A 62,141-nucleotide genomic window follows, 5' to 3' on the forward strand; every position below is an offset into this window, starting at 1 on the left:
CAGGAAAAGGAAGAATGTCGGAGGGGTGGTACTGCTCAGATAGGATGGTGAGGGAAGTTCTCTTTGTGGTGGGAATAGTTCAGCTTAGATCTGAAGTGAGAAAAGGAACAGGCAGAGCAAAAACATGAAAGAGGCGAGGAAAAAGTCTTCCAGGCAGAAGTAATAGCTGGGGAGAAAAGAAATGAGCGGGGGCGGGGGGGAGTGGTATAAGATGAGTTGGAATCATCAGTGAGGGTACCATTCCAGGCCTCACAAGCCTTGGTAAGAAGTCTGCATTTTGTTCTGTGTAACATATGTGTTCTGAAGGGGCTGAAGTAAGGGAATTTCATGATGGGATTTGTCTTTAAAATACTCACTTGGCTGTGGGCAGAGGACACTGCTGGGTCATTGGGAGCTGGGAGATCCAGAGGGAAGGTACTTCAGTGATCCAACCAAGAGATGACTCATGCTTGGCATGTCAGGTTAATAGACGAAACAGAAGCTACTCTAGGTATTTTAAACTGACAAGCGTTAATACAGGAATTAGGAGCTTAAGAAATTACTGGAAAAACAAAACAATGTCTTGGCTGGGGATCCAGGAATGGCTGACCCACCAAAGGAAGTAATACCTCTGTCTAAATCCAGAAGGTAGTGAAATGGGAGGCCCTGCCAGGACTGCCAAGTTCAAGAACATGCAGTCATGGTGGTGTACGTGGGGTCAGAAAATACTGCAACCACTGCTGCAACAAGGGCCTTCCAACATCCAGAAAACTGAGGTACGGACATGGAAGGTGCTACATGTCTCCATGCTGCTTATCAGAAGACAAAACACTGGGAAGGTTGCCTATGCCTTACCTCAGCCTTCCAAATTGGACATGAGACTAAATGATCCTAATTTCCACGCAGGGTTACCAGGGAGTCTAAGATACACAACATTTACCTTTCCAGTTTCAGCAATCTCAGAAGCCACATAGGAAAGTGGATTTGGAGGCAGAGCCCACCTACCATCCATAACTCTGAGAACTAGTTGGGAGGGGAGAAGGAAGACATAATAGGAGTGAGAAATATTTTGCACAGAAACCTGGCATGACCTGTCTGTCCATGGATTAGATGAGGAGCATGAAGGCTGGAGAGCCTGGGTTTCTGGATGTGGTGGGGAAAGAATGAGAAAACTGGGTTTGAGAGCCCCACAGAGGGTTCGTTTAGTTCTGAACAGACAGAATGTCACAAGCTGGAATTTTTCTAGGAAAAAAAAAAGCCCCAAAGCACAACTCATCTGCTGGCTCTATTAATAGCACACAAGGCCAGAGCTGATAAATAGAATGAGTGTGAAATACATACACTAACTCGATATTAAAAAGGGAGGAGGTAAGCAAAGCAAAGAGGAAGACAGAATAAAATGGGGGATATACAGGAAAAGAAAAAAATGAGAAAATGCAAAGGAAAGCAGAAACAGGAAGAAATTGGGGGTTGATGCAAAAAGGAGGAAGAAGGGAGAACTAGGTACACAGAAAGAGGCAGGGAGACAGAGAAAGAGTGGGTGATGCAGTGGCAGTCAGAGCAGGATGCAAGTAGATGAGATTTTGTTCTCTCTCCTGTAAAGAACAACTCTATTTAGTCCACACTAAATATAAAAGACATGCCCTGGTTCTGGCGGCAGTCTCCAACCCCTCTGCCCTGAGGAGCTGACTTAACCAGTGGGAATGGGCTTGATGAGCTTTCTCAGGCCATTTCCGCTTCTTTGTGACCCAGATGTGGGCCGTGACATCTCCTCCTAGCTTCCGGGCCTTGAATGGCAAATGTTATCACTGGCTTGGAGTTGAATAATATAACTGCCTTTTATTCTTTATTCTCTCCTGCCTCACCCAAGATAACCATTGTTAGCTAGGAAGTGTCTATCCTTCTATTCCTTTCTTCATGCTCACATAACATATAAGCATGTACATATACACATGTATTTTTTGGAGGGAGAGCTTTTTAAAACAACAAAAAAGAATAACACTGTACAAAATCTCAATGCACTTCCTTCCTCCCCAGATAGTTGGTCTTCCATACTACGGACACAACCTCCCTTACTGATGGTCATTCCCTTTACTCTACCTTTTGGCTAGCACAAAAAGTGTTCCAATCAACCAATGGGATTGCTAGCTTCAAGAAATGTGGAAGTTTAATTCTGATAGATACTGACGTAGCACCAATCATGATTCCTCCGCCCCACCTCGGGGAAATGGCAATCTGGCAGTTAAGGCATGACACATTTACAAGTGCAACACGGAGTGGGCAGAACACCAACTCCATGCTGCTCAGGAGAGGGTCTGCTCATAAAAGAGAGGGCTGGTGTCAGGCAGGAAAGCTGAGTACATAGCATTCGAGGAGAACATGAAAGGATCAAGTGGCCAGAGGCAGAGCTTAGGGAAGAAGACCATCCAGATGGACAGAAAGCCAAGGAGGGACAAGGCACATTTTGGGACATGGTGATAACGTAAGATGGTGTGACGGTAAGAAAGATATCTTGCAGGGGAGGGGTAGTGGTTAAAAGAAGGCTTCTGAGTAGAGGAAGATTAGGGCCAGAGAGCTAACTTAAGTTACCTGGATGATCAGCGCTTACTACAGCCTATGATCAATTAGGATGAGAGCAAAAAAACCCTTCCAGTTCAACAAACTTCTCAGGTTTGTTGAATTAACTCAGTCCCAGGGTATCTCCAGGGTTGGATTAACTCAGTCCCAGGTCTCTTTTGACTCAAATTCACCAAACTAGTGACTTTCACATACCACGTTCTCCCTGCCCCTTCCTCACCCCCTTAAAGAAAAGAGAGGTTTCATGAAGAGTGCTGGAACACAGTTGGCTTGCTCACCACTCAAGTCCCAGGAGCTAGCAGGGTAGCTACTACATGATTGCACTGGGTATTCAATAAACTGAATTAGATGCTTCCGACTTCTGCAGAAGTCCTGGGGGTAACAGACTGATTATTCCAGTAAAACATTATAAGCAGAATGTTATAAGTAGAGCCGTTAGAACATAGTGACTCTTAGGAAACAGTTTCAGAGATGGAAAGAGCTTAAATTTATTAGAGGAAAATGTATATGTGGTAAGTTTAAGAAATTAAAAAACTTAGTCTTTGGCTATGAGGGAAAAAAGGAAACAACCACAAAACACAGTTATCATTTCATTATCATTAGTTTCTTAAATGGGGAAACCAGTTTCCAACTATAATTTTCCTTCTGATGGGGAAATGTTAGCTGAAGTATCCAGATGATCTGATTAAAATGGGAAATAATGAAAAATAAGTAAGCACAAATTCAAAATATGATTGGGTTTCCACAAGCTTTTATGTTTTATTTTTTTCTGATTATAAAATACATGTTTGATTACTACACACAAAAAGTAAAAAAAAAAAAAAAAAATTACCCCAGAAGCATTCTACATTAATGTTTTGACATATTTACTTTAATTTCTTCCTATACCTTTTCCAGAAAAATTTGAAATTGTATTATATGTACAAATACCCTACATTTTTGCTTACTATTTTATCATAGCCTTTTTTCATGTTATTAAAACCATTTACAAAGTTTATGGCTTTATAATCTTTCACGGATTCTATAAATACAGTCCATCATCTTACTCAGAGCAAACATTTGAGACATGCAGAAATAACTCCCCCTTAATGCTTCACCCTCTCCATCTCACTCCTCTCTTCTCATTCCCAGTTTTTTACATTCTGATGTCCATCAGTATCAGTCAGGAATGGGTCCACTGTGAGTTACTAACACCCCACTATAGTGTCTTACCCAGAAGTCCAGTGGCAGCAGTGACTTCTCTGGCTAACCAGTGCTGGCAGTGACTCTGTAATTCTTAGCCTTTTCCTCACATTCATAAATGGCTGCCGCATCTCTGACCATCACACCAGTTGTTGAGGCAGGAAGGAAGAAGAGGGTTTTTCTTCTTCTGAGGTTTTGTCTTTTTGTTAAGGAAGAGAAGTCTAGTGGCACACATTTTCATTTACATTTCATTGGCCAGAAATGGGTCACATGTACACGCAAAACAATCATTGGCTAAATAAAGGGAATAGATTGCTTTGGTTGTTTAGTCAATCAGGATTTATTCCCTGAGCTGAGAGAGAAGTCCAAGGGAACAATGAATATCTACCTGCTACCTGAAAAAAAAAAAAATCAGGGCTCTCTAAGGAGGGAACATTGGGTACTGGGAGAAGAGTGGCAGTTAGGGTAGACCATGAAGTATCCACCATCGGGACACTATACACTTCTCTTAGCAAATGCAACACATATACATGTGTGACATACAGTAATGTCTTCAACCATCTTCTTTTGTTTAACACTTAGGCTGTTTCTAGACGGTATCTATGATGTATAATCCAAATATAAGTTCAAAGTTGCAAAAGCACCCCATAAACTCTGCATTATTTATTGCACATCTGAATGTTCCTAAACTGTAAAATGTTAATTCCATTTTAACATTACTTACCCTCAGGGCTGTGCTAGTTAAATATGCTAACTTGTATACACTGCTTCAAACACTGCGTGGTACAAGTAAGGGCCATATGAGAATTAGCAGCTGTTATTATTAAACTGGCAGGGATAATAAATATTCTGGATGACAGTCAAGACCCCTTCCTTGCCCCAACACCGGCACCCAAAATCTCAACAAGTTCTTATGGCAAAAATATCTAATAAGATAGTAATTTTATATTTACTTAAGTTTAGAAATATGTAAGTTACAAAATTTGGACCCTAAAAAGAGCAGTTTAAACACAGGAAGGGGAAGTGTGATTTAAAAGCTATACATGTGTGAAAGGGAGCAGTGCCTAGTTTGCCTCTTTGTACTTAATCCTGACGGCATGAACTTACTGCTAGACATGGCAAACTACATTTTAGGTTGGAACCAGAACTGGCATGGTTCTGTTCTCTCATTTAGTAAGCTTTGCATTTGAAGGTTCAATAGAAAAAAAGGGATGAGTGGAGTCCAGGGGAAACTATTAAATGGCCGGAAGATAAGTCTGTGAACAAACCTATAAAATGCCCCTCTCTGCCTATAACGCCAACAGCATTGTTACCTGCTAACTATTGGATTAATATGGCAATCAATAAGACATTCATTTAGACAGGAAATGGTCATTTTGTATAGACACTTTGTTGTGGTGGTTGTCATTACAGGATTTTACTTGCAATACTGTTTGCTTTGAAAAGGCTAGATTAAAGATTCTGTTTGCTTCAACTAAGTAGGTCAAAATAAGATTATCTTTTCAAAGTACAGTCTACTTAAAGGATTTTCTCAGCTCGAATTCCTTTTTGAATATGCTTTTAAGAAATATACATCACATTCTTGTAGTTTGGATCAAGTAATATTCTTTATTTTCTTCAAATTAAAACCAATTCCAAAGAGGGGGAACTAATTCCAATGATGATTTTTCATTGTTTGAAATGAATTTTTTAGATGTTAAATTTCCAAACTTTTTGTTCATTTGCTTACAAATAGGGAAATTCATATCATATAAAAAATCTTAGGGTGGGCCACGGTGGCTCAGCAGGCAGAGTTCTCGCCTGCCATGCCAGAGACCCAGGTTAGATTCTGTCTGCGCATGCAAAAAAAAAAAAAAAAAAAAAATCTTAGACAAGTAAGTTAACATTCAGCATTCCCAGGAATCTGATTCTTTTAAGGCTGACAATAGTGTTGAGTCCAGTGAAAAGGAAGAATCTTCTTCCCTGCTTCTCCTCCCAAAGGCAATCATTAATATTTAGTGTGGTTCAGGCCCTCAGTGCTCAAAAGCTCCCAACCTGGTAACTATGCTCAAGTCTGTGTTGGTGTGAATTTGTGGACCTCAGAAAACCCATGTCCTTTAATCCTCATTCAATATTGCTGGGTAGGAGTTTTCTGATTATCCATGGAGATGTGACATACCCAACTGTGGTGGTGACTTTTGATTAGATGATTTCCATGGAGATGTGTCTCCACCTATTCAAGGTGGGGTTGCTTACAGGAGCCCTTTAAGAGGGAAGCATTTTGGAAAAAGCCACAGAGTCTGTGCAGCCAGAGACCTTTGGAGATGAAGAAGGAAAATGCCCCTGGGGGTGTTTCATTAAACAAGAAGCCAGGAGAGAAAGCAAGCAGACCTCAACATGTTTACCATGTGCCTTTCCAATTGAGAAAGAAACCCTGAATGTCATCGGCTTTCTTGAACCAAGGTACCTTTCCCTACATGCCTTAGGTTGGACATTTCTACAGCCTTGCTTTAGTTGGGACATATTCACGGCCTTAGAAGAGTCAAGCTTGAAGGAGGTGGGAAAGGAAATTTTAGGCAGAGGACAATGAAGGGTCTGAAAGCAAAGGTATGAACTATCACAGTGTCTATACCTAGAGGTCACAGGAGGGATGGGAAAGAAAGTAGGAAGGTTTGGGAATACCATGCTGAGAAACTTGGTCTATTCCAAGTCCCTGAACATCCCTGAAGAGTCTGAACAGGGAGTGATATGATCACATTTGCCAGTTAGAAAAATTCAGTAGCACCTTGGGGAAAGAAGGCCTGGAGGAAAGTAGCCCAGCTGACTAGCAAAGGTTCAGATGAGAGAGAGCCAAGACCTGTGTGAGGAAAGCAGTAGCAAGAATGCAAAAGAGTTGGTTTTGAGGAGTTTTTAGGGGGTAAAATCCTCAAGTTTGGCAAGTGCATATGATAGATAAGGGAGTGAGGGGCATCAGTGATGGCCCTGCACTACAGTCCTGAGCAGGGAGGGGTGGGGGCATTGTGGGACTTCAGTATGGGTGTCTGGATCAGCTGGCCCTGGACTTAGAGCTCTGGGGAAAATCCAGACTAGAGACAGAGGTTTACTCAGAAGACTAGATTAGATGACCCAGGAAAGCACGCAGAACAAGGAGAATAGAGAGGGAAAAACCAGATGCTAGAAGCTGGAGAAGAAAAAGCAAAGAGTGATTAGGTTAAGAAAACAAAGGCAGGGGGACGCCCAGAGATGAAGCAACAGATGATGTCAAATGCAAGAGAGAAGTAAACAAGGTCAGAGAAGTCTTCACTTGTTTGGGTACAAGAGCTTGCTGAGAGAACATCTGGAAGAATGACGGGACACATAAAATTTGGTGTTAAAGAGATAAAGGAAAGACACTGAAGACAGACCTGGGTCTTAGGAAGCTCAGTTGAGAATGAAAGAAGAGAAGGCAGTAGCTAAGAAAAGACACAGGGTCAAGAGAGCCTATTTCTGTTTTTTAAAGCACAAGAAAGACTTACTCTGAAGGAAAAGAGCCAGTAGCCAAGGAGAAATAGAAGGCCCAACAAGATAAGTGGTATGGCAGGGATCCAGAAGAACGAGGAGAGGGGAACACAAGCGCAGGAAAGACCTGGGCAGAAACAGCATTGCATGTCTTGAGAATGGAAGGGGATTCCTGTTGGCTAATTTGTAGAGGAAAAGGGGCACAACTAGACAGCTGATATTTGAGGAAATGAATTCCAAACACTAAATTTCTTAGTAGGAGGCAATATAATCTGGCTACTAGAGGGAGATGGGGGAGATGGAACAGGTATATTTGTTAAAGACTATGAGGAAAGTAATTTGGATAATTTGCTGAGCAAAATGGCTGAAGTGGTTGGCTCAGGACAACTAAAAACATTGTCAGGTGATAAGAACACTCAGCCTTTGGTGCAGACCATGAATAAGTCATGATAAGTATCTACATATATGCATGATTTCCTCCAGTAGATCCCAGGATTTCAGAACTATAAAGACAGATGTGGGTTGATAGAAGAAATGTTTTATGAGACATAAGCAGCATGGAAGCTGAGAATGCTGGTGATCAACCATAAATTCTAGTCTGGGAAAAGGAAAAAGAAGGATTTAAAAAACTGAAGGTCTGAGACCAAAATGGCCTCAGATCATTGGAGAGCAGTTATGAGAGACAGAGAGGATAGGAGGTTTCAGTTGAGGTGGGACATTGGGAGTCTCAGATTCTGGATGTAGTACTGATCTTAGGGATGACAAAGATCAGTATCTAGCAAGTGAAAAGCGGCAGAAACAAAAGCAACTGGAGTGTAGAGGTCAGACTCTAAAAGAGGCTGAGGTGGCTGAAGTCAACCATGGTGCTGATACAACTAGAGTTAGAGGAGGACTGCAGAGCAAGCACCAGGTCTCCAATGAGCACAGGAGAGGGTGAGATCAACAAATGAGATGGTCAGGGGTAGCAGTGCCTTTGGTATGATTTGGTCAGAAATATCTCTAGAAAAGATTCAAGCAATCCATAATTGCATTCTTTTTTTTCCTGACTGCATTTTTAACACATTGACAATGACATTTAAACAAAGTAGCACAGTGACACACTCAATTCCTTCCCCAAGTAGTAAACAGAATGGCACAGTTTAGAATATAATGAAGTCCTTCTTTCCCACCCCCATCCCTGAATCCCCAAGGTTAAATTGTACATGATATAAGGGAGGAAAAAACTATGCCCTCAAGAGTACGAAGTAAGTTCAGTTCCAACTCTGTAAAGGAACGTGGTCCCCTGGAATGTGATGCAGACTCCTCTTTCCTTGTCTCACCAGCTCTGGGCTGCTCGATTTCCAGGAGCAGCAGCTGTCGCACCCCACTGTGATAAAGCACTCTGGGATTTACCCTCACTGGCTGTAAGACCTCTGTACCACAAGAGAAAAAAATACCAGTAAGACACCAGCAGCTGGGCCACAGTTACAGAAACACTTTCAAGAGGAGCTCTACCACCAAGAAACTGAGTTCTGATTGGCAGAGAAAACACTAATGCAGATAGTTTATCCTACCTTTAACAGTAATCCACTTAAACTAGCTCAGAGAAATTAAAACCTTATCACTGCTACTTCAAATCTCTTGTTTAAAACAAACAACAGCTAGCAAATGAGTTCTTATCACCCTAAAAAACTGAGTGAGCACCAGGTCCTGCCTAATGTATTAGACCCCACAGCTAGCAGTGTACAAATGCAAACTTAAAGTGCAGAAGCTGAGCCATGAGTGAGCAGGAGTCAGTTCACTGAGTACTGAGAAGGTTAAGACGGAAATATAAATCTGATCTGGAAAACATGAACACTTTGTCCTCTTTCTTAATAGCTCATACCCGTGGCAGATGTTTTACTTACCATTATTGCTGGTTCCTAAAGCCCCTGAAGACTGGTATTATCATTCCTGTCTCAAGGCTGAAGAAATGAAGAGTTTAGAGGTAAAAAGCCTTTTCTGACTATTACTCAGATGTAAATCAGGACCAGGACCTGAACCCAAGTTTTTGTGGCTTCAGAGTCTATTCATACCCCTGGATCAACTTTTTATCTCCGTAAGTATACATACAGCTGGTCTACCTTCTAAATTCTGGAACTCCAAAATTATTTCCCCCATAATCCCCAAGTTACTGTGGAAACTTTGAACAGGGACCAGCTCAAAAAAAATAAAAAATTTTAAAGTAGGACCTGAGTTTGTAACCATGTGTTGACAAAACCTCAGCCATCCTCAATAGCAATTTTAGGGGATTAGTTTGTTAACTTGATGATTCTGAGGCTAAAATAGGTCTTCTTTGCTGAGTTCTGAGGGCTTGTCCCAAATACTTAGAAATGATGATTTATTTTATATATTCCTTTTCCCCATAGAAAGTAACATTAAAAAAGAAAAAGTCTGGGTTGCAGCCAAGTCCTTTATTGCATATTCACTATCACCCTTCAAGTCACAGCTGAAATGTCCGTTCCTTAAAAAGGCCTCTACCTGACTCGACTAGGATAGGTCTTCCTGTACCTAAACTTCCCACTTCTTCCCAGGACTTATCACAAATGACACTTAAGTATTTTTGAATTATTGTTCACAGCCTATTCTCTCTCTAGACTGCAGACTTCACAAAGACAGGTACTATGTCCATTTTGTTCATAACTGTATCCTCAGTTACTCAAACAGTAGGCACTCAATCAAATGGTGAAGGAACAGCTGGACTCATCCAATGCCCTTGGGAACATAACTCCTCTTTAATGAACATAAAGTCTGTATCAGAAAGGCTGCACATCTTGCTCTATAGATGTAGAGGATGAATTAACCCCCAGGTCTACATAAACTCTTTCCATTCCACCATGCAACCTGCCTCACACACTCGAGTGAATAAATCAACTTCCTGCATTTCTGTACTGCAGTAAGGTTGGAGTGAAAAGAGGTGTGGCTGTGAAAATTACCATGGCTTGATTTAGAATTTTCTATGCATCCTGTTCAAGTGTTCATTATACATTTGTTCAGATGGGAAGGTGGCAGGAGCAATTGCAGCACAAATAAGGTGATCTAGTTTCTTCTTTGGAGGGCACTGTACTAGCAAAGCAGAGGAAAAGTGGAGACTGATTATTACTAAAGAGTTCAACCTTCCTCACATTTATGGGTCATAACCAGATTCATTTACTGTGATAAACCATTTGGCCTCAAAGAAGAATTTAACTAAGACCTTATAAAACTGAAGGACATAGAAGAAAAGGTGTTAACTCAGATTTACAGATAAAGACCTTACCAATTAACATATATGGTTAGGATATTTCACCCTAATTTAAACTTCAAATCTAATAAATACATTGATTTTTGGGGGGTACAAGTATCCCTGTACTTTTCTACAACCAAAAAAAAAAAAATTATAGTTTAGATCAAAAAAACCAGCACCTAGCTTTTCATTTAATTTGGGGTAATTAATTTAGACATGCAAATGTTCATCTTGTTTTTTCTAACTATTCCATCAGAAACTTGTCAGGGATGTGAACTGGAACAGGGTCCTTCCACGGAGACCTGCAGTTTAACAAAATACAGGAAACTCAAGTTCTAGCTGCAACCTCATCACTAAATTGCAATGTGATCTTGAAGGTCCTTTCCCTTCCTCAGTCGATTTCCTATTCTGCAAAGCCAAGAGACTGGACTAGATATTCTGTTCTAACATGCTCAATACTGTAATTGATGTAGAGCACCAAATTACTACTTGAAGTAACTTCAAAAGAACTAGACATTAGAATGGATGGGGAAAAGAAATTTCTTGAGGCAATGAAATTAGTTTGTGGTAAGAGAAATTATTTAGCATGAGTTTATTGCTTGAATCAATCCCAATCTGTTAGAAATAAAAATAGGGTAGAATTCAATTTAACAGTCAACCTCCCTATAATTGATGAGATTCTGTTAACAGAGCAGGGAAAGTGAAGTACCAGCCAACTCTTAATTCACTTTCTTCTTCCAACCACTCCCACTTTCCACTCTCCTTACACGTGTCCCTTCCTAAATTATCTGCTCCTAAAACCAAGTGTAAGCACTTACGGAGGTTTCAGAGAAGCAACTACCGGGATATGAGAAAGATGAGATGTCAAAGGAGCTGCTGGCTAACAGTCCACATCTTTGTCCTACAACTGTCCTGAACAAGTGGCCAAAGGACACATTCTTTACGGAATATTCGTTACATCTCCTCTGTCATTGGTGTGTTCTGACTCAGAGATTCTAGACAGCTTTGTACAACTGTCATGATTCTTCCAATATTATACTTTCTTCTATCGTTGCTGATACTCATTTCCCTGGTATATGGAAGCTTTTCAGAAAGTTGTCACGGTGCTTGAAACTTCATTTTGTTATGTGAATCAAAAGGCAATCATTCCATGTGTTGTGTTGCAGACAACCAGCCATAACCCTTGCCCCATTAGTTGGAAGGATAAAAGCACACAAACACCGGTGTCAGAGAAATACCAGTTTAATCAACACTACTCATTTTCTTGTTGCCAAAGCAAAAGAAATACACAAGGACTCTAGGAGTTTAGCATACTCACTGGCCCAATTCATCCGCTCCATCTCTGGAGTCCCATGGTTCTGAAACTACATTTTAACCTTTTTCATTTTCACCTTCAACAGCTAGTTCTAGTAGGCTAGTCAATACAGTACAATGTCTTTGCATGTCTGGTCATAAATACTCCTTTAAACTAAAGAATGGAAGGAAGAATATCTTCTACCACACAAATATTAAGGCTTACTTGCTCTGGGGCAAGTTTCAAAAGCTATTCGTAGTGTAGGTGCTAGGAGAGTACTTTGGAGCGTCCTAGTGCTTTCTCAACTACCTCTCTTCTGGAGTGATAGTTTTCTCCACTTGATTGTGAACATCTACTGATCTATAACTCAGCAGCTAGGCTGCCTAATTGTGTACTTCCCCTATTTCTCTTGCTATCTTGGTATCTATGGGGAAATTTTAGCTACTTACAAAGACATTTTCCCATCAATTACTAGAGAGTAGAGAAAGTGAAATAACGAAGCATTAAGGTACTGAAAGCTCTCCCACAACTGGTTTTCATTTGTGAAATATTTATGCAGAATTTATAAGCTACAAAGTCAGGATGACTTAATTCAACAGATTTGACTTTGCCAAACTGTGTGGGTGCAGCCCACCAAGGGAAATTACTGATTTTAAAACTCAGATTTAAAGAGAAAACGTTAATTCCTCCCCCACATCTATTTTTCATTCCTTATACTAATATTCTCAAAAAAAAAAGGAAGACCATTATCATTTAGAAAAAAGTACGAACTACATTAGGTAAGAGTCATTTTTTAATTAGAACGTACAAACTTTTCTCTAATACGTTCCCAAGAGGAAACCGGCTGTTTTTCACCAGTTGGATCTAATACTGATATGTTACAGTTCAAAATACACACTGGCGTCAACTGGTCCTTCACTATTACAAAAAAAAAAAAAGTTGATTAGATTGACGTCGAACAAATTCATATGAACATTAAATAGGCCAACAGAGTACAATAAAGACACACCGCCTCCAAGTTTTCAGTTTTTTCAAGATTTACTTTAAAACCAGTAAATCTTTATTTGCAATGCTTTAAAGCAACGGTCTGGTCGCCCAAAAGGATGGATAAGGGCAAAAACCACTTTGCTGCGATGTAGCCATTCGGGAAGGTTTAACTTGCCGCTGATTCGTGCCTGGAAAAAAAATGTGGAATTTTCAACGACGAAACAAAGACTGATGGGAGCATCTATGAAAGAAAAATAGGTGAAGACGGTGGGCACGGAAAGCAATGATTGGCTGGACAGCGAAGAAAGAGCAGCTCAGAAGGAAATTTTAGGGAGCTATAAATAGCGGAACCACACAGCGAGAGCTGCAGGGACCCTGCAGCTCTAACATCTACCGGGAAACAGGCACCCAACGGCTCCTTCTCAGGTTTCCGCGGGTCACAAAAGGATAACGGACATCCTCCCAACGGTGGACCTGGCGTTCCGCGCGACGCTTCCGCCAAGCCCATGGCCGCCCCAGCCCGCGCGCTGCCCACCCGCGCTGGGCCCCGCGGACCTTGCTGGGCGCGGGGACGCGGTACCCGGGGCGAGACGCGGGAGCCGCGGCGAGCGCGGCCGTCGGCGGACATTTTCCACTCCTGCCCTCCCGCCTTTGTTCGCTCGGCCCGCCACTCACCCCGCAGCCAGGCGGCAAGAGCCGGCACTGCCCGAAGCGAAAAAAGAAATACAGGCGGTTCTCGTCAAAACAGACTTTATTGGGGCGACGAGCGGCCGCACGCGCGCCGGCCGCTCCGCCGTACGGCCCCGGGGCCGCCCCAAGCCTCGCTCCGCATTCAGTCGGGTCCTTCCGCCCTTCTCAGCCCGCCCTCTCACAGCTACCTGGCCGCGCGAACCGCTCACCGGCTTCCCGGAACTGCGACTGCAACGGTGACGCCCGCTCCCGAGTGTGGCCCTGGCTTGAAGCGGCGAGTTTTGTTGCAGTTGCACCGCGGCGGGCGGGAGCCGCGCAACCAAGGCAGCAGGTGGCGGTGGCGGTGGCGGTGGCGGCGGCGGTACGCTGACGTCACGCGCCGCTGGCCAGCCAGCGCGCGCGCGGACCATCCCACTCCCTGTACGCTAGCCCCAATCCCCGAGAAGCTCGGGTGAGTGGGTGGGATCGCATTGCCGAAGGAGAAAGATAGATTGGCAGAAAGGGAGGAGCGAGAGGGCAATCGAGCCAGTGGAAAGGAGGCGGGGCGGGTCGAGGCCAGCGCGGAAGTCTCGCGAGGCAGACCCCGAGCGGAGTGTGGCGGCGGCGGCGGCGAGATCTGGGCTCGGGCTGAGGAGTTGGTATTTGTGTGGAAGGAGGCGGAGGCGCTGGAGGAAGGGGGAAGCTGAGCGCCGGTCCGGAGGGCGGGAGGAGGCGCGGCCAGGGCGGGCGGCCGAGGCGAGGCGGGGACCGGAACGAGCAGCGGCCAAGCGAGCGCGGGGCTCACGGAGGCGAGGGAGGCGGGGGAGCCCCGCCGCCGCGGCGCCCGCCCCTTCCCCCCAGTCGCCCGCCCCCTCTCCCCCCGCCCGCTCGCAGCCTTCCTCCCTCTGCCTTCCTTCCCCACGGCCGGCCGCCTCCTTGCCCGCCCGCCCGCAGCTGAGGAGCGGAGGCCGCGGCGGCCGCGGCTGCGGAGCCCTCAGCCATGGCCTCGGGCGACACCCTTTACATCGCCACGGACGGCTCGGAGATGCCGGCCGAGATCGTGGAGCTACACGAGATCGAGGTGGAGACCATCCCGGTGGAGACCATCGAGACCACGGTGGTGGGCGAGGAGGAGGAGGACGACGACGACGACGAGGACGGCGGCGGCGGCGACCACGGCGGCGGGGGCGGCCACGGGCACGCCGGCCACCACCACCACCATCATCACCACCACCACCACCCGCCCATGATCGCGCTGCAGCCGCTCGTCACCGACGACCCGACCCAGGTGCACCACCACCAAGAGGTGATCCTGGTGCAGACGCGCGAGGAGGTGGTGGGCGGCGACGACTCAGATGGGCTGCGCGCCGAGGACGGCTTCGAGGACCAAATCCTCATCCCGGTGCCCGCACCGGCCGGCGGCGACGACGACTACATTGAGCAGACGCTAGTCACCGTGGCGGCGGCCGGGAAGAGCAGCGGTGGCGGCTCGTCGTCGTCGGGCGGCGGCCGCGTCAAGAAGGGCGGCGGCAAGAAGAGCGGCAAGAAGAGTTACCTGAGCGGCGGGGCCGGGGCGGCGGGCGGTGGCGGCGCCGACCCGGGCAACAAGAAGTGGGAGCAGAAGCAGGTGCAGATCAAGACCCTTGAGGGCGAGTTCTCCGTCACCATGTGGTCCTCAGGTGAGCGCCGGCCGCGAGCCCCCGGCCCCGGGATGTTTTTGTTTTGAAGGGAAGCCATGTTTTATGTGTGTGATGGGCGCCGCCATCTTCTTCGCCAGGGCAAGTATGGCGGCCCCAAAAGATGGCGGGCCGGGCGGCGACGGGGGCGCGGCGGCGGCAGCGGCGGGCCGGGGCGGCGGGTCGAAAGATGGCGGCCGGGCCGGCGGGGGGGGGGGGGGAGGCGGCGGCCGGGCGCGCCTAGGCCGCAATGGCGTAGTTTCTCCGAGAGGGGGAAGCGGCGGGCGGGGCGAGCGGGGGAGGGGCGGGCGCGGACCGCGCGCAGAGCAACGGACTCGGCGATCCCCGCACCGCGTGGTAGACAGCCGCACCCGACCCCAGGGGCGGACGCCGACAGAGCGTTGAGGGGACACGGGGCTGGGGTGGGGCAGCGCCAGCGGCCGGGCCTCGCCGGGCCCTGTGGTGTACAGGCCGACACCCGGCGCCGCACTGCCTTTCTCTCTCTGTCCTCTGGGGGGCGACGCTAACTCCCACTCCACCCCAGTGGCCTCCCTCCCCCCAACACTCCACGCCCTGCCGACCCCCATCTCCCTTGATTCTCAACTGCTCCCGGGAAGGCACCTTCCAGAAGGAGGGAGGGGAGCGCCACGCGCGTGGGCGCCTCCAGGCCCTTTGCTCCCAGCCTCGGAGCGCGCGCGGCTGGACCCTGCCCGGGCGGTCACGCTACCCCCGGAGCCTGCGTTTTCTGCGGGGCGGGACTTGGTGTTGCACGTCGGGTTCGCGTGTGCGGGCTCGGCGCGTCAGTTGGAGCCTGCCACCGACGTTGCCAGCGAATTCCTCGCCTTGTCTCCCTTCCGCCTTCCCACTTCTTTCCCCTCCCCCTCCCTCTCCCCAGTACCTAGTGGAAAAGAGCTTTGGATTTTAACGGATAATTCTTAGTCTTTTAAGATTTCATAGAGTTGGGTTTTTTTTTAAGTATTGGTTCTTTGTAAATTGGTTGTTCACTCGCACAGTTATGGAGATTTAATTAGAGTACTCTTAAACTTTGAATGCTTTTTTTTTACTTGGCAGAAAGTTATCTCCTTATTTTCCCGGTTAAAAGAAACATTCAGGAAAACGTCTTTCACTGTTCTAATATTGCTTTGAAGAGAGGCCAGAAAAATATCTAGGGCAAAAAGGACTTATTTGCACATGTGGAATCTTTTCGTTTTTACTTTAGTACTTTTACTGGGCTGGTCATGGTGGCTCAGTGGCAGAGTTCTCGCCTGCCGTGCCGGAGACCCGGGTTCGTTTCCCGGTGCCTGCCGGTGTATTAAAGAAGAAGAAAAGTTGTTACGTATTCATGGTGCTGTCTTTTTTTTTTTTTTCCTTTCACATGGGCAGGCACCGGGAATCGAACCTGGGTCTCCCTCATGGTCTTTTGCTGTTTTCTTTTTGTTGTTGTTAACATTAGTATCCCTTAAACGTGCCGTCCACTAAATTGTTGGTATATTAACTAGAGATTGAGAATAATTCTATTTTAGGTAGTTAATCCAGCACCTAGAATGATTAAATGTAACTCTAAATATACGTCGTAGAGCCCCCTCTCCATAATTATTTTAAAGCTGTTACATAAAAACTCAGAATTGGGTAGAGCCTCAAAATATGGTGACCTTTGAATTAATACAAGATTAAGATTCAGAGAAATGAGTGAAATGTAGAAGATAGAAAGGCTAGGCTGAAAAGCTAGTCCCGTTGTGTCTAGTGAAAGCTCCCAAATTACCATACCTGAAACTGGAACTCAGAGCCCACTGAGTGAAGGGATTGGAGTAACTACCAAAATCTGTTAGCAAGTGTTGCCTGGCGCTGTTGTTCTGAGTAGTAATTTTGAGTTTGGCAGAATGTATGTTTACCTGAAACATACCTTACCTTAGTACTTAATGTTATCGTAAGAGACCTTCCGTATATTTTGGTAGCTCACAATGCTAATGCACTGTTTATGTGGGAAATAAAGCAGTGGTTTTCCATTAATAGGAATGGATTGAAGGGAACGGGTTTTGGTTATTGTTGAATTTGCTGAATTCAGGATACCATTTGAAATTAGATGTCTAGGTAAAGATAGATTCTCTAAATAAAACTAAATTTACTTACCTCCTGATGTGGTCATTCTGATTTTACAATAACTTAGAAAATTTGCATGTTTTACATGTTCTGCATTCAGTCTTAATTCACACCAAATTGCTAACCTACCTTTTTCTAAACTCAGAAAACTTGGTGATGTATGGCTTTGCTTGGTGAATGGGAATGAATCGAGTCAGCCAATCAGAAGAAAGTCTGCGAGGCTTTGCTAATAAGAGTTAATTTGCAATTAAGTCAACATTTGAAATCCCTGTGTAAGTGGCTGCTTACACGGTGGCACAGTTTGGGGGTATTTTAATGTCCATTTCTTTGGAGAGTTGGCTGTCTAACACGTTACAGAGAACTATGTGTAAAAGGTATTATAAGTATATGAAGGTTAAAAAAAACATTATGTGGCCTATTTTCAGATGTGTTTTGTAGTTAACCAGCTCCTTTCTTTGTTTTTGTAGTTTGGACTTGTTACCAAAGAGAAACTCGATAGCTTGTGGTGAACTATGCATATCCCAAGTTCAAATTCTGAATATAGTTTCATCTTTAGACCTGAAAAATAACACCAGATTGTGAATGCAGATTTTAAACCTGAAGGGTTCTTAGAGATCTAATTGTACCTGCCTCCCACCCTTTTTAACTAAAACATAATACACAAGCCGTAAAATTTACCTTTTTTTAAATATACAGTTCAGTATCTTTTTTTTTTTTAAGCTTATTGTTTCAACTCTCCCTTACCCACTCACTTTTTGTTGGTTTGGTTTTTTGTTGTGAAATATAGCATATATACAAAAAAACCAATAAATTTCCAAGTACATTTTAATAAGTAGTGATAGGACAGATTTTAAAGTTTGGTTTAGGTTACGGTTCCACGATTTTTTCTTTTTTTCTCCTAGCTGCTCTAAGACACTGGAGACCAATAGAAAGACCAATATAATGATTCAGCAGTCATACTCATTTGTTAAATCCTTTCTTTGTTATATTCCTTCTCATTAAATAATATACATACATAAAAGCAGTGAGTACATTGCAACAATTAGTTGTAGAACAGATTTCAGAGTTTGGTATGGATTACAGTTCCACAGTTTTAGTTTTTTTTTTTCTGGCTGCTCTCAGGTACTAGAGGCTAAAAGAAATATCAGTATAATGATTCAGCACTCATACTCATTTGTTAAACCCTACCTTCTGTGTATAACTCCACCATCACCTTTGATCTTTCTCCCACTTTTGGGGATATTTGTGCTATGCCCATTATAACTTTTTCATATTGGAAGGGGCTGTTGATAATATGGGATAGGGGGATGGAACCAGTTGATATTCTGGAAGGGCTGGCCCCTCTGCATTCAGGACTTACCTGGTCCAGACCCATCTGGAGTCAGTAGTCTTTTAATATATGCATTAGGTTGAGCATCCGTCACCATTGAGTGATTCCAGAAGTTCTCCTCATCCTAACAGGGAACCCTGTACCTGTTACCAGTTGCTCCCTCACCCACCCCCCACCTCCCGCAACAACTAGTCTACTCTCTCTCTGTGATTTGCCTATTCTGGGAATTTCATATTATGGAATTATACAATGTGTGGCCTTTTGTGTCTGGCTTCTAAGCATGTTTTCAAGGTTCATCCATGTCGTAAATGTATTGGTACTTTATTCAGTTTTATGCCTGAATAATAGTCCATTGTATAGCTGTATCACAGAAACTGCTTGTTTTTGCAAGTGAGAAAATTATGGTCTGGGTAGGCTGAGCATGTTTCAATATTTGATTACAGTTCAGTTGCGTTTGGAATATTTTCAATCAGCTGTTTTAAAGTCAGTGAATATTTCAGTGCTACCAGATTTAGACCACACTCATGTCTTTTTTTCCTTAGATAGTCACCACCATTATAAGAGTGATTTCCCATTTTATAAAGTTTATTATGAAATTAAGTAGGGAAGCTAATGAATAAGACCTGAGCATTTAAAACATTTAGTTTTGAGAGAAACCTGGAAAGTTTTAAAATCTCAAGATTTCATGTAGTTAGAAATTGTGACCTTTACTAAGGCTGCTGTTATTTTAGACTGAATATAGAACCACTTTGTTCTAGATTGAGCAAAACATTTAAGACCAGAAGACCTTTGGATATTAAAATCAGTAAATTGAAAGGTGGAGGAGTATTAAATTCTTCTTAATTTTATAGATTCAGTAAGTTCAGATTTGCTAAAAATTATTAGTTTTGGTCATTTGCCATTCCTATATGGGTTTTTCATCTCTTCATTTTATACTGTGCTATTTATCATTACATTAGCAGTAGAGATACCAAAAACAGATTCCCGTGGAGCCAAATCAAAGCAGCCCTCCAAAGCAGTCAAGTCATCCTTCTGACCTCCAGAGGGCAGCCTTTATCGTAGATCCTTTTTCCTCATCTGGGACTCTTGAAGCCTTAACTTCCTGATAAAGCCTCTTGTGCTGCCTGACTCCCCACTCTAGATTTTTAACCTTTTGTTTTCCCTCGCACTGTCAACAGCCACCTCTTCCCATGGGAAAAGGAAAAAAAAATCCACATCGGGAAAAGGTCAGGTCTCCGGAACTAACCGCAATGAGCATTTTCGGCTTTAGGAAGAGAAGGTGGTAGGGGGTGGGGCGGACAAATGCCAGCCTCCTAGCAATTAGGTGGATATTTTAAAAATCATTTTTGCTTGTTGGATTTTTTGTTTTGTTTTATGTTTGAAGTCTACTTAGTAAGACTTTTTGGTCTGTTTTAAGGCTGGAAAAGTTAAAGGCCCATAATAGACTATTGGCAGCAGAACACTGATTAGATTGAACGTTTCGGAAAATTTGCATTCTTTTGGTTAATTCCTGAGCTGCTCTTTCCAGGTGACCATATTATTCTCTCTATGCTCTTACCAATTCTATTATATGCACTAGGTTGAGCATCTATCTTACCATTTTATGTGGGGAAGAGTAAGTGAAAATGAAAATTTCTGTAATTTTTAAAACACTTAAAATTAAAACTAAATATTTACCAGTAAGTTGTATTTTATAGTATTGCTGGATAAACATCCAAACCTCGCATTTTAAAATTTTGGTATCTGAAACAGTACTTGGATTTTGAAAATCACGTGTGAATTTCATTACTGTTAGCAGAATATTAGGAAGAAGTAGGTAGATAGTGGAAGTTAGTTGACTTTCATTTCTGTAGGTTTATATGTTCGTGTGTATGGTGGACCAGAAGTGGAGGGTGACCATTTTGTAACCCTAAGAATCCTATGTTAGTAGGTCCTTTTCTGTTACATATAACAAGCCCAGTGAGGTCCGGAAATCATACTATATAACAGCATCACATTTCTTCTAGAGAGGCCATAGACGAAAGTATATGGCCTTGGTTTGTCTTTTAACTTCTGACCTTCGGATCTTTTTAATTAATTAATTAATTTTTAAAATGCTTTTATTGTAAAATATAATGTATATACAAGGTGTATACAAAGCAAATTAAAAAAAAGCAACTTTCAAAGCACACTTCAATGGGTAGTTACAGAACAGATACCAGAGTTCGTCATGAGCTACCATTCCGTCATCTTAGATTTTCCCTTCTAGCTGCTCCAAAACACTGGGAGCTAGAAGGAATATAAATATAGTGATTCAGCACTCATTCTCGTTTGTTAAATTCTATTTTTTCTGTTATATCTTTTCCTTCTGCTTTGATCCTTCTCCCAATCTATAGGGATCTTTGGGCCCATTCATACTTTTTCATATTGAGAAGGGGTGTTGACACTAAAGGACAGGGCAATGTGATTAATTGATAATCTTGGAGAGGCTTGTCCCTCTGGGTTTCAGGATTTATCTGACCTAGGAACTCTCCTGAAATTATAGGTTTCAGGAAAGCAAACAGTGTGTGAAACTTTTATAGAGTCTCAGTTCGAGCCCTGGGTGTTCTTAAGAGGTAACAGGAGTGATGTTGGTTGGGGTTTAGCAAACCATGGCAATTAGCACTATCTAACTGAAGCTCGCATTAGCCTCCAGAATAACCTCTTGACTACATTTGCTTTCTCTTGGCCACTGATGCCTTATTTTATTACACTACACTTCTTTTCCCCTTTTTGGTCCAGAAGGCTTTGTTGATCCCACAGTGCCAGAGCCAGACTCATCCCTGGGAGCCACGCCCCACCAGAGAGACTTTCACCCCTGAATATCATGTCCTGCGTGAGGGGGTAGGGCAGTAATTTTCCTTTAGATTTGAGCTTAGAGAGAAATTTCTTTATTCTTTATGTTTCAAGATTCTTCTTTTTTTTTTTTTTTTTTAATTTTTTAAAAACAAAACATACAGACACAAACGTTCTTACCATATGATCATTCCATTCTTGGTATATAATCAGAAACTTACAATATTATCACATAGTTGTATATTCATCACTATAATCATTTCCTAGAACATTTGCATCAATTCAGAAAAAGAAATGAAAAGAAAAAATAAAAAATCTCATACATACCATACCCCTCACCCTCCCCATTGACTGCTAGTATTTCCATCTACCCAATATATTTTAGCCTTTGTTTCCCCTATTTTTTTCTATACCCCTTACCACTCCCTTTTATTGATCACTAGCATTTCAGTCTACTAAGTTTATTTTAACATTTGTTCCCCCTATTATTTATTTTTAATCCATATGTTTTACTCATCTGTCTGTACCGTAGATAAAAGGAGCGTCAGACACAAGGTTTCCACAATTACATAGTCACATTGCGAAAGCAAGAAACATGGCTACTGGAACACAGTTCTACATTTTCAGGCACTTCCCTCCAGCCTCTCCGATTTACCTTATAAAAAGGTAATATCTATATAATGTGTAAGAATAACCTCCAAGAGAACCTCTCAACTCTGTTTGAAATCTCTCAGCCATTGATACTTTATTTTGCCTCATTTCTCCCCCCTTTTTGACCTTCAGATCTTTGTAAAATGAATTGTCAGAGTAGGGAGATCCCTAAAATGACTTTCAACTCCTTTTAGCAAAGAAATTTTCCTTTACAAGTTCCTACGTCACAATAGGAAGCATATACTCAATTAGTTTTTTATTTATTTAGTTGTTAACATTTCTAATTTGTGGTAATAAATTTGGTTCCTACATTAAATTCCTAAATTCTTAACATGGGCTAAAACAGGGCCTCTTAATTTTACCTCTGTAGATCTAGTCACACATAATCTGAGATTTTCTGGATTTACTAATCAGATATTGCATGTCTGCCTAAAAATCCCTCAGAAACCCTGTTTCAGTAAAATCCAAGCTCCTTATCGTAACCTGCAAGGCCATGAAACTTCCTCTGCTTTCTTTTCTGACATCTCTGCTGTTATTACGCCCCAGTTTTACTGGCCTTCTTTCAGTGCCTTGAATTTGTTCCTTTGCATTTGCTGTTATATCTGCTTCCAGTACACTGGATGATGGGAGGTATTTGCATTCTTAGTGTCTTGTTATTCAAGTCTTAGCTCTAAGAGGCCTTCCTGTTGGTGGATCCAAATTTGCACTCCCTCATCCCCTCACTATCCCATCACCTGTTTTTATGTTCTTTGTAGTAATATCGGAAATTGTGTGACTTTTAAAAAATTTGTTATTGTCTATTGCTTCTTGAGGAATGTAAGCTCTGTCCTGTATCCCTGCAGCCTAGAATAGCATGAGGCATAGAAGATGCTTGATAAATAATTGAGTGAATGGATGCATGGAAATTGTCCCACAAGGGAGAATCATGTCTTTTATAGACCAAAATACCATGTTTTGGGTCTATTCCTACATAGATGGAAAAGAAATATTAATTGTTGGGAGAAAGTAGAGAAGGGTTAGAAGGTTGGAAAAAGTTTTTAGAGTCAGGTGTTGGTTGAAATTCTAAATCTGCCATTTACTGTGTTTCTTTAGAACTATTACTTGACATTTCTAAGGCTCGCTTTCTTTAGCCATAAACACAGGGTTAATACCTCAAAGGTTTTGTTTGGATTGAGAAATATGACATTTGCACTCAGTTAATGACATGTCCCTTTTTAAAGACTTAGAAAAAAGTGAGAAATAGCCTATGTCTGATATTTACCTGTTGCTTAACAGTGAAGTCTAAATATTTAGCTTGTGCCAGTTTCACTGAAGTTTTGGGTGGTGCCTGTGGTGAATAAACAAATAAAAAGGTTAATTAGTGTAAACAGAAAATCAGGATCAAGAGAAAAAGGAAGCAGCGTCAACCCACTTGTGGTGTCTGTACTTTGCAATCAAGGTAAAAATTTAGGCAATTATACCACCTTTATCTGATACATTAAGATGACAAAAACTTCTAAGGAAATCATGCTTTTCTTAGTTCTGAATTCTGAAATAAGCTGCTTGACATACAGAGGGGACCACTGAGTAACAGTAATGCCCAGTGACTTGGTATTCAACCAAGTATAGTCATATTTCTCAGTGGGGTCTTAGAGCTGCCAGAGTCTTAAAATGTAACCTAATTAAAAAAAAATTTAATCCAATAAAGATGGTTAACTTGCTGTGGTCTTGACATGTTTATGGTAGCTTTTTAAAAAAGTTGAACATAATCATTAAGCCTCATGGGAGAATACCTTATGTTATCTAATTGCTAAAATCCCAATTTTAGAAGTGTAAACTGTGAAGGAAAAGAAAGTCCAGTAGCATAAATGAAATACAATAATAATTTGAATGTGGCTGTTATGTATGAGTTGACATTTAGTTTAGAAATCATACTGAAGGGCAGCGTCTTTGATTTATGTGGTTAACATACTGATAGGCTGAATAATGGTCTCCAAAGATATCCAGGTTTTAATTTCTTGAAACTTGTGCATATTGCTTCATATGGTAAAAGGAATTTTGAAGATGTGATTAAGGATTTTCAGATGAGGAAATTATCCTAGATTAATGTCCTCACAAATGTCCTTATTGGTAGAGGCAGGGGGAGAAATTGACTAAAGAAAAGGAAGTGTAGGAGAGGTGAGGACCTGAGTATTTAACCAAGAAGTTGGAGTGATTCAAAGAAGGGGTCTTGAGCCCAGGAATGCAGGGGACTTCCAGAACGTGGAAAACGAAGGTGCAAGGGGCCAGATTCTTCCCTGGAACTTCCAGAAGGAATTGGTCTTGCTGACACATTGATTTTAGCCCAGTAAAGCTGATTTTGGCCCTCTGTCTGCTGATTCAGAATTGTAAGAGAATAAATTTTGTAGGTTTTTTTTTTTAATTTCAAAAAAATGTTTTAAGATTTTGTGATTTGTTATATATGCCTGTAACAGGAAACTAATACATGGACTAGCATCCCTTGTGCTTTAGTCTGCAGCTACTTGGCCAAGTCCCTGTTATATGAAAGGCATCATAGCTATTACCAAACAACATAAGACCTGGTACTGTCCTTTAACCTAGGAGGGGAAGAGAAAAGTGCACTGCACTTGAGGAGTCAATGGATGGCATTTAGTGTGTGTTTGAGCCTAAGATAGGTGGTGTTCTCATTATTTAATAAATGGTGAAGCAGGGTTCAGAGTGGAGGCTGTAGTGACAGGAACAAAAGGCCTCTTGAAGAAAAGCGATCTTCATCTGGACTTTGGAGATGGTCTGGATTTAGATGGGTTATGAGAGAAGGGTGAGAAGGTAGATTAGTTTATTAGTTAGCCTTTTTTCAGACATGGAATAGTACATTCTGAGAAAACCAATTTTGTTGAAATGTGGAGGGCAGGTGAGATGCCATTGATTGACCCCTTCTGGACCTGTAGAGTACTTCCCATCCTTTCTACTTAGTTACTTGAGTTGTATCTTTTTGACTTTAGGTTATTTGGGGGAGTCTTTGCTTTGCCTCTCAAACTAGATCGGGAGTGATTTTCACTTTAGTATCATAGAAGGAAAATGAATGAATGGCTAGGAGGCAGGGATGGTGCAGGGACTTATACTTTTTTACCTTTTTATTAGTATTATATGCAAAAGCAAAGAATGTTTTGAAAATGAAGATGGGGCAGTGTGACAGTGGCTCAGTGGCAGAATTCTTGCCTGCCATGCTGGAGACCCGGGTTTGATTCCCAGTGCCTGCCTATGGGGTAAAAAAAGAAGATGAATTGGGGTGCACAGTGGTTCTGTGGTGGAACGTTGCCTTCTATGTGGGAGACCTGGGTTTGCTTCCTGGACCATGCACCAAAAAAAAAAGATGATGAATTGGTTGTCCTGCTGAAGTATTTCATAGTGTGTGCCCCCTTTATGGGTGGTGTTGGCTAGACTTTGTTTCTCCACACCTTCCATCTTGGGCCATTAACTTTGATCTGGCTGTTTTAGGTCATTTGTATTTAACCAGTGTGTTGCTGAGTGTTGGAATCACTTAGTGGTAATTTTGGTTAGAAGTTTCCAACGTGACACTTTCTTCCAGCTACCCTACCCCTTTGAATCAGTACCTAGTTCTGTTCTCCACTCTTCTTCCAAATGGAAATTCTGAGATTTGGATTTAATTTACCTAGCCCAGTTGAATTCTAGTCATCATAATCATAAACAAGTTACACTGGTTACAGAAACTGATTTCAGTGAAATTCCTAACATGGGTTAACCCTGTCCCCTTGAAATAATGAAAGGATAATTAAAATAAACAGTCGTGCCATCAAGGAAAACTCCATTAGGGATTATATATATCCAACCATCTTTAAAGCAGATTTAGAAGCTTTGCTTTGTTGAACATACTTTACCTAAAGTGTATTTAATATTCCATCATTGCCAGTCAGTGGAAATCATAAGTGTCCATAGCATATTTAACACCCAGAGTAGATCATTTAAGGCTTTTCCACTATACCAGCAAACCTATTCTCAGTAGTAAGAAATTAAAGCAATATCAATAATGGCCAGTGCAGAGAGTAAACATCTTTATTGAACTTTGTATATATATTATGCCAGTAAAAGTTTTTTTTTTTAATAAAATATAACAGTACAAAAAGAAAGGAATGGATTGATGCCTTTCATTAATATATTTTTGTACAAAGGGGTTCAAAATACGTAAGTATATATTGGTCTGTAATAAATAAAACTAGTTTCTGTTTTAGAGCATCATAAGTTTCTATTATATTTGGTAAGAACTTCTGAAGCATTTCTTTCTCTACGAAAAGCAGATAAAATGGCTGAAAGATAGCAAGCATTGACATTATTTGATCTATTGTTTTAATATTTTAAGAGAGTCCAATTCTTGGCAGTCATGCATATTTCTTTTGATATTTTCTGATGGTAGAAGCTGCTATTTTTTGTTGTTTCTCTAGCAGTCTTCAAAATTTGACTTCTATTTTCTTACATCTTTTTGTTGCCTAGTTAATGACTCTCTTCACAGTTTCTGTGTGCTGATCTTTAAGAGTTCTCCAAATTCTGTGTAGAATACAATACTAGAATTCTGTGTGGGCCTTGTGCTCCCATAGTATCTATACTTGGGGCAGACTGCTCTCACTACCCGCTCTTGGATGGGTAAAACTTTCATCAGACAGATCTGATTTTCCCCTGCATATGGACAAATCTCTTCAGTCTCCTTTGCAGTCTTTCTGGTCCTCTAAGTATTGGGATTACTGACATTTGGTTCTAGACCCTCTTTTCTCAAGTCTTTTGTGAGTATATACTTTTTTGATAGATGTTCTTATCTATTTCTGTCACTTTAAATGCATCTGAATGCCAGTGAATCCCATATATTTCTTTCCAACCTAGGTTTCTTTCTAAGCTTGCATATTTATCTGCCTCCTTGAGGTCTCTCCATTAGATGTCTCACAGATGTCTCAAACCAAAATGTAGCTCTAGATCTACAAATGACTCTTCTCTAATTGCTTTCCATCTCACTAAATGACACCACCACCCACCAAGAAACTTAGGTGTCACATTTGACATCCCTATCCCTTTCCCATCTAATTTCATTACCCAGCCATATTTATTCCTCCTTCAAAATAAATTTTAAATTTGTCCTCTTTTAAAGATTTGTAGGAAAATGTTATCTTGATTGGTAGTGAACCCATTATTCAGTAATCTCACTGACATCTCACATGACAGGAATTGTTCATGTTTCAACTTGAAAATTTTCTGTTATAGTTCACTTCTGTCTTCTCTAAACAAAATGCCATCATATAGATTCAGGGGCAGCAAACTTTTTATGTAAAGAATTAGATAGATAGTAAACATTGTTGAGTTTTGTGGGTTATACTCGGCACTGCTATGCCAGGTGCCAGAGTAACATGTAAACAGAAAAAATAAAATCTCTTTTCAGCCTGTACTTTATGCTTCTTAAATATTTTCTGTTCTAATTCAGTAATCATCTTGGTGACTGCCCTTTAGGTTCTGTGTCTTCTTGAAAGTTGATTGATACTAAGAACTGAGCCTTTAAAAATATTCTCTGGCTGATATCCCCCCATGTTTAGCACAGTGACAGGCAGATCAATAAATGTTGAACTAATACAAGAACAGTTTAGCCCATGATTCCTTTTTGTCATAAGCCCCAGACACCTGAGACATAGCCTCATCAGTAGCTGGCTTAGAGCAGTAGTGATTCTCAACCTTGCTATCATCCTTGCACCAGGAATACAAAATTTCACTGAAGAAAAATTTCCTTGGGTACCAGTATATTTTGGAACCACTTGGGAATTTTGATGTAGAGTAGCTGTACCTAGATTGGAGAGATTGGAGGGTAAAGGAGTACCACCAGGGCATAGGCAGCCCTGAAAAGGAAGTGAGATTATCGAGTCCCAGCTTTGTAATATACCATTAATAACTACATTTTCTTTCCTTTTTTATTAGTGATGTCTGGATGTTTTTCCTTGGGATCCTTGCCATATCAGTGGATTGAGGCTTTTCATCTGCAAATGATTAACTTTGGACATAGTATAATAGTCTTTTTTTAGGTCCAAATAAGAGCAACAGAGCAGAAGTTAAGGATACAGGTCAGGCTTCATGAGTTCACATCTGCCATATACTAGCTAGTTAATCCTGAGCAAGTTACTTAACCTCTCTGCCTCAGCTGTTTTGTTTGTAAAATGAAGTTGATCATTTGTCCACTTCATAGGGTGGTTATGGGGATTCAGTGAGATGTGCAATGATTACAAAAGTGCACATGTGTTGTAAACATGCAGTAAAGTGCTGCTGTTACAGTCTATGATTCCTTGTAATGACCTATAATGTTTTCTTAAATGAAGAGTGGTGAAAGAAGAGAGGCATTTTAAGTTTAAGACTGTTGTATTCTGTGCTTGTCATTGCTGAAGGTGTTTGAACTGGATAATGACCACTTGTATTGAAATGAAACCTACGTTTCTTTCTTTACCTTGGCTCTAACTCTGGCTTTTTTCTTTTATGTCAGAAAGTGGTGTGCTAAACAGCTGTATGTAGTTTTTTTTTGGTCTAATTTTTGTTTTTAAAACATAAAGGTTGCACAAACCTATTTTCACTTTTGAAAGTTATTTACTGCTCCTTTTGAAACAGACAATTTGATCAAGAAGAAGACAATTTCAGTTAGTATTGGAAATTCCAGAGCAATTGTTTTCTGCTTTTTCTCCCCCCAAAGTAGCAGGAAACTGTTTTTTGGCCTGTGGAAACACTCTATTTTAAGAGGCAAGGTCAACAAAATTCAAAATTGAATGATTTAGAGCCTGTCAGTATTATTATTAAGAAATAATCTAGGAATTCAGGAAAAGGTAAATATCTGAGGCTGAAGTGATAGAATCAAGAGCGCTTAGAGCATTTGAGCCAGTTTCTGGAATTAGAGAGAGGTGAGGAGAGTGAGTAAAGTTTGAAGTAGTTTATATTGCCATAGAAAGATTTGCACTGTGGATGAAATGATGACAACTGTATTTTCTGTACCAGTTCATCCTTTGCAGAACCAATAGGGTGGAGAACAGAATTGTAATGGCCATTTAATAAACTAGGTCTGAAATGATAATGCTAAGAATTAAGTTGGTGGCAGTGGAACTAAGGGAGTAGGCCTTTTTAACAATGATTGGATAAGATTTGATGCCTGGGATGTAGGAGATTAATTAAATGAGGTCACTGTTGCTTTTTTCTTTTAACTGTTGGATTTGAGATGATAGTAAGAAGATAGGTGAGTAGAAATGTCCTACATTCTTTAAAAGGATATTTATCGAGAGCCGACTATGTATAGACTTTGAACAGGCCTCTGGGAATACATGGGAGCTCAAAACTGACAAATATCCCTGCCCTTGTAGGGCTTACAGTCTAGTGAGAGGTTCCAGCAGACACCATACAGCTAAGATTGCGATCTAGTCATTGGAAATTGCAAGAGGAGAGGACTTGAGGTTGGGGTAGCTGGGGCTGGTACCTTGGAGGAGCTGGAGGGGCAAAAGCCAATAGAGAAATGGAAAGAGAACCAGAAACTTGTACCGATGAGGATGCTAATGGTGAACTAATAATATAAAAGACTTCTGGATTTGGTATGGATGTTTTTGGTGACTGTCAATCAAAAAATTAGATTTCAGGAGATAAGGGAGGAGGAATGGATGATAAAGAAATTGAGGAAGCAGCTATAAATCACTTGTTTAAGCAGGTGCTGATGAAAGCAGTTTTTATGGTTTTTAAAATATATTTGCCCACATGTACATTTTTACTCAGCTAAGATGATCAATCTCATGACATGTTTCAGATGAAAAAAAAGATATTGACCACGAGACAGTGGTTGAAGAACAGATAATTGGAGAGAACTCGCCTCCTGATTATTCAGAGTACATGACAGGAAAGAAACTTCCTCCTGGAGGGATACCTGGCATTGACCTCTCAGATCCCAAACAACTGGCAGAGTTTGCTAGGTAAGTTATGATAGCTTTTCTTTTATAAATTTTAGAAAGTACTGGAGTTTTGGCTAACTGTGTTTGTGGTTGAGTCATATTGATGGTTTGTATTCTTTCTCTAGGGAAACTTCTGGAAACAAAAACAGTTTTATTTTTAGTAGTAACTGTGCTGTTAATGTGAGTGGCAGCATTTAGACCTTTGCAGACAATAAGCTGAGCAAATATGCTCTAATTCCATAACTAGTCTTGCTGGTAAGTAAATAAATTGCAAATCGTTTCAAAAACACTTTTATCATGCATAAGATAAAGGATTCCCATATACTACCCTAATACATTGGCAAATAATTTGTTTTGAAATGGATATCGTAATGCTACCTTCTGGCTTCTCATTTTAAATTTGGGGGTGTGATATTAAACTTAGTTGTTGGAGATCTAGGTCTATACTAGACCCTCCCACTGACCATAGGGAAGTATTGCATCAGTTCATTTTTCAGCCTGTCATCACTTAAGCTCCTAGTGTTTTGTTAATTTAAACTGACATGACAGGAAGAGTACAGATATTTATAGCTAGAACTCCTGTAACTGTTCAAGGTGACCAATCAGAAGATCTGAGTCCCCTTTTTCTTTTTAAACTTTTTATTTGGAAATCTTTAAAAGCTTATAGTAGAGATACAAAATAATATACCTCAATAAGAAAACTCTGACATACCCCCTACCCTTCTAGGTACCCAGATCTACCAGTTTTGACATTTTACCACATTTTCCACATCATTCTATCTATCCATTTGTCTTTCTGTCACTCCATCCTTTGAACATTTGAAGGTAGGTTGTACACATCGTGCTCCTTGAACACTTGACACTGCCACGCCCAGTTCCTAAGAACAAGGATCTTCACGTGTGTAACTGCCTTCAGTGCAGTTATCAAGTTCAAGAAATTTAACATTGATATCAGGGTTACAGTCTGCATTCCAGTTTTTGTCCTGTCTCCCCAAGAAAATCCCTAGCCCATCATGCATTAACTCTCCATTTCTTCTACCCCCACCCCTGGCAACCTGTACTTTGTAGTTGTCATGGGGGGTTAAATTTAACATCTGAATCTATAGCACCCTCCTTTCATACCAACTTAACTTCAATAATATACACAAATTATGTTCATATACCTCTCCAACCCCTCACCTTTATGTAGTTTTTGTCACAGATTGTGTTTATAGATTATAAGTCCAAAACATTGCTTACCATTGCTTTTTATGTATTTGCCTTTGAGGTCCTATAGAAAGTAAAAAGTGGAGTTACAAGCAAAAAATACGGTAGTACTGGCATTTATATTTACCCATGTTACTACCCTCTCTGGAGATCTTTTTCTTCGTGTGCCTTTATCTCTTTTCTATTCTCCTTTCCTTTCAACCTGCAGTACTCTCTTTAGCATCTCATGTAGGGCCGCTCTAGTGGTACTGTTGCTTATCTGGGAATGTCTTCATCTCTTCCTCATTTTCGAAAGACAGTTTTGCCAGACGTAAAATTTTTGATTGGCAGTCTTTGCTTTCAGCCCCTTAATACGTCATCCTGTGCCTTCTTGCCTCCATGGTTTCTGATGAGAAATCAGCACTTAGTCTTAATGAGTCTCCCTTGTATGCGATATGTTGCATCTCTCTTGCAGCATTCAAAATTCTCTGTCTTTGGCATTCAACAATATGACTATCATATGGCGCAGTATAGGTCTGTTTGGAGTTTGTTGAGCTTCTTGGATGTGCATGCAGTTTCATGTCTTTCATTAAATTTGGGAGGTATTCCAGCTATTATTTCCTTGAATATTCTCTCTTTCACTCTATCTCCTGGGACTCTCAGAATGCGAGATATTGTATGCTTCGATGGTGTCCCTACAGGTTCCTCAGGCTCTGTTCACTTTTCTTCATTATTCTTTCTGTTCCTCAGAATGGATGATTTCACTTGTCCTGTCTATAAGTTCTCTGATTCTTTCTTCTGCCAGCTCCAGTCTGCTATTGAATCCCTCTAGGGATGTTTTAATTTCTGTTACTATGGTTTTCAGTTCTGTTAGGTTCTTTTCTTGTAATTTCCATCTATTTGAGTCCCTGCTTTTAACTCTGGGTATATGCCTAGATGTTGGATTGCTGGGACATACAGTAATCCTAAACTTAACTACCGCAGCTGCACTATTTCACTTTCCTACCAGCAATGACTGAGTGTTCCTATTACTCCATATCTTCTCCAATGCTTGTAATTTTCCTTTTTTTCTTTTAGTAGTAGCCATCCTCATGGGTATGAAATGGCATCTTGCGGTTCTGATTTGTATTTCCTTCATAGCTAATGATGCAGAGTTAGGACCATTTTTTAAAAGTCTTTGTCTGGTATGTCCCAGGTCTGACCCTGAGAGGTTTTTTTTGCTAGTTTTATTTTTTATATAGTTTTTAATGCTTCAGTCTTCTCCTTTGCCTGTCCATTGCTTCCTATTTCTGTGTATGTTTTGTAACCTTTTGTTTAAACCTGGACATTTTGATATTCTAATATGTTGTCAGTGGAATTTAGATTTTGAGGCATCTGTTCCTTAAGCTTGTATTCAACTATTGTTATGACAGAGCTTTCCTTGAGTGCCAGGAACTTGAATGCATACTGACCTGTGGGAGTTTTCTGCTTTTATCCATAGAATGAGTTCAGAGAATACTCCTGGCCAAAGTGTGGGCCTCCCTGATGATTTCTGTGCCTTGTCTTCTCTTAGGCTTACACCTGTGGCCCTCAGAATTCCCGTTTACACGGTTTTAAATGTCCCCTCTTCCCTAGGTGTTCTAATTTGCTGGCTGCCGGAATGCAATATACCAGAAACAGAATGGCTTTTAAAAAGGGGAATTTAATAAGTTGCTAGTTTACAGTTCTTAGGCTGAGAAAATGTCCCAATTAAAAACAAGTGTATAGAAATGTCCAATCAAAGGAATCCAGGGAAAGATACCTTGGTTTAAGAAAGCCAATGAAGTTCAGGGTTTCTCTTTCAAGTGAGAAGGCACATGGTGAACAAAGTCAGAGTTTCCGTCTTATCTGGATGGGCACATGGTGAATATGGTCAGGGTTCCTCTCTCATCTGTAAGGGCACATGGCGAACACAGCGTCATCTGCTAGCTTCTTCTCCTGGCTTTCTGTTTCATGAAGCTCCCTGGGAGGCATTTTCCTTCTTTGTCTCCAAAGGTCGCTGGCTGGTGAACTCTTGCTTCTTGTGGCTATGTAGTTCTTCTCTGCCCTCTCCGAATCTCCATTCTCCAAAATGTTTCCTCTTTTATAGGACTCCAGTAAACCAATCAAGACCCACCCAAATGGGTGGAGACATGTCATCATCTAATCCAGTTTAACAGCTACTCTTGACTAAATCACATCATCCAGGGAGATGATCTGATTATAATTTCAGACATACAGTATTGAATTGGAATCATTCTACCTTTATGAAATAGGATTTTTCTATTATTATATATGCCAACTAAAATTACCCCTCTTAACCATACTCAAATATTATAATTTAGTAGTTATTTATGTTCACAATTTGTGTTACTATCACTGCCATCCATTATAAGATATTTTCCATCATCCCAAATAAAGACTCCGCACATTTTAAGCCCTAACCCCGTATTCCCTATCTTACCCCAATATCCCATGGTTTAGTCTGCTAAGATACGAAAATAAAAAATACCAGAAGTGGGCTGGCTTTTAACAATGGTGATTTATTAGCTTACAAATTTACAGTTCTGAGGCCGTCAGAATGTCCAAATCAAGACATCATTGAGAAGGTATCTTCTTCTGAAGACAGACTGCTAGCAATCCTGGACTTCTGTATAAAATGGCAAGGGCAAGGCACATGGCGGCATCTTCTGATCTCCCCCTTATCCTGGGTTTCCTTGCTTCAGCCTTCTGGCTTCAATGGCTTTCTCTCTGTATGTCTCTCCCATAATTCATCTCATTTGTAAAGGAGTCCAGTAAGAGGAGGCACGCCAACTAAAATAACCTAATATTAACAAGTTCTACCCACGATAGATTTACACCCACAGGAATGAATTATCTTTAAGAACATAATTTTTTAGGGGTCCATAAAGCCACCAAACTATCACACCCTGGTAACCTGTGTTCTAAATTCTAATTTGTCAGTTTGCTTTTTCTACACCCACAGGAATGAATTATCTTTAAGAACTTTTTTTTTAGGGGTCCATAAAGCCTCCAAACCATCACACTTTGGTAACCTATGCTCTAGATTCTAACTTGTCAATTTGTTTACTCTAATTATTTCATATCAATGAGATCATACAATATCTGATCTTTTGCTGGCTTACTTCACTCAGAATGAGATTTTTTTAAGATTCATGCATGTCACCTGTATCAGGTCTTCATTCGTTTTAGGGGCTGAATAATACTCCATTTTGGTTTATCCATTCATTGATTGATGAACACTTGGGGTCTTTTCATCTTTTGGCAGTTGTGAATAGTGTCTTTTTTTTTATTCAGTTAAACATTTTATTTATTTATTTTTTTATTAATTAAAGAAAAAAAAAGAAATTAACCCAACATTTAGTAATCATTCCATTCTACCTATGCAATCAGTAATTCTTAACATAATCACATAGATGCATGATCATCATTTCTTAGTACATTTGCATCGATTTAGAAAAAGAACTAGCAAAACAACCGAAAAAGATATAGAATGTTAATATAGAGAAAAAAAATAATAATAATAGTAAAAAAAAAAAAAGAGACACACAAAAAAACCTATAGCTCAGATGCAGCTTCATTCAGTGTTTTAACATGATTACTTTACAATTAGGTATTATTGTGTTGTCCATTTTTGAGTTTTTATATCTAGTCCTGTTGCACAGTCTGTATCCCTTCAGCTCCAATTACTCATTATCTTACCCTGTTACTAACTCCTGCTGGTCTCTGTTAACCAATGACATATTCCAAGTTTATTCTCGAATGTCGGTTCACATCAGTGGGACCATACAGTATTTGTCCTTTAGTTTTTGGCTAGACTCACTCAGCATAATGTTCTCTAGGTCCATCCATGTTATTACATGCTTCATAAGTTTATTCTGTCTTAAAGCTGCATAATATTCCATCGTATGTATACACCACAGTTTGTTTAGCCACTCGTCTGTTGATGGACATTTTGGCTGTTTCCATCTCTTTGCAATTGTAAATAACGCTGCTATAAACATTGGTGTGCAAATGTCCGTTTGTGTCTTTGCCCTTAAGTCGTTTGAGTAGATACCCAGCAATGGTATTGCTGGGTTGTATGGCAATTCTATATTCAGCTTTTTGAGGAACTGCCAAACTGCCTTCCACAGTGGTTGCACCATTTGACATTCCCACCAACAGTGGATAAGTGTGCCTCTTTCTCTGCATCCTCTCCAGCACTTGTCATTTTCTGTTTTGTTGATAATGGCCATTCTGGTGGGTGTGAGATGATATCTCATTGTGGTTTTGATTTGCATTTCTCTAATGGCCAGGGACATTGAGCATCTCTTCATGTGCCTTTTGGCCATCTGTGTTTCCTCTTCTGAGAGGTGTCTGTTCAAGTCTTTTTCCCATTTTGTAATTGGGTTGGCTGTCTTTTTGTTGTTGAGTTGAACAATCTCTTTATAAATTCTGGATACTAGACGTTTATCTGATATGTCATTTCCAAATATTGTCTCCCATTGTGTAGGCTGTCTTTCTACTTTCTTGATGAAGTTCTTTGATGCACAAAAGTGTTTAATTTTGAGGAGCTCCCATTTATTTATTTCCTTCTTCAATGCTCTTGCTTTAGGTTTAAGGTCCCTAAAACTGCCTCCAATTGTAAGTTTCATAAGATATCTCCCAACATTTTCCTCTAACTGTTTTATGGTCTGAGACCTAATGTTTAGATCTTTGATCCATTTTGAGTTAACTTTTGTATAGGGTGTGAGATATGGGTCTTCTTTCATTCTTTTGCATATGGATATCCAGTTCTCTAGGCACCATTTATTGAAGAGACTGTTCTGTCCCAGGTGAGTTGGCTTGACTGCCTTATCAAAGATCAAATGTCCATAGATGAGAGGGTCTATATCTGAGCACTCTATTCGATTCCATTGGTCGATATATCTATCTTTATGCCAATACCATGCTGTTTTGACCACTGTGGCTTCATAATATGCCTTAAAGTCAGGCAGCGCGAGACCTCCAGCTTTGTTTTTTTTCCTCAAGATGTTTTTAGCAATTCGGGGCACCCTTCCCTTCCAGATAAATTTGCTTATTGGTTTTTCTATTTCTGAAAAATAAGTTGCTGGGATTTTGATTGGTATTGCATTGAATCTGTAAATCAATTTAGGTAGGATTGACATCTTAACTATATTTAGTCTTCCAATCCATGAACACGGTATGCCCTTCCATCTATTTAGGTCTTCTGTGATTTCTTTTAGCAGTTTTTTGTAGTTTTCTTTATATAGGTTTTTTGTCTCTTTAGTTAAATTTATTCCTAGGTATTTTATTCTTTTAGTTGCAATTGTAAATGGGATTCGTTTCTTGATTTCCCCCTCAGCTTGTTCATTACTAGTGTATAGAAATGCTACAGATTTTTGAATGTTGATCTTGTAACCTGCTACTTTGCTGTACTCATTTATTAGCTCTAGTAGTTTTGTTGTGGATTTTTCCGGGTTTTCAACGTATAGTATCATATCGTCTGCAAACAGTGATAGTTTTACTTCTTCCTTTCCAATTTTGATGCCTTGTATTTCTTTTTCTTGTCTAATTGCTCTGGCTAGAACCTCCAACACAATGTTGAATAATAGTGGTGATAGTGGACATCCTTGTCCTGTTCCTGATCTTAGGGGGAAAGTTTTCAATTTTTCCCCATTGAGGATGATATTAGCTGTGGGTTTTTCATATATTCCCTCTATCATTTTAAGGAAGTTCCCTTGTATTCCTATCTTTTGAAGTGTTTTCAACAGGAAAGGATGTTGAATCTTGTCAAATGCCTTCTCTGCATCAATTGAGATGATCATGTGATTTTTCTGCTTTGATTTGTTGATATGGTGTATTACATTAATTGATTTTCTTATGTTGAACCATCCTTGCATACCTGGGATGAATCCTACTTGGTCATGATGTATAATTCTTTTAATGTGTTGTTGGATACGATTTGCTAGAATTTTATTGAGGATTTTTGCATCTATACTCATTAGAGAGATAGGCCTGTAGTTTTCTTTTTTTGTAATATCTTTGCCTGGTTTTGGTATGAGGGTGATGTTGGCTTCATAGAATGAATTAGGTAGTTTTCCCTCCACTTCGATTTTTTTGAAGAGTTTGAGGAGAGTTGGTACTAATTCTTTCTGGAATGTTTGATAGAATTCACATGTGAAGCCGTCTGGTCCTGGACTTTTCTTTTCAGGAAGCTTTTGAATGACTAATTCATTTTCTTTACTTGTGATTGGTTTGTTGAGGTCATCTATGTCTTCTTGAGTCAAAGTTGGTTGTTCATGTCTTTCCAGGAACCCGTCCATTTCCTCTAAATTGTTGTATTTATTAGCGTAAAGTTGTTCATAGTATCCTGTTATTACCTCCTTTATTTCTGTGAGGTCAGTAGTTATGTCTCCCCTTCCATTTCTGATCTTATTTATTTGCATCCTCTCTCTTCTTCTTTTTGTCAATCTTGCTAAGGGCCCATCAATCTTATTGATTTTCTCATAGAACCAACTTCTGGTCTTATTGATTTTCTCTATTGTTTTCATGTTTTCGATTTCATTTATTTCTGCTCTAATCTTTGTTATTTTATTTCTTTTGCTTGCTTTGGGATTAGTTTGCTGTTCTTTCTCCAGTTCTTTCAAGTGGACAGTTAATTCCTGCATTTTTGCCTTTTCTTCTTTTCTGATATAGGCATTTAGGGCAATAAATTTCCCTCTTAGCACTGCCTTTGCTGCGTCCCATAAGTTTTGATATGTTGTGTTTTCATTTTCATTCACCTCGAGGTATTTACTAATTTCTCTTGCAATTTCTTCTTTGACCCACTCGTTGTTTAAGAGTGTGTTGTTGAGCCTCCACGTATTTGTGAATTTTCTGGCACTCCACCTATTATTGATTTCCAACTTCATTCCTTTATGATCTGAGAAAGTGTTGTGTATGATTTCAATCTTTTTAAATTTGTTAAGACATGCTTTGTGACCCAGCATATGGTCTATCTTTGAAAATGATCCATGAGCACTTGAGAAAAAGGTGTATCCTGCTGTTGTGGGATGTAATATCCTATAAATGTCTGTTAAGTCTAGCTCATTTATAGTAATATTCAGATTCTCTATTTCTTTATTGATCCTCTGTCTAGATGTTCTGTCCATTGATGAGAGTGGTGAATTGAAGTCTCCAACTATTATGGTATATGTGTCTATTTCCCTTTTCAATGTTTGCAGTGTATTCCTCACGTATTTTGGGGCATTCTGGTTCGGTGCTTAGATATTTATGATTGTTATGTCTTCTTGTTTAATTGTTCCTTTTATTAGTATATAGTGTCCTTCTTTGTCTCTTTTAACTGTTTTACATTTGAAGTGTAATTTGTTGGATATTAGTATAGCCACTCCTGCTCTTTTCTGGTTGTTATTTGCATGAAATATCTTTTCCCAACCTTTCACTTTCAACCTATGTTTATCTTTGGGTCTAAGATGTGTTTCCTGTAGACAGCATATAGAAGGATCCTGTTTTTTAATCCATTCTGCCAGTCTATGTCTTTTGATTGGGGAATTCAGTCCATTAACATTCAGTGTTATTACTGTTTGGATAATATTTTCCTCTACCATTTTGCCTTTTGTATTATGTACATCATATCTGATTTTCCTTCTTTCTACACTCTTCTCCATACCTCTCTCTTCTGTCTTTTCGTGTCTGACTCTAGTGCTCCCTTTAGTATTTCTTGCAGAGCTGGTCTCTTGGTCACAAATTCTCTCGGTGACTTTTTGTCTGAAAATGTTTTAATTTCTCCCTCATTTTTGAAGGACAATTTTGCTGGATATAGAAGTCTTGGTTGGCAGTTTTTCTCTTTTAGTAATTTAAATATATCATCCCACTGTCTTCTAGCTTCCATGGTTTCTGCTGAGAAATCTACACATAGTCTTATTGGGTTTCCCTTGTACGTGATGGATTGTTTTTCTCTTGCTGCTTTAAAGATCCTCTCTTTCTCTTTGACCTCTGACATTCTAACTAGTAAGTGTCTTGGAGAATGCCTATTTGGGTCTAATCTCTTTGGGGTGCGCTGCACTTCTTGGATCTGTAATTTTAGGTCTTTCATAAGAGTTGGGAAATTTTCAGTGATAATTTCTTCCATTAGTTTTTCTCCTCCTTTTCCCTTCTCTTCTCCTTCTGGGACATCCACAACACGTATATTTGTGCGGTTCATATTGTCCTTGAGTTCCCTGATACCCTGTTCAAATTTTTCCATTCTTTTCCGGATAGTTTCTGTTTCTTTTTGGAATTCAGATGTTCCATCCTCCAAATCACTAATTCTATCTTCTGTCTCTTTAAATCTATCATTGTAGGTATCCATTGTTTTTTCCATCTTTTCTACTTTATCTTTCACTACCATAAGTTCTGTGATTTGTTTTTTCAGTTTTTCTATTTCTTCTTTTTGTTCAGCCCATGTCTTCTTCGTGTCCTCCCTCAATTTATCGATTTCGTTTTTGAAGAGGTTTTCCATTTCTGTTTGTATATTCAGCATTAGTCGTCTCAGCTCCTGTATCTCATTTGAACTATTGGTTTGTTCCTTTGACTGGGCCATATTTTCAGTTTTCTGAGCGTGATCCGTTATCTTCTGCTGGCGTCTGGGCATTTAGTCAGATTTCCCTGGGTGTTGGACCCAACAGGTTTAAAGATTTTTCTGTGAAATCTCTGGGTTCTGTTTTTCTTATCCTGCCCAGTAGGTGGCGCTCGTGGCACTCGTTTGTCTGCGGGTCCCACCAGTAAAAGGTGCTGTGGGTCATTTAACTTTGGAAAACTCTCGCTGTAGGGGAGGTTCACTAGCCGGAGCGACTTGGAAGAGTGCCAGCTGGCCCGGGAATCCGAGCGCAGGGAGGGTCGCTGGCCGCCGCAGCCTGGGAGAGCGCCCATCCTAATCTCCTAGCCGGCCTGGGGCGCCAAGCGTGCCAGGAGGGTGCCAGCCGCCGCGGCCTGGGAGAGTGCACTGTTCCCAGCCAGACTGGAAAGCCACGTGTTTGGAAGGGACCCCACCCCGGTCACCATTCTCCGCGGCCTGGGGATCTCCGATCCAATTCTCCCAGTTGGTCTGGAGGGGCTGCGTGTGGGGGGGCGCCAGCCGCCGCAGCTTGAGGGGACTGCCTGTCCAGTTCTCCCAGCTGGCCCGGGAAGGAGGAAGGGAGGAACTCCGGCTGCTTGCTGCCCCGGCCCGGGGAAACCCGCGCCCGTCGGCGATCTCACCGGAGCGGGTTCTCCCAGCCAGTCAGCCGTTCCAGAATGGGGTACGCTGTCTTCTTGATCTCTGTCGTGGCTCCAGGAGCTGTTCTGTATCGTTTCTACTCCCCTAGTAGCTGTTTTGGGGGAGGAACTAAGACCCGCGTGTCTTACTAAGCCGCCATCTTCTCCGGAAGTCTCAATAGTGTCATTTTGAATATTGGTGAACAAATATCTGTTTGAGTCCTTCTTTTCAGTTCCTTTGGGTCTATACCTGGAAGTGGGATTGCTCGGTCATAGGGTAGCTCTATACTTAACTTTCTGAACAACTGTAAAACTGTCTTCCACAGCAGCTTCATCATAATTTTACATTCCTACCAGCAGTGAAGGGTATACCTGTTACTCCACATCCTTTCGCACACTTGGCAATTTTCTTTTCTTTTAATAGCAACCCTTCTAGTGGGTATGAAATGGTATTTTGTTGTAGGATTGATTTGCATTGGTGTAATGGCTAATGACGTTGAACATCTTTTCATATGCTGTTGACCATTTGTTTATCTTCTTTGGAGAAATGTCTATTCAAGTCTTTTGCCTTTTTTAACATTGGGCTCTCGTCTTTTTATTGTTGGGGTGAAGGGTTTTTTTTTATATATATTCTGAGTATTAAACTTTCATGATAAAGTCCTTTGAGGGACAAACGTTTTAGAATTTGATGAGGTCGTATTAATTGTTTCATTGTTGCTTGTGCTTTGGGTATAAAATCTAAGAAACCATTGCCTAATGCGGCATCCTGAAGATGCCTAAGTGTGTTCTCTTCTAGGTGTTTTATAGTGCTAGCTCTTATATTTAGATATTTGTTTGGTTCCTTTTTTTGAGTTGGTTATTGTACATGGTATGAGGTAGGGGCACACCCTTATTCTTTTGCTTATGGATATCCTGGTTTCCCAGCACTATTTGTTGAAGAGACTATTCTTTTCCCATTGAGTTATCTTTGCTCAGTTGTCAGAAATAAATTGGCCATAGATGTGAGGATTGATTTTTGAGCTCTGAATTTGATTCTGTTGGTCTGTTTGTTGATCCTGTGCCAATACCATGCAGCTTTGCTTACTGTGGCTTTATAATAAATTTTACCATGGGGAAGTGTAAGCCCCCTAGCTCCGTTCTTTTACAAAGGGCCCCTTACCCTTCCATATAAATTTGAGGTTTGACTTTTCTGTTTCTGCAAAGAAGGTTCTTGGAATTTCTGTTGGGATTGTGTTGAATCTGTTACTTGCTTTGGGTAGAATTGACCTGTTGACGGTATTTCATCTTCTAATCCAGGAACACAGAATTTATTTAGGTTTTCTTTGATTTCCTTTAGCAGTGTTTTGTAGTTTTCTGTGTACCAATCCTTTACATTTTTGCTTAGATTTATTCCAAGATATTTGAATATTGTAGTTACTATTGTAAATGAAGTTTTTTTTTCTTGATTTCTTCTTCTGATTGTTTATTGCTAGTATATAGAACTATACACTACTGATTTGGGGGTATTGATCTTGTATCCCACCATTTTACTGAATTTATTTATTAGCTCCAGGAGCTTTGTTGTGCCAATTATGTTTTATCAAAAGGGAACCACCGTTTACTTCTTTACTTCAGTGAAACTATAGCTGTAGGGAATATACACTTTAGTTTTAGTTTAACATTGTTTAACAAAAAACTTAAGTCTCTCTCCTATGGTTAGTGGCTCTATTTCAGATTTTATTGCTGTTCATGTTTCAAATATGATTCTTTGTATCAAATATTGATCTCTTGCTTCTTCCTCCTCCCAAAGGGAAAAAACTGTATTTGTAGGGTACAGCAGTGAGGCTATAGTTTTAGACAGATTGAGTTACTGTTTAATGTTGTCAGGTGTTCTTGAAGTTCATCAACTTTTCCTTATTTACGCAGAATTTTGTGAAGATACAAAATGCTATCCCAGGGATACAGATGAAACAGAGGAATACAGAAAAGCTTTGTAGAGGAAGTGGTTTGATTTGGGCCTTGAAAAACTAGAGGTTTGGTAGGTAGAGATCGTGCCATGGGGTAGAGTAAGGTCAAGATATATGTACTCTGTTTAGTATGCATTGGGCAGCTGTTAAAGATTTTTTAATTTGAGAGACTTACTTTTTTTTTTTTTTTTTTTTTGCACAGGCAGGCACCGGGAATTGAACCTGGGTCTGCAGCATGGCAGGTGAGAACTCTACCTGCTGAGCCTCCGTGGCCCACCTGAGAATTATTTTCAGGTGTTTTTAGGCTGGATTGTTACGGGTAGAACCAGGAAGTAGAACAGGTCAGTTGAATGAGAGCTGTGCTAGAATTGTGGCCATTAGACTGTAAAAGAATAAATGTGGTATAGGAGACAGTAGAAAAGATTTAGAAAGTAGAAAGATTTAGAAGCTGATAGGCTATATGTCTAGAGGCATGGTGGATCATACACTCCTTGGGTGACAGGGAAATTTGGGAAATGGTATTGGGTTTTGAAGTTGAGGATAAGCAGTGGTTGGTTTTATCAGCTAATGAAACGTCCAGGTTGGAGCTTAAGTACAACTCATGAAGGGTGGCTAAAAGCATGAAAGTGGTAAGATCTTTGAGGGAAGGAAAGCTTTGGAGAGAAAAGACCTCAGCAAAAAACCTTGGGAAAACCCTGTGTTCTGAGAGTAAAAGGAAGCTGTGATAGAATAGCAGAAGCATTTAGACAAGTAGTAGAGTTAGGACAATACTGAATCACAAAAGCCGATGAAGGTTTCTGGAAGATCCAGGCAAGGAGTAATAAAAACCTCCCTATATTATACATTGTGAAGTAATTTCAGTGGAGGAACAAATGGTTATGGAAAGGTTTTGAAGAGAGAACCTGTAGGTGGTAAGCAGTAGAAATAATTAGGTGGGGGTGGGGGTCCTAGATGCTGTTTACCCTCCCTGGAATATTGGTACAACTGATCTGAGAACTTGTCCCCTGCCTTCTGAACAGAAAATACAGGGCATTTCGCCCTCAACTCAGGGGCCATGTGGCTGCTGTTTCCCAGGATCTTATCCCCCTGGATCTGCTTAGACCAGTACTCCTTAGGAAGAGGGCCATTCACATATACCTGCAAAACATCATAAAGAACTTAAAAGCATCTCTAGTGAAAAGACTAATCACCAAATTGGACTTTACTTTAAAGTAAAGTAGGCAATTAGGACAGTGGAGCAAGAAAAGTTACTATAAACATAGAATTCTTTTCTCAGCAAAGCTGTCAATCAAATGCCAGTTTAATGACAATTTTTTAGGCACCCAAGGATCCATTTTATGTATGTCAGTTTTTTTCAGTAGCCGTTAGAATGTGTAAGAGGCTGGAAGATCATAGTGGTATCATAATAAGTCTTCTAACAGAATAAAAGAAAAGAGAATTAAAAACTCCCTGAAAAGAGAGGTCAGGGGGTGGGGGGTGTTAAGAAAGCCATGCCGTACATAGAGCGTAATTTTTAAGCAATATTTATAAGGAGAAACAACTCAGTTAACCTGGCTCATAATCATAGTATTAATCATAATCCACTGTAAATAAGTTGCTTGCTTGCTTTTATACTCAACTTGTTAATGATTTCATCTTGTTTGAAGAATAAAATGAAAGGTTGCTCCCCTTGACAGTGTGGGGGGGGGAAAGCCATAGAGTTTGGACATTGTGAGATGGTTGAGGATTGGGCTTACAATCATCCCCATTCTGCATAATTCTCTTGGAAAGAAGATCATGGTAACCTAAATCGGTCTTTAACTGGACAGGGCTGTTGACAAGAGATACTTGAGCTCAGAGTCCTGTTCTGTTAGGTCTTCACATTTTGAGAATGTATGTGACAGTTGGGTAGGGTTTTCCTGAAGCCCCAGAATTGATGACTAGGACTTTGAAAGGTGAAAATAGAGAGGCACCAGTTATCAAACTGTTGAGGGACCAGACCATATCTTCGTCACGTATTAAAATCCATAGCACTTGCTGTTCTGCTTTCTGTACCAACACCACTACCACCCCCATGCCCACAAACATATTCCTCACAACCCCCTCTGTTCGTTGATTCATGAACAACACTAGACTCCTGAACTGTTGGCATAATTAAGGTAGAGTGTTACGTGCTTTTCCTTCCTCTGTGCAGTGGGGTGATGGGGTGCTGGATCGAACTTGAACCTGATCAAAAATATGGAACATTTCAGATTCTTGCTGCACTGAGCTTAGACTGCTTAGTAAATCACTTACATGTGCAGTGGGTGAGTATTGGAATAATGACTTAGTTTGAAGTCTTGGTATTGTAGAGGTGGGACTATGGGTGACTTTCTTCCTTCCTGAAATGTCTTTTTAGTTAAGTTATGTTTGGGATGGGGGGATGGATGGTTTTGATGATAGCACAGCATGGTGAATGTATTTAACAACATTGGATTATATACTTGAAAGGAATTAAAATAGGAAATGTTATGTTGTATATATGTATACATATATATACACAATAAAAAATTTTTGAACCTGGTGAATTCTACTTCCTAATTAAATTGACATTCTTTTTGGCGATTTATGTCAACAAAAGTTAGCCTTTTGAAAACAGGTCTTTGACCTAGAACAATAAGATAATGCATGGTTTTATTTTTTTAATTAAGTGAATCCCATATTGACTAATTAATTTGGTCACTATCCATTCAGACTCTAAGGCTTAATATAGAGATGAAATGTGATAATGGAGGTGAAGTACCTTAAAACTTTTTAATGTCATCCCATGAACATACAGTGTCTATACTTTATAGTTTTTGGTTTAATAGCTTTGTCTCATTTGTCCAAAGCGACGTTATTCTTTACACAATGAAGGGAGGTGATTTATGCTTTCCAGTGGTTGCTTTATTATACAGGAACTTCTGACCCTTATGTCCCACCAGCACAGGTCAAAATTGGTAGTTCTGGTGAAGAGGTAAACTTTGTAAGCTTTTTTTTTTTTTTTGCAGGAGTTAGACTTGTTTTTGTTACAGAACCACTACAAAAATATTTCTTCTCTGCATCAGGGATGTTTGCAGATTTAACTTATTAATTGGAACTTTTGGTTCATACAGAGTCCTTGAAACTATGCCAGGAAGTTCTTCGGTGTGGGGTCCCAGAGACAGACCTTTATAACAATGTTGTTCTTTCTACATATGCCAGAATGAGATGTTATAAAACCAACAGTCATGTCATAGGGATGACATTCTACATTTTTATTTAACAGGAAACCTGTGTTGGGGACCCAGCTCTTCTGTATCACATGTAATCCTTTCTATTTTATTTGTGCTACACTTTCTCCAGCCCCTCAGTCTTTTGGTTAAAGGGTTGGGGGAGGTGTTTGGTACATCAGTACCTTCCAGGTTGTTAAACAGAACTGACATAACATTTTAGGAATGAATCGTTTTTAGCTAGGCCCATTTCACACATAGCCTATGATGATACTACTTTCATTTCCCCAAGTGCTTATCAGACATCATCTCTTTTTATTCCCCCCAAATAACTAAGTTTTTTTTTATTTGCCAGTAACACTGTTTGACAAGCTCTGTAGCCATTAGTCAGCTAGAGTATGTAAAAAGTCACAAAACAAAAGCTAGACTTAAGAGAGGTGTTTTTGTTTCTCCATTAATTCCCCAAGAGACTAGGGAAGAGCAGAACCATAGTTTGCTTAACACTTCATTTATCTCCAGTTTGATTTCTTAAGATTATTAAGACCAACCACTAGCTTTAGTGCTTCCCACAAAAAGGTTTCATTTCATGGGGCAATTAAAAATATATCACCTATAAGAAGACATCATCTCATTTAATTCTCACATCGCTGAAGTAGGTAACATGTTTTCACAGAGAAAACTGTGGCTGGGGAGTTAATTTGCTCAAGGTCACACAGCTGGTAAAAGTCTGCACCGAGATTACATACCATTCTGTCAAGATTCTTTATGCCTCTGCTGTTCTAGGTGTCTCTGGCTTCCAAAGTTCTTTGGTATCGTAGTCAATGGAAGAGCTCAAATCTCAGTTAATTCTGAATAGTTTGAGAGGGTCCACAAGTTACTCTAAATCATAGTATGTAGTTTTTAGCCTTTATTAACAAAATGAAGCCTTTTCAATCTAGGTGTATACATACATTTTTTTCAATATTTGCATTCAAATACAATTTTTAAATCACCATCATTTACTACCACATTTTTTATCATTCTATAGTGAAGAAGGAATTAAACTTCCCGTGTCCACCTTAAATGCCAAAGGGAGTTCGTCCAAATGGATTTTACATTCTCATTTTTCTAGTTTACCAAAAAAACTCCCTTTCAGAATCAATATATCAAATTAATCATATTTCTAAATACTAGTATGTTTAGAAAAAAACATTTTTAAGAAAAATACCATTTTTTAAATTCTTAGGACTGTACAACACAAAGAGTGAGCCCTAATGTGATTAGCACTATAATTAACTGTGTTTAAGAAAATTTATGGGGAAAAAGAACCTTCCTTCTGGGTAACTGTCACATCTGTCCTTCTGGCATGGGACCCTCACTACCAGTAATCTATCGCCTGCCCTCATTTGAACTCCAAGAGGGGTGATGCAAGGGAAAGGCTGTTTGAGTATTTGTCAATTCGGTGGACTTTTTTTAAGACAGGTTTATTAAAATGTAATTTGTATACAGTAAAACTCACTGTCTTTTTGGAGGGGCTGCATGGGCTGGGAATTGAACCCAGGGTTCCTTCGTGGCAGGTGAGCATTCTGTCAACGGAACCACCTGTATACCCTCACCCTCTTTTAAAAGTATACCATTCTGTCTCTTCTGACAAACAGTCATGTAGCTACCTCACGATTAAGACATAGAACATTTCAGTGGACACTTCAAAAAATAAACATTATTAATTGAGACGATTAAAACTTGTTTCTTTATATATATTTTATTAATATTTGAGTGGAATAGAGCCTTTCATGTGAATTACTTTTGTTTTTCAAACTCTAATCCAACCTCCAGGTGGCGCAGTGATACCAGAATTATTGTCCTACCTAGTTGAATGAACTCAGACCAAAACTGGAGGATTTATTGGTATTTAAGATGATAAAAGCTACTCCAAAATCCTGTACACAGTAGGCACTTAGAAAATATCTGCTGAATGATGTGATAACACTCCAATTACAAAAAATAACCTTGGGTGTGGCAAGGATATCAGACTAAAAATATTCCTATAAAATTTGAAGTAGAAGATAATGTGTAATCTTGAGCAACTCTATTGAGATAAGTTATCGCTAGCGGGTATGTTGTTATACCTATGCTGCTACCGGGAATGGAAAGTTTAACTAGATGGTTTAATGAGTTCAGGTTTTTATAAATAATCATCAAGCAATCCTTTTCCCAGATCAAGGATGAAGAAAGGATATTTTAGGGCCTTTCTTAACATAAAATGAAAGAAATCAGTGTTTTGTAATAAGATGGTGGTGATAGATTAACTGTTACTGTTAAGGAATCATTGATTTAGTGGTTTTTCAAACATGATCCCTTGCATAGGAGTGTGAGCTGGCAAAACTAAGGGGAAAATAAGGGAATCTTTCTGAGATTAAAATATTTTTTCTAGTTTTTCTAGGAGCTCTTAACTTCTCATCCCCTCTGCCACACACTGATCTGTAGGGAATATTTGGAAAGAAAGTTTTGTCAAAATATCAAAGGTTGGTTCAGTGGAAATGGCAGGTAGGTAAGTGACAAATCAGCAAGCTCTCTGGATAGTAATTGCAAATGGGGCTCTGTCCATCTGTACCCAAATCACCAGGATTCTTGTTACCTGTGTGTACTTCTGGGCCTCAACCCCATATCTAGAATTAGGGCCAGAAATATAGATCTTATAGAATAAATGGTCTTAATTTAAAAAAAGAGTTCTTATTCTTCCTCCCATCTGCTACCAGTAATACATTATAAAAATTAAACAGTGTGTCCTAAAATTAACCAATGTAGTTTCTTGAATTTCTTGTTAGAGATGTTTTATACTTATGTGTATATAATTAATTCTCTGTTCAAAAGGCAACAGTTCTGTACCTTGTATTCTTAAGAAGCTATGTCTTAAAGATCATTTCATATCTGTGTGACATGGACCCATTTTTGGACTCTTTTTTGTTGTCATTTTATTCTTTTAAACAATTGTAAAAGGATTTTATATGTTATCCTGTACTTTCTTCTTAGAAGGCAACTTTATTATTGTAGCAGCTAGTTTTGGATGCCTTGCCTAGTTCCGGCTAGGAGATACATCTTTGGTTGCCTGGGGCTATTGATCTTTTATTTTTTTATAGGATTTGGAGGAAAGGGCATGTGTTTGAATCATATACAGCAAAATCATTCAGGGGTACACTGACTTAGTTAACTATGATACATTAGATGAATAACTCAACCACTCTGAGAATCCATGTCCTTATCTGTAAAATGGGAATAGTAATACACAGTTGTAGGTACTCAGTGAATGTTAGCTATCTTATCCCTTCCCCTTTTTGGAAATATTTTATATCACCCTAGCTTTTGTACTTACAAGGAAAACTTTTTTAGGGACGATATGATTTATGCCAGTTGAGTCTACCCACTCCTACAAATCTGTCTCTCTCTTTCTCTTTCTCTTTCTCTCTTTTTTTTTTTTTGGTAAGAATGAAGCCAAGAAAAATTAAAGAAGATGATGCTCCAAGAACAATAGCTTGCCCTCATAAAGTAAGTAATGCTAGGGGAAAAGTGTTCATTGAACTGTTATGAAATTTTAGCATGCTTTTAAGAAATTTGTATTTTTATTTCCATCTTCAGAATTAAAAGGAGTGAGGAACAATAATCTTTTGTCTCTAAATTCAAGAGACTATTCTGTGATGTAATTTTTGTTGCTCAGTAAAGGCCACTTAAATAATATAGTAAATGAGGTTACTCTAGGGTGTGAATGTGTTTATTACTATATATTGAATATACTATATTAAGATTTTATTTCTTGATTATTAATAACTCAATCTTAAACATTGGGCTGTGTCTTGCCTGTGGACCTTTGTGAGATCTAAGGCTCATGATTGAAATCTGGAAATCATTTTGAATGATTGGCTTATTTTAATAAGTGTACTAAGACATCACAATTTCCTTCACAGTTTTTCCACTGGCCCTGTTAATGGTATATTATTAGAGGGGTACTTAACTGTTTTCAAATGTCATTAATCTTTAAAATAGAAGGAGTGCCTGAAAAGGGTTTTTTGAAGTAATGATTAAGATTTGTTTCAAACTTAAATATAAAGCTAATAGAAAAAAAATATCATGTAGGTTTAGAGAAACAAAGGAGAAGAAATTTTGGGTGAAGTAATTTTAAAAATCAATGATAAGAGAAGGATAAATTTACTTCAATGTCATCTCTTAGGACTGCGAAGATTTGGAAATGTAAAATGCTTTCTATTGGGACCAGAAATAAACATTTGAAAACAGTTATACCTTAAGTGCCTGTCATCTCTAGCTTCTCTGTGATTAGTTTTTTTTAATTCCATTTTCCAAATGGCATCTCTACTTAGAGGTCAAGGTGACAAAACAGTGGCTTTCCCCTCACTTTTGCCTGTGAAGTTGTCTAGTGGTTGACTTGTCCTATCCTTCTACCATGCTGTCTTCTCATTTCTCCCCAACCACTCCATTTTTGGGCAACAACTGCAGAAGAAATTGCTGAGAACTTGCTTCTCTGAGCACCACACATCCATCCTCCTCAGTCTGCACGCATTGGTAGTCAGTTTGTGGCTTCTTCCTTTTCCTAGTGTCTCACAAAATAAATTTCTTCTGTAGTTGCCATTCCTTGGAGACCCTCTTGCTTCTTTCTCTGTCAAGAAGGGGAAAGAGGCAAAAGAGAGAAGAGGGAACAGTAGGCGATGGAGCATGACAGCCCATTCTTGCAGCACAGAATTTGGGGCCCACCAAAGGTAGCGGTGGACCACCATTGTTTTAACTACATTCATTTATCAGTGCTTCTGTTACTTCATTTTGGGGAATGTACTTGGTGAGGCAGCTTTGTTACCTGGGAGCCAGGGTGTGAGGGTTCTACTCCCAGCTCAGCTGCTACTAGTCATGTGGCCTTGGGCAGTCTACTTAAAAACACAGTTTCCTCATCTGAAAAACAATGGGTTTGCATTAATAATAAGGCCTTTTTCAGCTGTCTGCTTTTTTGTCTTAAATAGTTTATTAATATCCAATGTAATGTTAAGTAAAATTAAAATGGGGGGGATTAAGTAAATGAGCTCTTTGAGGGTAATCATATGCCTGCTAGGGTTTGGGGGGGATGTTTTGTTTTAATGTCAATAAAGGCTGTTATATCTTTGAAGTGTTTCAGTTTACAGTGTGAACCACTAAGCTTCTCTCTCTTTTAAGGGCTGCACAAAGATGTTCAGGGATAACTCTGCCATGAGAAAACATCTGCACACCCACGGTCCCAGAGTCCACGTCTGTGCAGAATGTGGCAAAGCTTTTGTTGAGAGCTCAAAACTAAAACGACATCAACTGGTTCATACTGGAGAGAAACCCTTTCAGGTAGAGCCAGTTCCTCCTCCCACTGCACCATCCCGACCACCGGAGCACACTGAGTGTAGGCTGTGGGCTGGTGTGAGACCACCAGCCCAGAGAAACAGGGTCTGCTTACTTGTGGAGATGTGTTTTTCCCTTAATGAGTAACTAAAATCAGTGTCCTGGTTAATCATTTAGAAGGGTTGTGGCGGCTTCCTGCTTTCCTGTATGTAAGCTTATACATATCCCGTATACATTTCAACATTGAATACGAAATGTATCAAGTTGTATATGAAGTGTACTGAAGCTCAGGAGTAAAAACAGTATTGTTCACAGGTTTAAAACTAAATTTCTAGTGCATTCATTGTTGCAGTAACTTATTTTTTGTAGTCAGTAGTATTTTGAATTATTGTCTAATGGACAGGAGTTTCTTAAGTTTTATTGTATGAGAGTAAATGTAAGTAATATTTTGCCTTATTTCAGAAGCTCATAAATAAGTGAACACAGCAGCAATCCAGCCAGTAAACGTAGATTCCTACCATTTTGCCAAGCATTTCTCTTGCACTGTATTTAAACATCTCAGGAGGGCAATCCATGGGTTTTAGGAGCTAACATCTGGAATTAGAGATCCCTGCCCACCGATTCTGGAATATATCTAGAAAGTTTGCCCAGGGCAGGGAGGAAAAAATGTTTAGTAAAATAAATAGGCTGAGCAATGAGCATGCTTACTGACCCTTCTGAGGTCTAGTCACGGTTGCCAAGTGGGCTGATCTCTCTGGTCTTTCCTCGACAGTGCACGTTCGAAGGCTGCGGGAAACGCTTTTCACTGGACTTCAATTTGCGCACACATGTGCGAATCCATACTGGAGACAGGCCCTATGTGTGCCCCTTCGATGGTTGTAATAAGAAGTTTGCTCAGTCAACTAACCTGAAATCTCACATCTTAACACATGCTAAGGCCAAAAACAACCAGTGAAAAGAAGAGAGAGAAGACTCTTCTCACCCTCGGGAAGCATCTTCCAGGAGTGTAATTGGGAATAAATATGCCTCTCCTTTGTATATTGTTTCTAGGAAAGAATTTTAAAAATGAATCCTACACACCTAAGGGACGTGTTTTGATAAAGTAGTAAAAATTAAAAAAAAAAAAAAAAAAAAAACCCAAAAACTTTAATAAGATGACATTGCTAAGATGCTCTATCTTGCTCTGTAATCTCGTTTCAAAAACACGGTGTTTTTGTAAAGTGTGGTCCCAACAGGAGGACAATTCATGAACTTCGCATCAAAAGACAATTCTTTATACAACAGTGCTAAAAATGGGACTTCTTTTCACATTCTTATAAATATGAAGCTCACCTGTTGCTTACAATTTTTTTAATTTTGTATTTTCCAAGTGTGCATATTGTACACTTTTTGGGGATATGCTTAGTAATGCTATGTGTGATTTTTCTGGAGGTTGATAACTTTGCTTGCAGTAGATTTTCTTTAAAAGAATGGGCAGTTACATGCATACTTCAAAAGTATTTTCCTGTAAAAAAAAAGTTATATAGGTTTTGTTTGCTATCTTAATTTTGGTTGTATTCTTTGATGTTAACACATTTTGTATAATTGTACCGTATAGCTGTATTGAATCATGTAGTATCAAATATTAGATGTGATTTAATAGTGTTAATCAATTTAAACCCATTTTAGTCACTTTTTTTTTCTGAAAAATACTGCCAGATGCTGACGTTCAGTGTAATTTCTTTGCCTGTTCAGTTACAGAAAGTGGTGCTCAGTTGTAGAATGTATTGTACCTTTTAACACCTGATGTGTACATCCCATGTAACAGAAAGGGCAACAATAAAATAGCAAACCTAAAGAAAGAATATGGCAGAAAAAGATCTGTAAGCACAGTCTTATTTTCTTTTATGTCCAGAATAATTATAATTCTTGAGCCTCCCAGAAATTGGAAGCTAAATAAAGCAACTCAAGTTTCCTTTATTTTGTACTCAATTACAGTGATTTGTGATTTAAATGATACATGGATGTCTTAATACTTACTACATGTTATGAATTCTGAGAGAGTAGGTAATAGGCACCCTGAGTTAAGGAACTACCTCAGAGTACCCCAAATTGGGCCGATTGGTGATAGGATTTTGACTTTAGCTCCCACAGCAAATGTCTGACTGAGCAGTCTTTACATGGCCTGTGTGCGTCCTCAGGTAAGGTGCTAACTGGCAGTGGGGTGCAAACAGGAGTTGACAGCATTTCCATTACCTAGGCTGCCTTCAAAGGCAGCACTAGCAGGCACTTTGGCTTATCTTACAGAAAAGCATTTGGTTATTCGTTTTTTGGTTTGAGAGCCTTTGTTCCTCCATTTAGTGGAGTTCCTCAAATCCTAGCAAAAGAAACAATTGAATTCCGGTAAATTAATTTACTACTTCCAAATGGCTACTGGTGCAGATTGACGAGGTGATTAGATTATCAGAAAAGTGCTTGATGAGGACTTTACCTCTCACATGTGGCCTCTTTAAATGTATGATTATGATTTTTGAATTTTACTTAGGGTCAGATATCAGACTCGCTGAGAATATTTTATTACCTGCCATGATAAAGCAAAATCCCATTTACTTAAAGTGTAAACATATTTTGTCTTTCTGTGCTATAGGTTCGACGTTCCAAGATAAATGATCAACTAGCTAGTAAGATCAGAGATTTATTTACAGAATGTGCAGGACATTGTCAGGTCCAAGAATTAGCCCAGTCTCTTACAGCTTCTCCATCAGTCCTTTAGAGGGGGATTGATGGTCAAACAACAGTGACCCTGTGGCTCTGCAGAATTTTGAAGTGCCTTCTGAATCATAAAGGAGACATTTAATTTGAAACATTAAAAAATTCATTCAGAGTCTGTAATCCACTGAGTAGTTTGATGGAGCTAAGTTCAATCAGAAGACCCTAGCTGTACTCTGGATCACCCAGGCTTTGTTGTATCTGGCAGTCGAGAGAGGTAAGCCCCAGTGGAGTTTCCTTTCAAAGCCGAGTGCCCAGATGCTGTTACCTGGTTCTTAAGACTAGACCTGGGGCTGAGGCCTCCACTGATGACCATCATATCGGCGTCCATTCCTTCCCTCCCTGCTGTCAGGTCAAGTGGTGCCAGCTGACTGGGCTGGAATGCCACAAGAGCCTGGTGGCCAAATTACAAGTCTGGACCTGCATTGGGCCATGCTGGAGCCTGACTCTGGTCCTGTCACTGGGATTCCCGCCTAAGGGCCCCCAGCAGAACAGACCTGTACTGTGGGGAAAGCCCTCTGGAAGGGTCCGTGGGCCACGCTTAACCGCAGGTGCCAAGCTCCTTTGCAGGGGGAGATCCCGCTCCTGTGTGCCTTGATCCCTTGGGGATGCCTTTGGTCATCTTTTCTGTCCCTTTCTGTCTCTGAGTGAAGTAGCCCTTCCCTAGATTCTATCTCTATTCGTGTGTCTTCTCTCAGTCTACAGAGTTAATCTCTGTAAGGAATTGAATTTTGGGGTTGATTAAAACTCCGTGTATAAGTTCCTCATTGTCAGCATACTCAACTTACTATAGTGTAGAAAACTAAGAAGTGAGCAACAATTTAAAGAGTAGAGGTAGTTCTCACTGGGTTGAACTCAAACCCATTTTGCTTGTGGTTAGAATTTATAATTTTGCTAAAGATATAATTTACTAAAATTTGAAAGTGTTAATAACACACTTAAGGATTCATCTAATTTATAAGTAATATTGATAGACATATTTTCTTACATCTAAGCTGAAATAAATGCATGTTTCTAGCATATGTAATATAAAAACTCCAGAGGATACGTTTACACTTAAAAGATATTGTTTTCTATTTTTGAATTTATTATTTTCCCCTTTTTGGTAGTGGGGTTTGGGGAGAGGGGCATAATATTTGTATAAAGAAGTCACCCCAGAGTGACATTTATTTTCCAAGGTGACATTGAATCCATGCTGTTGGTTTCATATGGTGTTTGTGTGCTTTACCTAAATTCAAGCCTGAGGATTTGAGGAAAATCAAGAAATTGATTCCTACTTGGTCCTCATGCACAAATTCTTTTAAATGTCATTTATTGTGCTTAACTTGAGTAATTAAAATAAGACTCTTTCATGGACTGGTATGCTTAATGCTTGCCAATGTTTCCAAGCAGAATTCTAGTTCATTTCTTCACAAAATAGAATCAGTTTTCATTCAGCAGGAAGGCGAGAGAAACGTGTGTTCTGCCTGAGTCTTTAAAAAGTGCCACCTTAAGTGGGCTTGTCATTGTCCCCTGTGCTACTTTGCACTTTGCTTAGCATACTTAGCTCCAAGTGTAGAGTTTATGCCCATGGTACAGGAAAGCCTGGGCCCCTACAGTAAGTTTTTGAATTGGAAGCCAGATTCCAATCCAACCCCACCTCCCAATTACAGAGTCAGTAATCTACTTCCTGTGTTCTCTGACTTTTGTTAGTTTTGGATCAGAGTTAATTTTTGTGTTAATTTTTAATTCTATAAGTTTCCTTTTATTTTCTTCCTTTGACACCTGACCACCAGCAAAAGCAAGGGGTCAAAACATTGGCAAGATCCAATGCTACTCACAGGCATCCACTTGATGACGTGCCCTGATTACTTGACTTTCTTCCAGCTGCTCTGTGGCCTATTGAAGCCAGCTCTTTGCCTGTTGCTGGGTTGATTTGCATCCCCAGCCTTCGAGGGCACCTGTCTGACTTCATGGCCCTTTGGCTGGCTCCCACTGACATTAGTGACGTTGAAGCACCTCCACAGAGTTGCAGCCCATCAGGTGCCAGGAGGGGCGTTCCATCCACTTTGAATCCAGGAGTTAGTGGAAGAAGCCCAGACTCCCGTGCACCTTACAGCTCAGGTCATGCACTTCTAGCCTGCTCCTTAAAGAACAGAGGGCTGTTCCAGGTCTCCAGCATTGCATTTGGCTAAATGACTGGCTAGATCTAATTCACCCTGTACCACGGACCTTGGATTCTTTTGTGTTACTGCTCAGGTTGCTCAGATCCATGTTATGCGAGGATTTAAATGGAGTCCCATCAGGCCAGTGGCATCAGGCAGGAGAGGGCTTGCCCCTCTCAGTGCATATGGGTGGAAATGGGCAACTTGAGGCCTCCTGGTCTTGGTTCCAGGCTGAGCCACTGAAATGGAGCAGCGTAGTGTTAGAGAGCCTCCCAATTGAGGCTGTAACTGAACTTGATGGGAAGTGGGGCTAGCATCTTAATGAGGCATTTCACCCACACCCCTTGGAAAAGTTGGAAGGGTACATTGAAACTTAATGTTGGCATTATATCATCAGGCAAATAAAACTACTTCCCACCAACTGTCCAAGAAGGCCTGAGCCTTGGGTTCCTTTGCTCCCATGTTCTTGGCCAGCATTCTGGGGGTTGCAGAGTAGGAGGGTGGTGTTATCACCTTCATCTGAAGCATGATGACTGATGTCCCACCTAGTGACAGTTTGGCTCAAATTGACCGCTTTCATTAAAGACACTCAGACGCCATAAGAAACAGCACTGGGATGTTTAAGAGAAGTGAGGGGGTGGTTTGCTCTGCTGTGCTTTGTTTGCTGCTCTGTTTGGGGCCTGGATGTTGGGGTGCATTATGAAGGGTGAAGGGCATCAGTACCAAATGATAGCCTCCTTTCCTTACAGTGTCCACCCTTGCTTTGAGCTCTGTTATCCACGTGTGGTGGCTGGGCAGATCAAATAGAAAAATTCTATTTTGATTCACTATCTGGTGACTTCTGTCAGGCCTGGTTCAAGGACTTGAGTGTTGCATCTCATGGACATCTTTTCCTTGTGTTCTTTGCCATTTCTGGAATTGTCCTTGGTTTTTCCCTAGCTCATAGGTCATAGATGCAGAAATATTAGAATATTTAAAGCATCTGCATCAAGCATCAGATGGCTTTGCATCCAGAAAAGCATTTAATGATAACTCAGTTTGAATCACCAAGCATGTGTTAACATGGCTCTATATAATAAATGCATAATGTTAAGCTTTTTAATGCCTGTGGTTCTCATTTCTTCCTTATTCCTCCAAGCCGCCTCTTTTGAGTTCCCGAGTTTCATTTCATGGCCTACCTAGCCAGAAGGTCCTGTCTGACCTGGCTGTTGCCTGGGGCAGATGATGCAGGAAAGGAACCTCCCCGCGCTCACCCTTTTGCCAGCGTGAAATGCTGCCCCAACCCAAGGTAGACTTAGGGGCTGGATGGAGCCTTAAGAAGAACCTCTCCCACTTCTCAGAAAGCATGACCAAGAGCAGTTCCCGGGCAGCTGGGCCCATGATACCAGTGTCGGTCCTGAGGTCTTCCAGGTCATGAGGAAAGCTTCCTGATTGGGATAGAATCTCTTATGAACTTAATAAAATATACTGAGCTATTCAGGATTTAGCCAAAAGCAAATGCAGAGAAGCACTGCTGGAAGCCTGGTGTCTGAAAGAAGGGCGAGGGTCCCATCCCTGAAAGGTGAGAAAGGCCCCTGGGGAGATTGTGCCCAGCCAAGGAACAGCCATGGGGAAAAACAGCGTCAGAAAAAACTGAGGTCGTGAGAGCTTTGGAATTGCTTTCTGTCGGCTCCTAAATGAAAATGGAATGAGTGTCCTGCCTTCCATTTGCCCAAATCTACCCCTTGCCAGTGATAGCATGGGCCAGCCTGACAAGCCTGACAAGCCCTGCGGCCATGCTAGCCCTTTTGAGCATGTCATTTGTAATCCAAACCACTCTTAGAGATATTGGAGAGCTTTATCACCATTGTGTGTGTGTGGGGGGGGGGGGGGGGGCTGGGCAGATTGGGGGTAGTTGTTAGGCAGGCTTAGAAAGGTGCATTAGAAGGTTCGGCAGTTGGAACACAAAACCCAGGCCTCCCTGGTATCCACTGGCCTCTCACCTGAATTCATCTCCCAGCCTTCCTTTCAAAGAAGCCCTGGACTTCCTCTTCTCCCACCACCGCCATTTTCCTGGGCCTCCAGGCCCACTGGCTCTGGAAATGCTTCACCTGTCCTTGGAAGCCTGGTCCTCCAGTCTTCCTGCCAGGCCTCTTTGGCTCCTCGTTCCCTCCTCAGCTTGCTCCATCCATCCTTACTGCAGTCTCCTCATAGTGCAACTCTCCTACCTAGGCCAACTGCTTCCATCTGTGGCCAGGGTCTCCCACCCCACTCAAACCTTCACTGATTCCCCATTTCCTACTGAATAAAATCCAAAGCTTTTGTCCACCCTCAAAGCTATTCACCCTGGCACTGACCCCCTTTTGCAGGCTCTCTCGTAGGTGCTTGCTGTACTACCCTTCCCCTGCCTACCTCACATTTTTTTTGTCTCCGAAGTTTCCCTAACCTTGAATCTCCAGGTTCACTCATTCATTCAACAAATAGTACCAATTATGTGCCAGGACCCATTTTAGGTGGAATTACCCCCAATGAATCTTGCATAATATCTAGTGAAGCAAAGAGATGGTAAAAAAGAAAATAAAATAAATACGAGTAAATGCTACGGAAAAATGTGAGGAAAGGGAGTAGGGAGGGAGGGAAGGAGAGTGTAGCCGAGAAATTAGGATTTAAAGGATGATTTTTTTTTTTTTTTTTTTTTGCAGGGACAGGCAACGGGAATTGAAATTGGGTTTCTGGCATGGCAGGCGAGAACTCTGCCACTGAGCCACCATGGCCCGCCCTTAAGGGATGATTTTGATTACTAAATAATCATATAGATGTTCCTTTTGCTTTTGGGGATATTACAGTAAACTATAGTTAAGCTGTCTGGATATCTGAAATTATTGTAAAAGCCCTTGTCTTGGCTTTTGTGACTGTAAGAACTGTTACATGCCCTTTATCTTGTCATTTTCTTGTAAGGCAAAGGCCCTAATACTAATGGAGTCTGTCATTAGCTAGGCTCTGCTGTTGGAAGATAACTTGTCTCCCTTCTTTAAGCTCACACCTGTAGTACTGAAGTGATCACTCTGCTTCCCTCTTTTTCAACTTATGTTAACACTGTTTCCTTTTCTGCTTTGAACTTACTATCTGAAATGACCATATCTCCCCTTGCTAAAATTCTTAAAAACCTTGAACCCCCTTAAACTCGGGGAAACAGGTTTTGGGCCACTAGGCCATCTTCCTCTCTTTGAAACCCTGAGGTGTCAGGATTCGAGGTCTTAGGATTCGTTATTGAGCGTGTAGGGCAGAAGAATCCATGGCCTTTGTCCAGTAACAAAGGGGTAATTACGGGTAACATCAGGGAAGGCCCCTCTAAGGAGGCATATGCCTGGCTGGAAATGACATCCTGAGTTCCCTCTTACTCAAAGGTGCCACATGCTGCTTATGTCCAAGATGCATGAGTGTTCCAGACCCCTATCGTCCGCCATGGTCTGGCTGGGGCTGCCCGCTCATGCTTTCACACTCTCTCCTTTGCTCCCCCACATTGCGGGAGCTACGCACCCCCTCCCAGCCTTAGCAACTCCTCACCCCTTCAGGCTAGCACTTCTTGCTCCAGGCCTTGACCACCACCTCCGCCCCAGCATTCCGCTCCCACGCTGGGAAGATATTCTTCAGGGGGCTCTCCCCATCTCTCCAGGATGCCCACAGTGACTTAGTTCTGTACCTCCAGCCTTGGGCCAGCCCACAGAACCTCAGTGGGTCCCAGCGGGACCAGAACTAGTAGGGGCATTGCCCAGGGCCTTTCCTACTTTTTTTGTTTATTTCTTTAGTTTTAATTATGGTAAAATACACATAGAAATCATTTTAAGTGGACGTTTCTTTGATAGTATTTGACAATACTGTGTAGTAATTTTCACCACTCTATTTCCAGATTATTTTCAACATCCCAAACTCATTTAGTAACCACTCTCCCTCCTCTCTCTCCTGGTAACCACTATTTTGGGTTGTGGTCTTTTTGTGGCTTATTCTACGTATTTAATATAAGAGAACTCATACAGTATTTGTCCTTTTGTGCCTGACTTTTTTCAGTCAACATGATGTCTTCAAGGTTTATCCAGGTTGCAGCCTGTCCTAGCACCTCACTACTATTTACAGGCCACGTTTTGTTTGTCTATTCATCTATTGATGGACACTTGGGTTGCTTCCACCTTCTGGTTATTGTGAATAAAGCTTCGATGAACACAGGTGAGATTTAACTGTCTGAGTCCCTGCTCTCAATTCTTTTGGGTATTTACTTAGAAGTGGAAGTGCCGGGTCATGTGGAATTCTATATTAAACTTTCTGAGAAACTATCAAACTTTCTACGGTGGCTGCACCATTTTACATCCCTTCTGTTCTAGTTTGCTAGCTGCTGGAATGCAATACACCAGAAATGCATTGGCTTTTAATAAAAGGGGATTTATTTTGTTAGTTCTTCAGAGGAAAGGCAACTAACTTTCATCTGAGGTTTTCTTATGTGGGAAAGCTCAGGGTAATCTCTGCTGGCCTTCTCTCTAGGCCTCTGGGTTCCAACAACTTCTCCGGGTGACTTCTTTCTGCATCTCCTAAGGCCTGGGCTGAGCTGCGAGTGCTGAGATAAGGTATGCTGAGCTGCTATGGCTGTGCTACGTTGCGCTCTCTCATTTAAGCACCAGCCAATTAAGTCAAATGTCATTCATTGCAGCAGGCACACCTCCTAGCCGACTGCAAATGTAAATTGGCAACAGATGAGGTTCATGTACCATTGGCTCATGTCCACAGCAACAGAACTAGGTACCTTCACCTGGCCAAGGTGACAACCAAATCTAACTACCATACCCTCTAACAATGTACAAGGGTTCCTATTTCTTTGCATCCTCACCATATTTTCCATTTTTAAGATGATAGCTATCCCAGTGGATGTGAATTGGTATCTCATTGTAGTTTTAATTTGCATTTCTCTATTGGCTAATGTTGTTGAGCATCTTTTTATATATTTATGGGCCACTTGATTATCTTCTTTGGAGAAATTTCTATTCAAATACTTGGCCCATTTTTTAAATTGGGTTGTCGTCTTTTTGTTGTTGAGTTGTAAGATATCTTTATATATTCTGGATATTAAATCTGTATTAGATATATCATTTCCAAGTATTTTCTCCCATTCTGTAGGTTGTCTTTTCACTTTCTAGACAATATCCTTTGATGCACAAAAGTTTTATATTATGATGAAGGCCATTTTGTCTATTTTTTCTTTTGTTGCTTGTACTTTTGGTATAAAATAAAAATCCATTGCCTACTACAAGGCCCCAAAGATTCCCTGTGTTTTCTTGTAAGAGCTTAATAGTATTAGCATTTTTTTTTTTTTTTGCACGGACAGGCACCCGGAAACAAACCCAAGTCTGCAGCATGGCAGGCAAGAACTCTGCCTGCTTAGCTACCGTGCCCCACCTATAGTGTTAGCTTTTATATTTAGGTTGTTGATCCGTTTTGAATTAATTTTTGTAAATGGTGAGAGGAAGGGGTCCACATTCATTCATTTTTGCATATAGATTTCTTATCCCAGCACTATTAATCAAAGAGACTGCTCTTTCCCCATTGAATGAACGTGCCACCATTGTCAAAAATCAACTGACCAAAGATGTGTGGATTTATCTCTGGACTTTCAGTTCTATTCCATTGGTCTCTGTCTATTTTGCCAATACCATGCTGTTTTAATTAATATCGCTTTGTAGTAAGTTTAAAAAAATACTTTATTATTAATTTTTTAAAATTGTATGATATAACATATATACAAAACAAAAAAAGAAAAAAGGAATAGTGTTCAAAGCACTCTTCAACAGATAGTTACAGGACAGATCCCAGAGATTGTTATGGACTACCATACCAACCTCTCAGATTTTTCCTTCTAGCTGCTCTAGAATATAGGAGGCTAGAAAGAATAAATGTTTTTTATCATCACAATCGACTTTTTTTTTTCTTTTTTGTGAAAATAACATATATATGAAAAAGAAATAAATTTCTGTTAGTTATAGAACAGATTTCAGAGTTTGGTATGGGTTACAATTCCACAATTTTAGGTTTTTACTTCTAGCTGCTCTAATACTGCTCTAAGATACTGGAGATTAAAAGATCAATTTCATGATTCAGCAATCGTATTTGTTTGTTAAACCCTACCTTCTCTGTATAACTCCACCATCACCTTTGATCTTTATGTTCTACTCTTTGGGGGTATTTGGGCTATACCAATTCTAGCTTTTTCATGTTGGAAGGGGTATAGTAAGTTTTGAAATCAGGAAGCATTGGTCCTCCAATTTTATTCTTCCTTTTCAAGATTATTTAGGCTATTTGGGGCCTCCTGCAATTCTCTATGAAATTGAGGGTCAATCAACTTTTCAATTTCTACAAAAAAGACTGCTAGAATTTTATAAGG

The 62,141-nt window shown here is 40.4% G+C and overlaps 1 protein-coding gene and 1 long non-coding RNA gene across 3 annotated transcripts; one reads left to right on the forward strand and one right to left on the reverse strand.

Moving 5' to 3' along the window:
- Positions 1-6,690: 6,690 nt before the first annotated feature.
- Positions 6,691-14,187, reverse strand: LOC143652206 (uncharacterized). Of its 2 annotated transcripts, none has more exons than XR_013160486.1 (3): positions 13,640-14,187; positions 11,278-12,928; positions 6,691-8,627 (listed from the first exon to the last, which is right to left on the reverse strand). It is a non-coding gene; the product is annotated as an uncharacterized LOC143652206 (long non-coding RNA). The 2 variants fall into 2 exon arrangements; XR_013160487.1 differs by lacking the exon at positions 6,691-8,627 and having other exon boundaries at positions 12,534-12,671; positions 12,763-12,928; positions 13,640-13,812.
- Positions 14,188-14,324: 137 nt separating this feature from the next.
- YY1 (YY1 transcription factor) lies at positions 14,325-52,802 on the forward strand. The gene is made up of 5 exons (XM_077123520.1): positions 14,325-15,088; positions 29,782-29,944; positions 48,962-49,022; positions 50,691-50,849; positions 51,616-52,802. Exons 1-5 carry the CDS (start codon positions 14,410-14,412, stop codon positions 51,796-51,798), a joined length of 1,245 nt encoding a protein of 414 aa, XP_076979635.1. The 5' UTR covers positions 14,325-14,409; the 3' UTR covers positions 51,799-52,802.
- The last annotated feature ends 9,339 nt before the right edge of the window (positions 52,803-62,141 follow it).

The sequence above is a fragment of the Tamandua tetradactyla genome, chromosome 12 (assembly GCF_023851605.1).
Source record: "Tamandua tetradactyla isolate mTamTet1 chromosome 12, mTamTet1.pri, whole genome shotgun sequence".
Classification (NCBI taxonomy): domain Eukaryota; kingdom Metazoa; phylum Chordata; class Mammalia; order Pilosa; family Myrmecophagidae; genus Tamandua; species Tamandua tetradactyla.

What these genes read in the sequence shown, in the direction of transcription:
- YY1 (XM_077123520.1), top strand. Translation starts at nt 14,410, where the DNA reads ATGGCCTCGGGCGACACCCTTTACATCGCCACGGACGGCTCGGAGATG. An exon ending in CGTCACCATGTGGTCCTCAG is followed by an intron (nt 15,089 to 29,781) that starts GTGAGCGCCGGC and finishes GACATGTTTCAG; the next exon opens with ATGAAAAAAAAGATATTGAC. An exon ending in CAATAGCTTGCCCTCATAAA is followed by an intron (nt 49,023 to 50,690) that starts GTAAGTAATGCT and finishes CTCTCTTTTAAG; the next exon opens with GGCTGCACAAAGATGTTCAG.